The following is a 69407-nucleotide window of genomic DNA, read 5'->3' as shown; positions in this document are numbered from 1 at the left end:
TTCTCTCTCTCTCTCTAGCTCTCTCTCTCTCTAGCTCTCTCTCTCTCTCTAGCTCTCTCTCTCTAGCTCTCTCTCTAGCTCTCTCTCTCTCTCTCTAGCTCTCTCTCTCTCTAGCTCTCTCTCTCTCTCGCTCGCTCTCTCGCGCTCTCTCGCGCTCTCTCGCTCTCTCTCGCTCTCTCTCGCTCTCTCTCGCTCTCTTTCCTCGCTCTCTCTCTCTCTCTAGCTCTCTCTAGCTCTCTCTCTCTCTAGCTCTCTCTCTCTCTCTCGCTCGCTCTCTCGCGCTCTCTCTCGCTCTCTCGCGCTCTCGCGCTCTCTCTCTCTAGCTCTCTCTCACTCCTCTCTCTCTTCCTTCTAGCTCTCTTTCTCTCTAGCTCTCTCTCTCTCTCTCTAGCTCTCTCTCTCTAGCTCTCTCTCTCTCTCTCTAGCTCTCTCCCTCTCTCTCTAGCTCTCTCTCTCTAGCTCTCTCTCTCTCTCTATCTCTCTCTCTCCCTCTATCTCTATCTCTCTCTAGCTCTCTCTCTCTCTAGCTCTCTCTCTCTCTAGCTCTCTCTCTCTCTCTAGCTCTCTCTCTCTCTCTCTAGCTCGCTAGCTCTCTCTCTCTAGCTCTCTCTCTAGCTGTCTCTCTCTCTCTAGCTCTCTCTCTCTCTCTCTAGCTCTCTCTCTCTCTCTAGCTCTCTCTCTAGCTCTCTTTCTCTCTCTCTAGCTCTCTCTCTCTCTCTCTCTAGCTCTCTCTTTCTCTAGCTCTCTCTCTCTCTAGCTCTCTCTCTCTCTCTCTAGCGCTCTCTCTCTCTCTAGCTCTCTCTCTCTCTCTAGCTCTCTCTCTCTCTAGCTCTCTCTCTCTCTCTAGCTCTCTCTCTAGCTCTCTCCCTCTCCCTCTAGCTCTCTCCCTCTCTCTCTCTCTCTAGCTCTCTCCCTCTCTCTCTCTCTAGCTCTCTCTCTCTCTCTCTCTCTCTAGCTCTCTCTCTCTCTCGCTCTCTCTCGCTCTCTCTAGCTCTCTCTCGCGCTCTCTCGCTCTCTCGCTCTCTCGCGCTCTCTCGCTCTCTCGCGCTCTCTCGCGCTCTCGCGCTCTCTCGCTCTCTCGCGCTCTCGCGCTCTCTTGCTCTCTCGCTCTCTCGCTCTCTCTCTCGCGCGCGCGCTCTCGCGCTCTCTCTCTCGCTCTTACGCTCTCTCGCTCTCTCGCTCTCTCTCGCTCGCTCTCTCTCGCGCGCTCTCTCTCTCTCTCTCTCTCTCGCTCTCTCTCTCTCTCGCGCTCTCGCGCTCTCTCTCTCGCTCTTACGCTCTCTCGCTCTCCTCGCTCTCTCTCGCTCGCTCTCTCTCGCGCGCTCTCTCTCTCGCTCTCTCTCGCTCGCTCTCTCTCGCGCGCTCTCTCTCTCGCTCTCTCTCTCTAGCTCTCTCTCTCTCTAGCTCTCTCTCTCTCTCTCTCTCTAGCTCTCTCTCTCTCTCTCTCTAGCTCTCTCTCTCTCTCTAGCTCTCTCTGTCTCTCTCTCTAGCTCTCTCTCTCTCTCTCTAGCTCTCTCTCTCTCTCTAGCTCTCTCTCTCTCTCTCTAGCTCTCTCTCTCTCTAGCTCTCTCTCTCTAGCTCTCTCTCTCTAGCTCTAGCTCTCTCTCTCTCTCTAGCTCTCTCTCTCTCTCTCTCTAGCTCTCTCTCTCTCTAGCTCTCTCTCTCTCTAGCTCTCTCTCTCTCTAGCTCTCTCTCTCTCTCTCTCTAGCTCTCTCTCTCTCTAGCTCTCTCTCTCTAGCTCTCTCTCTCTCTAGCTCTCTCTCTCTAGCTCTCTCTCTCTAGCTCTCTCTCTCTAGCTCTAGCTCTCTCTCTCTAGCTCTCTCTCTCTCTAGCTCTCTCTCTCTCTCTCTAGCTCTCTCTCTCTCTCTAGCTCTCTCTCTCTCTAGCTCTCTCTCTCTAGCTCTCTCTCTCGCTCTAGCTCTCTCTCTCTCTCTAGCTCTCTCTCTAGCTCTCGCTCTCTCTCTAGCTCTCTCCCTCTCTCTCTAGCTCTCTCTCTCTCTAGCTCTCTCTCTCTCTCTAGCTCTCTCTCTCTCAAGCTCTCTCTCTCTAGCTCTCTCTCTCTCTAGCTCTCTCTCTCTCTCTAGCTCTCTCTCTCTCTAGCTCTCTCTCTCTCTCTAGCTCTCTCTCTCTAGCTCTCTCTCTCTCTCTCTAGCTCTCTCTCTCTCTAGCTCTCTCTCTCTCTCTAGCTCTTTCTCTAGCTCTTTCTCTAGCTCTCTCTCTCTAGCTCTCTCTCTAGCTCTCTCTCTCTAGCTCTCTCTCTCTCTCTAGCTCTCTCTCTAGCTCTCTCTCTAGCTCTCTCTCTCTAGCTCTCTCTCTCTAGCTCTCTCTCTCTAGCTCTCTCTCTCTCTCACTCTAGCTCTCTCTCTCTCTCGCTCTAGCTCTCTCTCTCTCTAGCTCTCTCTCTCTAGCTCTCTCTCTCTAGCTCTCGCTCTCTCTCTCTCTAGCTCTCGCTCTCTCTCTCTCTCTCTAGCTCTCGCTCTCTCTCTCTCTAGCTCTCGCTCTCTCTCTCTCTAGCTCTCGCTCTCTCTCTCTCTAGCTCTCTCTCTCTAGCTCTCGCTCTCTCACTCTCTCTCTAGCTCTCGCTCTCTCTCTCTCTCTAGCTCTCGCTCTCTCTCTCTCTCTCTCTAGCTCTCTCTCTCTCTAGCTCTCTCTCTCTCTAGCTCTCTCTCTCTAGCTCTCTCTCTCTCTCGCTCTCTCTCTCTCTCTCTAGCTCGCGCTCTCTCTAGCTCTCTCTCTCTAGCTCTCTCTATCTCTCTCTCTAGCTCTCTCTCTCTGTCTCTCTCTATCTCTCTCTCTCTCTCGCTCTCTCTCGCTCTCTCTCTCTCTCGCTCTCTCTCTCTCTCTAGCTCTCTCTAGCTCTCTCTCTCTAGCTCTCTCTCTCTCTAGCTCTCTCTCTCTCTAGCTCTCTCTCTCTAGCTCTCTCTCTCGCTCTCTCGCGCTCTCTCGCGCTCTCTCGCTCTCTCTCGCTCTCTCTCTCTCTCTCGCTCTCTCTCTCGCTCTCTCTCTCTCTCTAGCTCTCTCTAGCTCTCTCTCTCTCTAGCTCTCTCTCTCGCTCGCTCTCTCGCGCTCTCTCGCGCTCTTTCGCTCTCTCGCGCTCTCGCGCTCTCTCTCTAGCGCGCGCGCGCGCGCTCTCTCTCTAGCTCTCTCTCACTCTCTCTCTCTCTCTAGCTCTCTCTCTCTCTCTCTAGCTCTCTCTCTCTCTCTAGCTCTCTCTCTCTCTCTCTCTAGCTCTCTCTCTCTCTCTCTCTCTCTAGCTCTCTCCCTCTCTCTCTAGCTCTCTCTCTCTAGCTCTCTCTCTCTCTCTATCTCTCTCTCTCCCTCTATCTCTATCTCTCTCTAGCTCTCTCTCTCTCTAGCTCTCTCTCTCTCTAGCTCTCTCTCTCTCTCTCTCTAGCTCTCTCTCTCTCTCTCTCTAGCTCGCTAGCTCTATCTCTAGCTCTCTCTCTAGCTGTCTCTCTCTCTCTAGCTCTCTCTCTCTCTCTCTCTCTCTAGCTCTCTCTCTAGCTCTCTCTCTAGCTGTCTCTCTCTCTAGCTCTCTCTCTCTCTCTCTAGCTCTCTCTCTCTCTCTAGCTCTCTCTCTAGCTCTCTCTCTCTCTCTCTCTAGCTCTTTCTCTCTCTAGCTCTCTCTCTCTCTCTAGCTCTCTCTCTCTCTCTCTAGCGCTCTCTCTCTCTCTCTAGCTCTCTCTCTCCCTAGCTCTCTCTCTCTCTCTCTAGCTCTCTCTCTCTCTCTCTCTCTCTAGCTCTCTCTCTAGCTCTCTCCCTCTCTCTCTAGCTCTCTCCCTCTCTCTCTCTAGCTCTCTCCCTCTCTCTCTCTCTAGCAATCTCTCTCTCTCTCTAGCTCTCTCTCTCTCTCTCTCTCGCTCTCTCGCGCTCTCTCGCTCTCTCTCGCTCTCTCTCGCTCTCTCGCGCTCTCGCGCTCTCTCGCGCTCTCGCGCTCTCTCGCTCTCTCGCGCTCTCGCGCTCTCGCGCTCTCTCGCTCTCTCGCTCTCTCTCGCACGCGCGCTCTCGCGCTCTCTCTCTCGCTCTACGCTCTCTCGCTCTCTCGCTCTCTCTCGCTCGCTCTCTCTCGTGCGCTCTCTCTCTCTCTTTCTCTCATCGCGCGCTCTCTCTCTAGCTCTCTCTCTCTCTCACGCTCTCTCTCTCTAGCTCTCTCTCTCTAGCTCTCTCTCTCTAGCTCTCTCTCTCTCTCTAGCTCTCTCTCTCTCTAGCTCTCTCTCTCTCTCTAGCTCTCTCTCTCTCTCTCTCTAGCTCTCTCTCTCTAGCTCTCTCTCTCTCTAGCTCTCTCTCTCTCTCTTGCTCTCTCTCTCTCTCTAGCTCTCTCTCTCTCTCTAGCTCTCTCTCTCTCTTGCTCTCTCTCTCTCTAGCTCTCTCTCTCTCTCTAGCGCGCTCTCTCTCTCTCTCTAGCTCTCTCTCTCTAGCTCTCTCTCTCTCTCTCTAGCTCTCTCTCTCTCTAGCTCTCTCTCTCTAGCTCTCTCTCTCTCTCTCTAGCTCTCTCCCCTCTCTCTCTCTCTAGCTCTCTCCCTCTCTCTCTCTCTAGCTCTCTCTCTCTAGCTCTCTCTCTAGCTCTCTCTCTCTCTCTAGCTCTCTCCCTCTCTCTCTCTCTAGCTCTCTCCCTCTCTCTCTCTCTAGCTCTCTCCCTCTCTCTCTCTCTCTCTCTCTAGCTCTCTCTCTAGCTCTCTCTCTCTATCTAGCTCTCTCTCTCTCTCTAGCTCTAGCTCTCTCTCTCTCTCTAGCTCTCTCTCTCTCTAGCTCTCTCTCTCTCTCTCTCTAGCGCTCTCTCTTTCTCTCTAGCTCTCTCTCTCTCTAGCTCTCTCTCTCTCTAGCTCTCTCTCTCTCTCTCTAGCTCTCTCTCTAGCTCTCTCCCTCTCTCTCTAGCTCTCTCCCTCTCTCTCTCTCTCTAGCTCTCTCCCTCTCTCTCTCTCTAGCTCTCTCTCTAGCTCTCTCTCTCTCTCTAGCTCTTTCTCTCTCTAGCTCTCTCTCTCTCTCTAGCTCTCTCTCTCTCTCTCTCTAGCGCTCTCTCTCTCTCTAGCTCTCTCTCTCCCTAGCTCTCTCTCTCTCTCTCTAGCTCTCTCTCTCTCTCTCTCTCTCTAGCTCTCTCTCTAGCTCTCTCCCTCTCTCTCTAGCTCTCTCCCTCTCTCTCTCTAGCTCTCTCCCTCTCTCTCTCTCTAGCAATCTCTCTCTCTCTCTAGCTCTCTCTCTCGCTCTCTCGCGCTCTCTCGCTCTCTCTCGCTCTCTCTCGCTCTCTCGCGCTCTCGCGCTCTCTCGCTCTCTCGCGCTCTCGCGCTCTCGCGCTCTCTCGCTCTCTCGCTCTCTCTCGCACAGCGCGCTCTCGCGCTCTCTCTCTCGCTCTTACGCTCTCATCGCTCTCTCGCTCTCTCTCGCTCGCTCTCTCTCGTGCGCTCTCTCTCTCTCTTTCTCTCTCGCGCGCTCTCTCTCTAGCTCTCTCTCTCTCTCACGCTCTCTCTCTCTAGCTCTCTCTCTCTAGCTCTCTCTCTCTCTCTCTAGCTCTCTCTCTCTCTAGCTCTCTCTCTCTCTCTAGCTCTCTCTCTCTCTCTAGCTCTCTCTCTCTAGCTCTCTCTCTCTCTCTAGCTCTCTCTCTCTCTTGCTCTCTCTCTCTCTCTAGCTCTCTCTCTCTCTCTAGCTCTCTCTCTCTCTAGCTCTCTCTCTCTAGCTCTCTCTCTCTCTCTAGCGCGCTCTCTCTCTCTCTAGCTCTCTCTCTCTAGCTCTCTCTCTCTCTCTCTCTAGCTCTCTCTCTCTCTAGCTCTCTCTCTCTAGCTCTCTCTCTCTCTAGCTCTCTCCCTCTCTCTCTCTCTAGCTCTCTCCCTCTCTCTCTCTCTAGCTCTCTCCTTCTCTCTCTCTCTAGCTCTCTCTCTCTCTCTCTAGCTCTCTCCCTCTCTCTCTCTCTAGCTCTCTCCCTCTCTCTCTCTCTAGCTCTCTCCCTCTCTCTCTCTCTCTCTCTAGCTCTCTCTCTCTCTCTAGCTCTCTCTCTCTATCTAGCTCTCTCTCTCTCTCTAGCTCTAGCTCTCTCTCTCTCTAGCTCTCTCTCTCTCTCTCTCTCTAGCTCTCTCTCTCTCTCTCTCTAGCTCTCTCTCTCTCTCTCTCTAGCTCTCTCTCTCTCTAGCTCTCTCTCTCTCTCTAGCTCTCTCTCTCTCTCTTGCTCTCTCTCTCTCTCTCTAGCTCTCTCTCTCTCTAGCTCTCTCTCTCTCTAGTTCTCTCTCTCTCTAGCTCTCTCTCTCTCTCTCTAGCGCTCTCTCTCTCTCTCTAGCTCTCTCTCTCTAGCTCTCTCTCTCTCTCTCTAGCTCTCTCTCTCTCTCTCTAGCTCTCTCTCTCTAGCTCTCTCTCTCTCTAGCTCTCTCTCCTCTCTCTCTCTCTCTCTCTCTCTCTCTCTCTCTCTCTCTCTCTCTTCTCTCTCTCTCTAGCTCTCTCTGCTCTCTCTCCTCTCTCTCCTCTCTCTAGCTCTCTCCCTCTCTCTCTCTCTAGCTCTCTCCCTCTCTCTCTCTCTCTCTAGCTCTCTCTCTCTCTCTAGCTCTCTCTCTAGCTCTCTCTCTCTCTCTCTAGCTCTAGCTCTCTCTCTCTCTCTCTCTAGCTCTCTCTCTCTCTAGCTCTCTCTCTCTAGCTCTCTCTCTCTAGCTCTCTCTCTCTCTAGCTCTCTCTCTCTCTCTAGCGCTCTCTCTCTCTCTCTCTAGCTCTCGCTCTCTCTCTCCTCTCTCTCTCTCTAGCTCTCGCTCTCTCTCTAGCTCTCTCTCTCTCTCTAGCTATCTCTCTCTCTAGCTCTCTCTCTCTCTAGCTCTCTCTCTCTCTAGCTCTCTCTCTCTAGCTCTCTCTCTCTCTCTAGCTCTCTCTCTCTCTAGCTCTCTCTCTCTCTCTAGCTCTCTCTCTCTAGCTCTCTCTCTCTCTCTAGCTCTCTCTCTCTCTCTATCTCTCTCTCTAGCTCTTTCTCTAGCTCTCTCTCTCTAGCTCTCTCTCTAGCTCTCTCTCTCTAGCTCTCTCTCTCTCTAGCTCTCTCTCTAGCTCTCTCTCTAGCTCTCTCTCTCTAGCTTCCTCTCTCTAGCTCTCTCTCTCTCTCTTCTCTAGCTCTCTCTCTCTCTCACTCTAGCTCTCTCTCTCTCTCGCTCTAGCTCTCTCTCTCTCTCTAGCTCTCTCTCTCTAGCTCTCTCTCTAGCTCTCGCTCTCTCTCTCTCTAGCTCTCACTCTCTCTCTCTCTCTCTAGCTCTCGCTCTCTCTCTCTCTAGCTCTCGCTCTCTCTCTCTCTAGCTCTCGCTCTCTCTCTCTCTAGCTCTCTCTCTCTAGTTCTCGCTCTCTCACTCTCTCTCTAGCTCTCGCTCTCTCTCTCTCTCTAGCTCTCGCTCTCTCTCCTCTCTCTCTAGCTCTCTCTCTCTCTAGCTCTCTCTCTCTCTAGCTCTCTCTCTCTCTAGCTCTCTCTCTCTCTCTCTCGCTCTCTCTCTCTCTCTAGCTCTCGCTCTCTCTCTCTCTAGCTCTCTCTCTCTAGCTCTCTCTATCTCTCTCTCTAGCTCTCTCTCTCTGTCTCTCTCTATCTCTCTCTCTCTCTCTCGCTCTCTCTCGCTCTCTCTCGCTCTCTCTCGCTCTCTCTCTCTCTCGCTCTCTCTCTCTCTCGCTCTCTCTCTCTCTCTAGCTCTCTCTAGCTCTCTCTCTCTCTCTAGCTCTCTCTCTCTCTAGCTCTCTTTCTCTCTCTAGCTCTCTCTCTCTAGCTCTCTCTCTAGCTCTCTCTCTCTCTCTCTAGCTCTCTCTCTCTCTAGCTCTCTCTCTCTCTCTCTCGCTCTCTCGCGCTCTCTCGCGCTCTCTCGCTCTCTCTCGCTCTCTCTCTCTCTCGCTCTCTCTCTCGCTCTCTCTCTCTCTCTCTAGCTCTCTCTAGCTCTCTCTCTCTCTAGCTCTCTCTCTCTCTCTCGCTCGCTCTCTCGCGCTCTCTCGCTCTCTCTCGCTCTCTCGCGCTCTCGCGCTCTCTCTCTCTCTCGCGCTCTCTCTCTCTAGCTCTCTCTCACTCTCTCTCTCTCTCTCTAGCTCTCTCTTTCTCTCTCTCTAGCTCTCTCTCTCTCTCTCTCTCTAGCTCTCTCTCTAGCTCTCTCTCTCTAGCTCTCTCCCTCTCTCTCTAGCTCTCTCTCTCTAGCTCTCTCTCTCTCTATCTCTCTCTCTCCCTCTATCTCTATCTCTCTCTAGCTCTCTCTCTCTCTCTCTAGCTCTCTCCCTCTCTCTCTAGCTCTCTCTCTCTAGCTCTCTCTCTCTCTCTCTATCTCTCTCTCTCCCTCTATCTCTATCTCTCTCTAGCTCTCTCTCTCTCCAGCTCTCTCTCTCTCTAGCTCTCTCTCTCTCTCTCTCTAGCTCTCTCTCTCTCTCTCTAGCTCTCTCTCTCTCTAGCTCTCTCTCTCTCTCTAGCTCTCTCTCTCTCTCTCTCTAGCGCTCTCTCTCTCTCTAGCTCTCTCTCTCTCTCTCTAGCTCTCTCTCTCTCTCTCTCTCTAGCTCTCTCTCTCCCTCTCTCTCTAGCTCTCTCCCTCTCTCTCTCTAGCTCTCTCCCTCTCTCTCTCTCTAGCAATCTCTCTCTCTCTCTCTAGCTCTCTCTCTCTCTCGCTCTCTCGCGCTCTCTCTCTCTAGCAATCTCTCTCTCTCTCTCTAGCTCTCTCTCTCTAGCTCTCTCTCTCTCTCTATCTCTCTCTCTCCCTCTATCTCTATCTCTCTCTAGCTCTCTCTCTCTCTAGCTCTCTCTCTCTCTAGCTCTCTCTCTCTCTCTCTAGCTCTCTCTCTCTCTCTCTCTAGCTCGCTAGCTCTATCTCTAGCTCTCTCTCTAGCTGTCTCTCTCTCTCTAGCTCTCTCTCTCTCTCTCTCTAGCTCTCTCTCTAGCTCTCTCTCTAGCTGTCTCTCTCTCTAGCTCTCTCTCTCTCTCTAGCTCTCTCTCTCTCTAGCTCTCTCTCTAGCTCTCTCTCTCTCTCTCTCTAGCTCTTTCTCTCTCTAGCTCTCTCTCTCTCTCTAGCTCTCTCTCTCTCTCTCTAGCGCTCTCTCTCTCTCTCTAGCTCTCTCTCTCCCTAGCTCTCTCTCTCTCTCTCTAGCTCTCTCTCTCTCTCTCTCTCTCTAGCTCTCTCTCTAGCTCTCTCCCTCTCTCTCTAGCTCTCTCCCTCTCTCTCTCTAGCTCTCTCCCTCTCTCTCTCTCTAGCAATCTCTCTCTCTCTCTAGCTCTCTCTCTCTCTCGCTCTCTCGCGCTCTCTCGCTCTCTCTCGCTCTCTCTCGCTCTCTCGCGCTCTCGCGCTCTCTCGCGCTCTCGCGCTCTCTCGCTCTCTCGCGCTCTCGCGCTCTCGCGCTCTCTCGCTCTCTCGCTCTCTCTCGCACGCGCGCTCTCGCGCTCTCTCTCTCGCTCTTACGCTCTCTCGCTCTCTCTCGCTCGCTCTCTCTCGTGCGCTCTCTCTCTCTCTTTCTCTCTCGCGCGCTCTCTCTCTAGCTCTCTCTCTCTCTCTCACGCTCTCTCTCTCTAGCTCTCTCTCTCTAGCTCTCTCTCTCTAGCTCTCTCTCTCTCTCTAGCTCTCTCTCTCTCTAGCTCTCTCTCTCTCTCTAGCTCTCTCTCTCTCTCTCTCTAGCTCTCTCTCTCTAGCTCTCTCTCTCTCTCTAGCTCTCTCTCTCTCTTGCTCTCTCTCTCTCTCTAGCTCTCTCTCTCTCTCTAGCTCTCTCTCTCTCTAGCTCTCTCTCTCTAGCGCGCTCTCTCTAGCGCGCTCTCTCTCTCTCTCTAGCTCTCTCTCTCTAGCTCTCTCTCTCTCTAGCTCTCTCTCTCTCTAGCTCTCTCTCTCTAGCTCTCTCTCTCTCTCTAGCTCTCTCCCTCTCTCTCTCTCTAGCTCTCTCCCTCTCTCTCTCTCTAGCTCTCTCCTTCTCTCTCTCTCTAGCTCTCTCTCTCTCTCTCTAGCTCTCTCCCTCTCTCTCTCTCTAGCTCTCTCCCTCTCTCTCTCTCTAGCTCTCTCCCTCTCTCTCTCTCTCTCTCTAGCTCTCTCTCTCTCTCTAGCTCTCTCTCTCTATCTAGCTCTCTCTCTCTCTCTAGCTCTAGCTCTCTCTCTCTCTAGCTCTCTCTCTCTCTCTCTCTCTAGCGCTCTCTCTTTCTCTCTAGCTCTCTCTCTCTCTAGCTCTCTCTCTCTCTAGCTCTCTCTCTCTCTCTCTCTAGCTCTCTCTCTAGCTCTCTCCCTCTCTCTCTAGCTCTCTCCCTCTCTCTCTCTCTCTAGCTCTCTCCCTCTCTCTCTCTCTAGCTCTCTCTCTAGCTCTCTCTCTCTCTCTCTAGCTCTTTCTCTCTCTAGCTCTCTCTCTCTCTCTAGCTCTCTCTCTCTCTCTCTCTAGCGCTCTCTCTCTCTCTAGCTCTCTCTCTCCCTAGCTCTCTCTCTCTCTCTCTAGCTCTCTCTCTCTCTCTCTCTCTAGCTCTCTCTCTAGCTCTCTCCCTCTCTCTCTAGCTCTCTCCCTCTCTCTCTCTAGCTCTCTCCCTCTCTCTCTCTCTAGCAATCTCTCTCTCTCTCTAGCTCTCTCTCTCTCTCTCTCGCTCTCTCGCGCTCTCTCGCTCTCTCTCGCTCTCTCGCGCTCTCGCGCTCTCTCGCGCTCTCGCGCTCTCTCGCTCTCTCGCGCTCTCGCGCTCTCGCGCTCTCTCGCTCTCTCGCTCTCTCTCGCACGCGCGCTCTCGCGCTCTCTCTCTCGCTCTTACGCTCTCTCGCTCTCTCGCTCTCTCTCGCTCGCTCTCTCTCGTGCGCTCTCTCTCTCTCTTTCTCTCTCGCGCGCTCTCTCTCTAGCTCTCTCTCTCTCTCACGCTCTCTCTCTCTAGCTCTCTCTCTCTAGCTCTCTCTCTCTCTCTCTAGCTCTCTCTCTCTCTAGCTCTCTCTCTCTAGCTCTCTCTCTCTCTCTAGCTCTCTCTCTCTAGCTCTCTCTCTCTCTAGCTCTCTCTCTCTCTTGCTCTCTCTCTCTCTCTCTCTAGCTCTCTCTCTCTCTCTAGCTCTCTCTCTCTCTAGCTCTCTCTCTCTAGCTCTCTCTCTCTCTCTAGCGCGCTCTCTCTCTCTCTCTAGCTCTCTCTCTCTAGCTCTCTCTCTCTCTCTCTCTAGCTCTCTCTCTCTCTAGCTCTCTCTCTCTAGCTCTCTCTCTCTCTCTAGCTCTCTCCCTCTCTCTCTCTCTAGCTCTCTCCCTCTCTCTCTCTCTAGCTCTCTCCTTCTCTCTCTCTCTAGCTCTCTCTCTCTCTCTCTAGCTCTCTCCCTCTCTCTCTCTCTAGCTCTCTCCCTCTCTCTCTCTCTAGCTCTCTCCCTCTCTCTCTCTCTCTCTCTAGCTCTCTCTCTCTCTCTAGCTCTCTCTCTCTATCTAGCTCTCTCTCTCTCTCTAGCTCTAGCTCTCTCTCTCTCTCTAGCTCTCTCTCTCTCTCTCTCTCTCTAGCTCTCTCTCTCTCTCTCTCTAGCTCTCTCTCTCTCTCTCTCTAGCTCTCTCTCTCTCTAGCTCTCTCTCTCTCTCTAGCTCTCTCTCTCTCTCTTGCTCTCTCTCTCTCTCTAGCTCTCTCTCTCTCTAGCTCTCTCTCTCTCTAGTTCTCTCTCTCTCTAGCTCTCTCTCTCTAGCTCTCTCTCTCTCTCTAGCGCGCTCTCTCTCTCTCTCTAGCTCTCTCTCTCTAGCTCTCTCTCTCTCTCTCTAGCTCTCTCTCTCTCTCTCTCTCTAGCTCTCTCTCTCTAGCTCTCTCTCTCTCTAGCTCTCTCCCTCTCTCTCTCTCTAGCTCTCTCCCTCTCTCTCTCTCTAGCTCTCTCCTTCTCTCTCTCTCTAGCTCTCTCTCTCTCTCTCTCTAGCTCTCTCCCTCTCTCTCTCTCTCTAGCTCTCTCCCTCTCTCTCTCTCTAGCTCTCTCCCTCTCTCTCTCTCTCTCTAGCTCTCTCTCTCTCTCTAGCTCTCTCTCTAGCTCTCTCTCTCTCTCTAGCTCTAGCTCTCTCTCTCTCTCTCTCTAGCTCTCTCTCTCTCTAGCTCTCTCTCTCTAGCTCTCTCTCTCTAGCTCTCTCTCTCTCTCTAGCTCTCTCTCTCTCTCTAGCGCTCTCTCTCTCTAGCTCTCTCTCTCTCTCTCTAGCTCTCGCTCTCTCTCTCCTCTCTCTCTCTCTAGCTCTCGCTCTCTCTCTAGCTCTCTCTCTCTCTCTCTAGCTCTCTCTCTCTCTAGCTCTCTCTCTCTCTCTAGCTCTCTCTCTCTCTAGCTCTCTCTCTCTAGCTCTCTCTCTCTCTCTAGCTCTCTCTCTCTCTAGCTCTCTCTCTCTCTCTAGCTCTCTCTCTCTAGCTCTCTCTCTCTCTAGCTCTCTCTCTCTCTCTAGCTCTCTCTCTAGCTCTTTCTCTAGCTCTCTCTCTCTAGCTCTCTCTCTAGCTCTCTCTCTCTAGCTCTCTCTCTCTCTAGCTCTCTCTCTAGCTCTCTCTCTAGCTCTCTCTCTCTAGCTTCCTCTCTCTATCTCTCTCTCTCTCTCTCTCTAGCTCTCTCTCTCTCTCTCACTCTAGCTCTCTCTCTCTCTCGCTCTAGCTCTCTCTCTCTCTAGCTCTCTCTCTCTAGCTCTCTCTCTCTAGCTCTCGCTCTCTCTCTCTCTAGCTCTCACTCTCTCTCTCTCTCTCTAGCTCTCGCTCTCTCTCTCTCTAGCTCTCGCTCTCTCTCTCTCTAGCTCTCGCTCTCTCTCTCTCTAGCTCTCTCTCTCTAGTTCTCGCTCTCTCACTCTCTCTCTAGCTCTCGCTCTCTCTCTCTCTCTAGCTCTCGCTCTCTCTCTCTCTAGCTCTCTCTCTCTCTAGCTCTCTCTCTCTCTAGCTCTCTCTCTCTCTCGCTCTCTCTCTCTCTCTCTCGCTCTCTCTCTCTCTCTAGCTCTCGCTCTCTCTCTCTCTAGCTCTCTCTCTCTAGCTCTCTCTATCTCTCTCTCTAGCTCTCTCTCTCTGTCTCTCTCTATCTCTCTCTCTCTCTCTCGCTCTCTCTCGCTCTCTCTCGCTCTCTCTCTCTCTCGCTCTCTCTCTCTCTCGCTCTCTCTCTCTCTCTAGCTCTCTCTAGCTCTCTCTCTCTCTCTAGCTCTCTCTCTCTCTAGCTCTCTTTCTCTCTCTAGCTCTCTCTCTCTAGCTCTCTCTCTAGCTCTCTCTCTCTCTCTCTAGCTCTCTCTCTCTCTAGCTCTCTCTCTCTCTCTCTCGCTCTCTCGCGCTCTCTCGCTCTCTCTCGCTCTCTCTCTCTCTCGCTCTCTCTCTCGCTCTCTCTCTCTCTCTAGCTCTCTCTAGCTCTCTCTCTCTCTCTAGCTCTCTCTCTCTCTCTCGCTCGCTCTCTCGCGCTCTCTCGCTCTCTCTCGCTCTCTCGCGCTCTCGCGCTCTCTCTCTCTAGCTCTCTCTCTCTAGCTCTCTCTATCTCTCTCTCTAGCTCTCTCTCTCTGTCTCTCTCTATCTCTCTCTCTCTCTCTCGCTCTCTCTCGCTCTCTCTCGCTCTCTCTCGCTCTCTCTCTCTCTCGCTCTCTCTCTCTCTCGCTCTCTCTCTCTCTCTAGCTCTCTCTAGCTCTCTCTCTCTCTCTAGCTCTCTCTCTCTCTAGCTCTCTTTCTCTCTCTAGCTCTCTCTCTCTAGCTCTCTCTCTAGCTCTCTCTCTCTCTCTCTAGCTCTCTCTCTCTCTAGCTCTCTCTCTCTCTCTCTCGCTCTCTCGCGCTCTCTCGCTCTCTCTCGCTCTCTCTCTCTCTCGCTCTCTCTCTCGCTCTCTCTCTCTCTCTAGCTCTCTCTAGCTCTCTCTCTCTCTCTAGCTCTCTCTCTCTCGCTCGCTCTCTCGCGCTCTCTCGCTCTCTCTCGCTCTCTCGCGCTCTCGCGCTCTCTCTCTCTCTCGCGCTCTCTCTCTCTAGCTCTCTCTCACTCTCTCTCTCTCTCTCTCTCTCTAGCTCTCTCTTTCTCTCTCTCTAGCTCTCTCTCTCTCTCTCTCTAGCTCTCTCTCTCTCTCTCTCTAGCTCTCTCCCTCTCTCTCTAGCTCTCTCTCTCTAGCTCTCTCTCTCTCTATCTCTCTCTCTCCCTCTATCTCTATCTCTCTCTAGCTCTCTCTCTCTCTCTCTCTAGCTCTCTCCCTCTCTCTCTAGCTCTCTCTCTCTAGCTCTCTCTCTCTCTCTCTCTCTATCTCTCTCTCTCCCTCTATCTCTATCTCTCTCTAGCTCTCTCTCTCTCCAGCTCTCTCTCTCTCTAGCTCTCTCTCTCTCTCTCTAGCTCTCTCTCTCTCTCTCTAGCTCTCTCTCTCTCTAGCTCTCTCTCTCTCTCTAGCTCTCTCTCTCTCTCTCTCTAGCGCTCTCTCTCTCTCTAGCTCTCTCTCTCTCTCTAGCTCTCTCTCTCTCTCTCTCTCTAGCTCTCTCTCTCCCTCTCTCTCTAGCTCTCTCCCTCTCTCTCTCTAGCTCTCTCCCTCTCTCTCTCTCTAGCAATCTCTCTCTCTCTCTCTAGCTCTCTCTCTCTCTCTCTCTCGCTCTCTCGCGCTCTCTCTCTCTAGCAATCTCTCTCTCTCTCTCTCTAGCTCTCTCTCTCTCTCGCTCTCTCGCGCTCTCTCGCTCTCTCTCTCTCGCTCTCTCGCGCTCTCGCGCTCTCTCGCGCTCTCGCGCTCTCTCGCTCTCTCGCGCTCTCGCGCTCTCGCGCTCTCTTGCTCTCTCGCTCTCTCGCTCTCTCTCTCGCGCGCGCTCTCGCGCTCTCTCTCTCGCTCTTACGCTCTCTCGCTCTCTCGCTCTCTCTCGCTCGCTCTCTCTCGCGCGCTCTCTCTCTCTCTCTTTCTCTCTCGCGCTCTCTCTCTCTAGCTCTCTCTCTCTCTCGCGCTCTCTCTCTCTAGCTCTCTCTCTCTAGCTCTCTCTCTCTCTAGCTCTCTCTCTCTCTCTAGCTCTCTCTCTCTCTCTCTCTAGCTCTCTCTCTCTCTCTAGCTCTCTCTCTGTCTCTCTCTAGCTCTCTCTCTCTAGCTCTCTCTCTCTCTAGCTCTCTCTCTCTCTCTTGCTCTCTCTCTCTCTCTAGCTCTCTCTCTAGCTCTCTCTCTCTCTAGCTCTCTCTCTCTCTAGCTCTCTCTCTCTCTAGCTCTCTCTCTCTCTCTAGCGCGCTCTCTCTCTCTCTCTAGCTCTCTCTCTCTAGCTCTCTCTCTCTCTAGCTCTCTCTCTCTCTAGCTCTCTCTCTCTAGCTCTCTCTCTCTCTAGCTCTCTCTCTCTCTAGCTCTCTCTCTCTAGCTCTCTCCCTCTCTCTCTCTCTAGCTCTCTCCCTCTCTCTCTCTCTAGCTCTCTCCTTCTCTCTCTCTAGCTCTCTCTCTCTCTCTCTAGCTCTCTCTCTCTCTCTCTCTAGCTCTCTCCCTCTCTCTCTCTCTAGCTCTCTCCCTCTCTCTCTCTCTCTCTAGCTCTCTCTCTCTCTCTAGCTCTCTCTCTCTATCTAGCTCTCTCTCTCTCTCTAGCTCTAGCTCTCTCTCTCTCTCTCTAGCTCTCTCTCTCTAGCTCTCTCTCTCTAGCTCTCTCTCTCTAGCTCTCTCTCTCTCTCTAGCTCTCTCTCTCTAGCGCTCTCACTCTCTAGCTCTCTCTCTCTCTCTCTAGCTCTCGCTCTCTCTCTCCTCTCTCTCTCTCTCTCTAGCTCTCGCTCTCTCTCTCTCTAGCTCTCTCTCTCTCTAGCTCTCTCTCTCTCTCTAGCTCTCTCTCTCTCTAGCTCTCTCTCTCTAGCTCTCTCTCTCTAGCTCTCTCTCTCTCTCTAGCTCTCTCTCTCTCTAGCTCTCTCTCTCTCTCTAGCTCTCTCTCTCTAGCTCTCTCTCTCTCTCTAGCTCTCTCTCTAGCTCTTTCTCTAGCTCTCTCTCTCTAGCTCTCTCTCTAGCTCTCTCTCTCTAGCTCTCTCTCTCTCTAGCTCTCTCTCTAGCTCTCTCTCTCTAGCTCTCTCTCTCTAGCTCTCTCTCTCTCTCTAGCTCTCTCTCTCTCTCACTCTAGCTCTCTCTCTCGCTCTAGCTCTCTCTCTCTAGCTCTCTCTCTCTAGCTCTCTCTCTCTAGCTCTCGCTCTCTCTCTCTCTCTAGCTCTCGCTCTCTCTCTTTCTCTCTAGCTCTCGCTCTCTCTAGCTCTCGCTCTCTCTCTCTCTAGCTCTCGCTCTCTCTCTCTAGCTCTCTCTCTCTAGCTCTCGCTCTCTCACTCTCTCTCTAGCTCTCGCTCTCTCTCTCTAGCTCTCGCTCTCTCTCTCTCTCTAGCTCTCTCTCTCTCTAGCTCTCTCTCTCTCTAGCTCTCTCTCTCTCTAGCTCTCTCTCTCTCTCTCTCGCTCTCTCTCTCTCTCTAGCTCTCGCTCTCTCTCTCTCTAGCTCTCGCTCTCTCTCTCTCTCGCTCTCGCTCTCTCTCTAGCTCTCGCTCTCTCTCTCTAGCTCTCGCTCTCTCTCTCTCTCTCTAGCTCTTTCTCTCTCTAGCTCTCTCTCTCTCGCTAGCTCTCTCTCTCTTTCTCTAGCTCTCTCTCTCTCTAGCTCTCTCTCTCTCTCTAGCTCTCTCCCTCTCTCTCTCTCTCTAGCTCTCTCCCTCTCTCTCTCTCTAGCTCTCTCCCTCTCTCTCTCTCTCTCTAGCTCTCTCTCTCTCTCTCTAGCTCTCTCTCTCTATCTAGCTCTCTCTCTCTCTAGCTCTAGCTCTCTCTCTCTCTCTCTCTCTAGCTCTCTCTCTCTAGCTCTCTCTCTCTAGCTCTCTCTCTCTAGCTCTCTCTCTCTCTAGCTCTCTCTCTCTCTCTAGCGCTCTCTCTCTCTAGCTCTCTCTCTCTCTCTCTCTAGCTCTCGCTCTCTCTCTCCTCTCTCTCTCTCTCTCTAGCTCTCGCTCTCTCTCTAGCTCTCTCTCTCTCTCTCTAGCTCTCTCTCTCTCTAGCTCTCTCTCTCTCTCTCTCTAGCTCTCTCTCTCTCTAGCTCTCTCTCTCTCTAGCTCTCTCCCTCTCTCTCTCTCTAGCTCTCTCCCTCTCTCTCTCTCTAGCTCTCTCCTTCTCTCTCTCTCTAGCTCTCTCTCTCTCTAGCTCTCTCCCTCTCTCTCTCTCTAGCTCTCTCCCTCTCTCTCTCTCTAGCTCTCTCCCTCTCTCTCTCTCTCTCTCTAGCTCTCTCTCTCTCTCTCTCTCTAGCTCTCTCTCTCTATCTAGCTCTCTCTCTCTCTCTAGCTCTAGCTCTCTCTCTCTCTCTCTCTAGCTCTCTCTCTCTAGCTCTCTCTCTCTAGCTCTCTCTCTCTAGCTCTCTCTCTCTCTAGCTCTCTCTCTCTCTCTAGCGCTCTCTCTCTCTAGCTCTCTCTCTCTCTAGCTCTCGCTCTCTCTCTCCTCTCTCTCTCTCTCTAGCTCTCTCTCTCTCTCTAGCTCTCTCTCTCTCTCTCTAGCTCTCTCTCTCTAGCTCTCTCTCTCTCTCTCTAGCTCTCTCTCTCTCTCTAGCTCTCTCTCTCTAGCTCTCTCTCTCTCTAGCTCTCTCTCTCTCTCTAGCTCTCTCTCTCTCTAGCTCTCTCTCTCTCTCTAGCTCTCTCTCTCTAGCTCTCTCTCTCTCTCTAGCTCTCTCTCTAGCTCTTTCTCTAGCTCTCTCTCTCTAGCTCTCTCTCTAGCTCTCTCACTCTCTAGCTCTCTCTCTAGCTCTCTCTCTAGCTCTCTCTCTCTAGCTCTCTCTCTCTAGCTCTCTCTCTCTCTAGCTCTCTCTCTCTCTCTCACTCTAGCTCTCTCTCTCTCTCGCTCTAGCTCTCTCTCTCTCTAGCTCTCTCTCTCTAGCTCTCTCTCTGTAGCTCTCGCTCTCTCTCTCTCTAGCTCTCGCTCTCTCTCTTTCTCTCTAGCTCTCGCTCTCTCTCTCTCTAGCTCTCGCTCTCTCTCTCTCTCTAGCTCTCGCTCTCTCTCTCTCTAGCTCTCTCTCTCTAGCTCTCGCTCTCTCACTCTCTCTCTAGCTCTCGCTCTTTCTCTCTCTCTCTCTAGCTCTCGCTCTCTCTCTCTCTCTAGCTCTCTCTCTCTCTAGCTCTCTCTCTCTCTAGCTCTCTCTCTCTAGCTCTCTCTCTCTCTCTCTCGCTCTCTCTCTCTCTCTAGCTCTCGCTCTCTCTCTCTCTAGCTCTCGCTCTCTCTCTCTCTCGCTCTCGCTCTCTCTCTAGCTCTCGCTCTCTCTCTCTAGCTCTCGCTCTCTCTCTCTCTCTCTCTAGCTCTTTCTCTCTCTAGCTCTCTCTCTCTCTCTAGCTCTCTCTCTCTTTCTCTAGCTCTCTCTCTCTCTAGCTCTCTCTCTCTCTAGCTCTCTCTCTAGCTCTCTCTCTCTCTAGCTCTCTCTCTCTAGCTCTCTCTCTATCTCTCTCTCTCTCTCTAGCTCTCTCTCTAGCTCTCTCTCTCTCTCTAGCTCTCTCTCTCTCTCTAGCTCTCTCTCTCTCTCTAGCTCTCTCTCTCTCCAGCTCTCTCTCTCTCTCTAGCGCTCTCTCTCTCTCTAGCTCTCTCTCTCTCTAGCTCTCTTTCTCTCTCTCTAGCTCTCTCTCTCTCTAGCTCTCTCTCTCTCTCTAGCTCTCTCTCTCTAGCTCTCTCTCTCTAGCTCTCTCTCTCTCTAGCTCTCTCTCTAGCTCTCTCTCTCTAGCTCTCTCTAGCTCTCTCTCTCTCGCTCTCTCTCGCTCTCTCTCGCTCTCTCTCGCTCTCTCTCTAGCTCTCTCTCTCTAGCTCTCTAGCTCTCTCGCTCTCTCTCTCTCTAGCTCTCTCGCTCTCTCTCTAGCTCTCTCTCGCTCTCTCTCTAGCTCTCTCTCTCTAGCTCTCTCTCGCTCTCTCTCGCTCTCTCTCGCTCTCTCTCTCTCGCTCTCTCTCGCTCTCGCTCTCTCTCTCTCTCTCTAGCTCTCTCTCTCTCTCTCTCTAGCTCTCTCTCTCTCTAGCTCTCTCTCTCTCTAGCTCTCTCTCTCTCTAGCTCTCTCTCTCTAGCTCTCTCTCTAGCTCTCTCTCTGGCTCTCTCTCGCTCTCTCGCTCTCTCTCCAGCTCTCTCTCTCTCTCGCTCTCTCTCGCTCTCTCTCTAGCTCTCTCTCTCTCTCTAGCTCTCTCTCTCTCTCTCTAGCTCTCTCTCTCTCTCTAGCTCTCTCTCTCTCTCTAGCTCTCTCTAGCTCTCTCTCTCTCTCTAGTTCTCTCTCTCTCTCTCTAGCTCTCTCTCTAGCTCTCTCTCTCTCTCTAGCTCTCTCTCTCTCTCTCTCTAGCTCTCTCTAGCTCTCTCTCGCTCTCTCTCTCGCTCTCTCTCTCGCTCTCTCTCTAGCTCTCTCTCTCTCTAGCTCTCTCTCTCTCTCTCTCTCTAGCTCTAGCTCTCTCTCTCTCTCTCTCTAGCTCTAGCTCTCTCTCTCTAGCTCTAGCTCTCTCTCTCTCTCTCTCTAGCTCTAGCTCTCTCTCTCTCTCTCTAGCTCTAGCTCTCTCTCTCTCTCTAGCTCTCTCTCTCTCTCTCTGGTATAAGTTATACATCTCCCTGGATTTACTGTATTTATTTGCACCCTTTACACACAAAAAATGCATCAAAACCACATGCAGTTTTTAATAGTGTCTGAGGCTCCTTAATAACGTACGCGGTCTTTAATTACTGCATGCAGGTTTTTTTTTTAACTTCGTTTTATTAGCAGATTGCAAACCAATTATTAAAGTCAATTCTGTGCAGTATATTTCTCATTTGCTCTGTATCTTATATCACAGTTTAATAATACATCGTCATCTCCATAACCGCTTAACATTTGAAAATAAAACCTTTAATATGTTTGGTTCATTGTGTATTTGTGTATTCATTCCTTCCACATTTATTTATCAAGATTATATTTCTTTAGCCTATAATGTGCTGTGCGAGTGTATCCATAGACCCCATATCTTTTCAAATTCATCAGGGCATCCTCTGTGTTGATAGATCACCTTTTCATAGGGGATTATAGTATCCACCATCCGCATCCAGTATGAGATAGAGGGCGGTCTTGCCGCCATCCATTGCATAGCCACCGCCTTCCTGGCTATAAACAGTGTCTCTCGAATAAATATTTTATCATGATGAGTCCATGCCTCCTCATCCATCATCCCAAATATCGCTATTTTGGGATCCAAATCCAGAGGGACTGGCAAAAGTCCGGATATAAAGATGAAAACTTCCTTATTCTTCTCCATTATAGGTCAATAACTAGTATATAACTTTTTTCTGCCGAACTACAAAATACCGTCTGCACTTTAAATCTTTCTTACTCCCCCCTTTCTTCTTATATGGGTAGAATGTTGAACATCTTGTTTCATTAAAGGGGTTGTCCCGCGAAAGCAAGTGGGGGTATACACTTCTGTATGGCCATATTAATGCACTTTGTAATGTACATCGTGCATTAATTATGAGCCATACAGAAGTTATTCACTTACCTGCTCCGTTGCTAGCGTCCCCGTCTCCATGGTGCCGTCTAATTTCAGCGTCTAATCTCCCGATTAGACGCGCTTGCGCAGTCCGGTCTTTTCCCTTCTGAATGGGGCCGCTCGTGCTGGAGAGCTGCTCCTCGTAGCTCCGCCCCATCACGTGTGCCGATTCCAGCCAATCAGGAGGCTGGAATCGGCAATGGAACGCACAGAGCCCACGGTGCACCATGGGAGAAGACCTGCGGTCCACCGTGGGTGAAGATCCCGGCGGCCATCTTCGCAAGGTAAGTAAGAAGTCACCGGAGCGCGGGGATTCGGGTAAGTACTATCCGTTTTTTTTTTTTTTAAACCCCTGCATCGGGTTTGTCTCGCGCCGAACGGGAGGTCTATTGGAAAAAAAAAAACCCGTTTCGGCGCGGGACAACCCCTTTAATTTCTCATCTGTTAGTTTTGCTGGATGTATACGTAACCAGTCTTCGGCTTACTCCGGTGAGTGCACGAAGCGGTGAGTTTCCGTCCGAAACTATCCGCAGTCTCGCAGGGCACGCCATAAAGTATGGAATTCCCTGTTGTTTAAATTTCTTTTTAATATCGATGAATGTAGCTCTTTGTTTCTGCAATTCTGCCGAGAAGTCGGGAAGTATTGATACCACTGCATCAGTCTTGCCTGTCGCAGTGTGATATCTCTGTCTCGACAGTTAAGGAGTCATGCCAATAGTGGTCTCGGGGGCGCCCATGGCACCGGTGGTTTCATTGGTACTCTGTGCGCTCTCTCCACTGCGAACATAGGTGTAAACACATCTTCTCCTAGTGTCGATTTTAGTCATTGTTGTAGGAAAGTTTCTGGGGATGCACCTTCCGCCTTCTCTGGCAGACCTATGATGCGCATATTATTTCGCCGTAGGCGGTTCTCTAGATCATCTGGTTTGGAGTGACATAGATCAGCTTTTTTAACTGCCATTTGTATTTTAGCTGAAAGCGGCCGTATTTTGTCCTCTACTGCAGAAACTCTCTCCTCCATTTCATGTAGACGTTCTCTAACGTTTTGTAAGTAGATTAACGTCTATTTTGATTTCCTCAGTTTTCCCTGTCAGAGATGTCTTACAGGTATTGATAGCCTCTAACGCCTGACGTAGTGTTGGCTCGGATTCCTGTTCTGGTTCTGTGTCAGTGTTCTTAGCTTTAGGTGTAGATTTAGCCATTTTAGTTGGTATTTCAGAGCTATCAGTTCGTGCAAAATCCTTTAGTTCGTCAACTGCAGGAGTGTTTTTTGCGCATGTGCTCATATTTGCAGATATTTATTGTTCTGTGCTTGTATTTATGAGGGATTATGCACTTTGTATTAGTATTGAAAATATATCTAGGTAGAAGCAGCAACTCAAGAAGTCTCTTAGTGTACCATGGGAATTGCGGAGCCCAGTAAAATGGTATGGTATATGCAAGTAGGTCTAGTTGCACTTTATTAATTGCATATATATTGTGTAAAGAAATGGCTCAGTTCTGCGTGTGGCCCACCACTAGTTTCTTTAGATCTTGTGCAGCGAATATATGAATGTAGGGGGGGGCTAGTTGCACTGTATCAATTGCACCTAGCCTGCCCATAAGAAGGGGTCAGTTCTGTGTATCGTCCACCACCAGCTTCTTAGATCTTGTGCAGTTAATATATGAATACAGGGAGATCTAATTACACTGTATCAGTTGCACATATTTTGTGTTGAGGGATGGTTCAGTTCTGTGCTTAGCCCGCCACCAGTTTCCTTAGGTCTTATACAGTTAATATATGAGTGCAAGGAGGTCCAACCGTACTGTCTCAACTGCACACGCCTTGTGTAAAGGAATGGTTCAATTCTGTGTGCAGCCTGTCATCAGTTTCCTAAATCTTGTGCGGTTGATTTATTAATGCTCGGAGGTCTAATTGCACTGTATCCACTGCACACACCGCATGCAAAGGAATGGTTCAGTTGTGCGCACAACCCGCCGCCCGTTAGTTTAGACTTTGTGCAGTTAATATATGATTACAGGAAGGTGCTCTGTGTAATGGCGGCTCCACGTGTTGTGCGTCTACCCTTATCAATGGCGGCTGTCTCCGGCCACACTGTGCCAGACACACATGTATCCTCAGGGAAAAATTCCTTCTCTGCTCTCCACCCGACAATACCCTGCCTCTATCTTCAGACTCAAGTCAGCCCAGTGGTATGAGTATCACAGTCCCGGTGAGCACCTCCTCCCCCGGGACCTTGTCTCCTCACCGCTGTCTGCGCTAGGGTTTTCAGGCTCCGCTGTCTTCCAGCTCTCTCTGCTCCGCCGCCGTAGCCGCACCGCGTCTCCTGCTCACCTCTCTTTCCTCCAAGCGCGCACCGAGGGGAGAGTCTGTGCAAGCCCACCTCTCTGCGGCTTAGTGCAGACCGCGGTGTTGTTCAGCTTAGGCCTCGCCGGGCTTTCGGGTACTCCTCAGGGCCGGATCTCGCAACCTCCGTCGCCGGTGGTCACCGGGGTCAGCAGGGAGTTCCTCAGCAGTTCCGCACCATGCTTTTGTTGTTCGGTAGGTTTCCTTTCAGGATTCAGCAGGATTTCCAGGGTATCTTGGGTGGGAGCTCAGCTCACATGCGACCGTCCATCTTGCCTGCTAGCCAGGCCCCCGCATGCTTGTTTTTCATAATTGTGGTTCTAACGTACAACAAAAACATGACCCCCCTAAGGCCGCTCTCACACACATGTTTAGAAAACACAGCTTGAAATTGTGGCATTTTTACCGGAATTTTGAGCAGCGTTTTCGAACACAGGTTACAGCGTTTGACAGCGCTCTTCAATGCACCCCATCATTGTGATGGGTGATGAGATGTGTTAAAAACAAAAATAGAACAGACAGCTCTCGAAAATCACAGCGTTAGAAACACCGTGTTCGAGCGCAGGTTTAAGTAAGCTCATTAAAATCTATGGGAGTGTTGTACCGCGGTTAGTACGGCGCTCGGGACACCGCGCTAAAAGCGGTAAAAAGTAGTGTGAGTGAGAGAGTGGCCTGCGGGGCTACACACAAAATTTCATGTGCAGGAAATGCGTCATATTTGGAAAGATTACGCCAAGGGGCAGATCATGTATGTAGCATGATCTAGGTATGGGTACGGGGGAGTGTGGGGTGCACCCGGGCCCCTGAGCCCTTAGGTACGCCCCTGGGTATGAGATACTTTGTCAAATGCTTTACTAAAGTCAAGATCTACTATATCCACCGCATTTCCCTGCTCAACCTAGTCAGTGATTCTGTCATAGAAGGAAATTAGATTTCTTGGCATGACTTGACCGTTACAAACCCATGCTGACTCCGGTTAATTACTCCGTTTTCATCCAAGTACTTGTATACATGCTGTTTAATAATTTGTTCAAAGATCTTTCCTGGTATAGAAGCCAGGATCAATAGCAAAGAGCCTTTTATCTTTTATCGGATGATCCGCGGCCATAATAACAAATGTTTTTTTATGTTCAGCCAATCATTCTTGTGTTCAGTTCACACATGGCAGATTTGCTTTAGATCCTCCAAGTCTGGGATTACTCTTATTGTTGTTGTATTCCATCACACTGTGAAATCAGTGAAGTACTTTCCATAATCTGAATATGCAAACAGACATTTACATCAGTGTGAAGAGAGGCCAGATAAAGGACAAGTGTCTGCAACATGAAGAATGCTAAACTTCCTTCCAAGGAGCAGAGAGCTGTTTGTGTTTGCGGAGAACAATGGGAAGTGTTGGTTTCACATTCAGGCCAATGAGCAGATTAACCACATTAAAGAGGTTTGATGGTGTCAGCGGGGGTCACGGTTCTGACACCTCTTGGGAGCTTCTTATCTGGTGTGAAACTCCACTCTATAGTGCCTGGACCTAGAAAAGGTCAATATCAATGGAAGTGACAAGGGAACAACTGGCATGGAAACAATTGGGGGATGTATTTACACCTCTGCAAACAACCAGATTAACACCTTTTATTTTCATTTTATTAGTGAAATTCACTGTTCTACTGATCCCATGACTTCAGGAAAATGTACTTCTCCTTTTGTAATCATTAAATAGTAAAAAAATATACTAAATAGAAATAAATGCAGTCGCCAGATGCTCTATATACCTGGAGGAGACGGCTGATCTAATGGGCCATGTATACGGGACAATTATTGCTCACAATGCATTCAAACAAACAAATCTGAGTGATAATCGTGCAGTGTAAATGGAAAAAATGGCCATTATTCATTCGCAAGTCGTTAACACTGACTTTCAGTAAGTGAAAAAACTATTGCTGGATCGCTGGCTTCACGTTCCGTATAAACGCTCCCCGCTCACATAGAAGCTGAAGCCCTAAGCGAGAAGCCCGCGATCCAGCGGTGAAGTCTGTCTGTCTAAATGCTCTGCACATACGTGCATCTGAGGTCCGTGGTGTGTGAAGAGATAGAACCTGACCTATCTTTGGTGTGTGATGCACGGGAGTTTCCATAGACTCCTATGGGGGCTGGATAACACGCACCACACAGCTTCTGATCGCGTGAACGGGATATTTCACTGCTAATTAAACTCAAGACTTAATAGCTGTCAATCACCCGTTTACGCGATCTTTAGTGCAGTATAGCTGCCATCTTTTCACATGCCTATACTGCGCTAAAACCACGCTCGTCTGAACGAGGCCTGACTAAGAGGACTGAACGAGCACTGGTTAAACCGAATGTTGAGTGAAGGAGCCAACGATGATTTGTATGCTGCATCAAAGGAAGGATGCGAAGAAAAGCGAATAATTATCATTGGCGTTTGGACGTTGGTCACGTTTAGAACGAACGATTATCGTTCACTGTCACTCATTTGAATGATAATCGTTTTGTCTAAAAGCATCTTAAAATGCTCCCTAATTTCTCGGCTGATTGCTGGAGGAATTGTGGGAAGAGGGGAACATATACTGCTAGATACATTGTGGAGCTGCTCTTTTCGCTAGCGGCACTGGCACTCAGTGTTTCGGTTATTGCCGTCTCTGGTTGGTCATACAGTCCACAAATCTCCATCTCCATCTCCATCGGCTCACATGTAATCCTACCAAAATTCTGAATTTTGGGAAGCAAAGTGTTTGCATTACCAAACTTATGCTCCTTGCACATCTAACAAGAACCTCACGATTCTCGTTTGCCGAACGAATGAGCTGGTGACATCATCACCAATTTATTCACTTGGGCAGCCTGTTTAGAAAAGCAGATCACTGTTGGGAATCGTGACCTTCTTGTTTAGTGTTTCCCATTGCTACGTGAACGATCAGTGTTTAAACACAACGAGAAGCCAACGAGCCAACAATGATTTTTATGCCGACTGAGGCTGAAGGCCAAACGAAAGGCAAATAATTATCTTTCATCATTCAGTCGTCGGTTCGCGTTTAAACTGAACGTTTTTCGTTCGGTTTCGCTTGTTTGAACAATTTTGTGAATGATAATCATTCTGTGTAAACACAGCATCAGTTAAAGGCCTAATGCACACGGCCATATTTGCACTGTGGGGTGTTTCCATGCCCACGAGCGGAAATCAACTGCGATATTCCGCTCGCGGGGTTTCCTATTGCAGAGGCTCGCACGGCCGCATCACCGCAGCCAGCACATCCACAGCACAGAGAGGAGACACGAGACAGATAAGCCGAGGGTCACTGCAGGGGCACAGAGTCGCATCCTGCTGTGAGGATCTCGCAGTCGGAAGCCGACCCGGCCGTCTGCATTCGGCCATACTGAGACATTGGGAAAGTGCTGACATCCCCAGAAGTGGAGAAACTCTAATGTTGATCAACCACACATACGTGTATGAAAGCATGCTCGCATGTAACATCTTTACACTCTCGAAATTTCACCAGGAAACCTGGACGTCTTGTATCCGCTGTATGGCAGAATGACTGTACATGTTCTCTTCCTGCAGGTTCTTGCGATATTTTTTATTTAGTCAGTAAATATTAGGAGCTTTGAATGTAATATCTTTATTTTACCTGCTATCTATGTACTCATCTACCTAGTTACCTTTCCATCAAACAGAAGAAAAGAAAACCGGAGTGCAGGACTTATAAAAAAAAATATATATATATATATATATATATATATATATATATATTTATTAAATATAGAAAAGTCATACATCCAAAAAGAAAAGACACAAAACTTCACATAAATATAAAAACACATAATTAACACAAATCCATATGGACGTATATCACTAGATATGTCCAGGGCAATAGCTATCAGTGCATCTCCAGTATATCCCCCATCCAGGAGGAAAAAGCAAAGTGCATGTTACAGATAATGCAAGGAGTTTTAAGTACCTATTAATAGTATAGGGCTCCCCAGAGGTCCACAGCAGTGTGGGAACTACACCCCTGATGCGCTCTCCAGAGGTCCACCATAGTGTGGGGACTAGACCCCTGACGCGCTCTCCAGAGGTCCACCATAGTGTGGGGACTAGACCCTTGACGCGCTCCCCAGAGGTCCACCATAATGCGGGTGATAGACCCCTGACGCGCTTCCCAGAGGTCCACCATAGTGTGGGGACTAGACCCCTGATGCACTCCCCAGAAGTCCACAATAGTGTGGGGACTAGACCCCTGACGCGCTCCCCAGAGGTCCACCATAATGTGGGGGCTAGACCCCTGACACACTCACCAGAAGTCCACCATAGTGTGGGGACTAAACCCGTGACGCACTCCCCAGAGGTCCACCATAGTGTGGGGGCTAGACCCCTGATGTGCTGGCCAGAGGTCCACCATAGTCTGGGGACTAGACCCCTGACGCACTCCCCAGAGTCCACCATAGTGTGGGGACTAGACCCCTGACGTGTTCCCCAGAGGTCCACCATAATGTGGGGGCTAGACCCCTGACACACTCCCCAGAAGTCCACCATAGTGTGGAGACAAAACCTCTGATGCACTTCCCAGAGGTCCACCATAGTGTGGGGGCTAGACCCCTGATGTGCTGCCCAGAGGTCCACCATAGTGTAGGGACTAGACTCCTGACGCACGTTTCCGACCAGCCAAAGCTATTGGCCTGGACATATCTAGTGATATACATCTACATGAATTTGTATTATGCTCTCAGGGATGCATATCATTATGTGGGGATTTTTTGATTTAATGTGTTTCTATATATTTGTGTGTATTTTTGTGTTTTTTCTTTTTGCATGTATGACTTCTCTATAGTTTTATAAATCCTTCACTCCAGTTTGCTTTTCCTCTGTTTGATATATATTACAGGAGGGACTTTTTGTTATACATATGGGTTATATGAAATAGATATTATTTACCGCTGATATATGAATTATTTTGAACATTTTTTATTTAGTCCCTGATATATGATTTATGATGCCTGCGGCTTTTGTTAAACTACTTACCTTTATCATTGGTTACTACGAAATGATGTTTATGTTTTCCTTTATTACATATTCCAGATAATGTACGATATCTGTTATACAACATCTAGAATGCTATAATTCACATCTATTTCATGTTCTATAACCTGCCATTTAACTTGCATTTTGTCCTGAAAATGAACATTTTAAGTAAAGACTATTGAAACAAAAAAAAGACAAAAGTATTATAGAAGTGACACTTTTATTGTCTAACCAGAAAATATATTATTATTATGTTGTCTTTTTTATACCACAGTATTTAACACGACAGATTTTCCTGGCTTACATCATATCACACTATTTTCACTGTACGTAGATAACAGGAATCTTCTGGTGGAATGAATATCGTTCAAATAATCATTCAAATGAGTGAAAGTGAATGTTAATCGCTCGGTCTAAACGTGACCAACGACTGAATGACAAACAATAATTGTTCGCTTTTCGTTCGTTGTTCATATTGTGCAGCATAAAAATCATCATCGGCTCATTCACTTATCATTCAGTTTATTCACATGAGTGTTTCTACACGGCTAATTTAGCTGCAATAAAAAATTGCGACCATCTGAAGCCTTGGTTTCCAATGTATTCATTCAGATAAGCGATTTTTAGCTGTGCAAAAACATTGAACTGGAAATAATTGGATATCAGCGACTGATAACGCAACCGACTTTATACGCAGCCAGAAAAAGACAGGTCTTACCCTATCTTTCGGATGATATACGCTGGCGGCTTACATTGACTCCTATAGGAGCTGCGAAAAAAGGGAGGGAGAAGGAGATTAGCAACGTCCAACACTGCAAAAACATTACGGTTGGCTCTAGTTAACCCCCTAGAAGCCATGCCGAGGATTTAGGCGACCGAGGGTTTCCGCGCTGCAGTGCATATATGCCGCTCGTGTCAATGGATGAGAAAACAATATTTTGGCCACAATTTGATCACAGCTATTCTTCCTTTGCGTGATTTTTGCCCGCAATGCGGCTGGTGTGATACAGGATCGCTTTCGTGAAAGAGGCCTTGAACAGCGCTCAGTCAGTCGTTCTCAGTCACTTTTACGGCGAATGTGATAGACTGAACGATTTTGAACGATGCCTCGTTTGAACAAGCTAACGATGATGTATTTGCCTGTCTAAACCGAGTGCATGAGAGCAAACGAGCTGTTGGTGATGTCACTCACTTGTTCGCTCATTCAAACAAGAATCAGCTCGTCTAAAAGAACCCTTAGCTGAACATATGTAAGATTTTTGTGTCATTTTAACATACTAATTATAACATTTTACATAAAATAATTTAATAATGAAAGTACAAAACTGGTGAAATTGTTCTAAACAAAAAAATATCATTTTGTGAATTTATATATATCTAACATGAATTGGGCTTCTGAATGGACCCATCATCAAGATATCCCATTATTATTTGGGAGGATGTGACTACAGAAAGTAATGTGAACACATAAATATTCCTAGGAAGCTGGGAAGTAGATTTCTATTTCTTTTAAGAATTTGTAATTGTCTTCAGGAATGTGACTATTTGCATATAAAAGAGACGGCCAATGACCAATGACTGGTTGACACCTCCCTCTGGCTCCAGGTAGCTGTCAGATTTCACACTTGGCTGTTCTTAAGCCTATTTAGGACTGTGTGCCCCACCAAGCCAACAGACCACTGATGGGCATCACCATGGACACATCCCTGCTGTTCATTTCTTCTCTGCTATCCTGTCTTTTGCTGGTTGACTGCTCTGAGCTACCATACCAGGAGAGGATGCTTCTCAAAGCCTTGGGGTTGAACGGACGGCCTAGTCCCATTGCTCCAGATCCTGTACCGAAGACCCTTTGGAAAATTTTTGAGAAGGGCATCAATGCAGAAAATCCATGTAGCATGGAGGGATTTCAAGTGCCTGGTAATATTGTCAGATCCTACAAAGATCAAGGTGAGTTCAGAGGATGGAAAATGAATATACCTGAAATAATTGCATGCTATCGTGATCTAAGGCTACTTTCACATATGTGTCAGAGGCTCCATTGGAATTATCTGATGCAGATTCAGCAGTTCTAGTATTTTCATTGTTCAGCTCCAGGGATGGAGCCGACAAGATAAATACACGGAAGAACCTAGGCACAGGTCGAAATGTGCGCTAACTTGGAATGGAAATAGCAATTCTATGTATATTTCTACATTAATGTCTAAATTGCTATATTTATTGACTATATACAATGTTCATCTACTGTAAATTATTACAGAATGTATCTGCTCCATATATAAGCATCTGGCCAAAAGAAAGTGTTTTATACACTTCATGGCTCTGTGATAATTCCTTGTTGTTTGCTTCATAGTCCGCGTAACACTCATGTTTTCTGTATAATTCTAAAAAGTTTCCAGCCGTGTTGCTTTTCATGAATCTTGGACTAGAGTCCGTTTAGAATAGCTGATTTCTCGGTTGGACAAGCTAATGATGTCAGAGTTCGCTCTCAGGCGGCCTGTTTATACAGTAGATATATCGTTGGCTCGTTCAAACGAGAAATCATTCAATCGTTCACATTCGCTGTTTAAGTGAGAACGACTGAACGATCGGTATTTAAACCAAATGATTTTTTTTGGGATAAGCCAACGATTTTTATGCCTGCATAAAATGAATGGAAAGTGAACGATTTATTGTTCGTGGCTGCTTTTACACTGAACGATTATTGTTCATTTTTTTGAACGATAATCACTCCATCGAAAAGCACCTTTACTTAAATTAGCTGATAGTGATTGATAGCTGCACAGTTGGCGCTTAGCTAGAAGTGCCAGTATGCACTATCAGTATCAGGCCTCTTTCACATGAGGACCTACGTGCGCAAAAATCACATGCGTAAAAAAGTTACGGCTATCAGAACCATTGGTTTCCTATGGGAAAGTTAAGATTAAGGAATTTTAGATGCTCAAACATCTGAACATTCCCCTAGGAAACCATGGGTTCCAATAGCTGCATGTTTTTTATGCACGTGATTTTTGCCTATGTGAAAGAGGCCTTAAGTGTGCTGTCACTTCATAAAGGGGTTAATATCCTACAGACCATGTGCCTGAAATGATAATAATAATATACAATATATGAAGGCCGATGTGCCTCGGCCACATAGGAAAATAATGTAAAAGTTTATTAAGTATATATAGAAATAACAGTAACACCATCCAGAGTGAACAAGTTAAAAACAATTAAAATATGAATTTATAGGTAACCACCAAAATAAGAGTCACCTAACCCCACAAGGGGTAAAGAGACAAAAATGTGCAAGTAGTTAGATAGGCATGCAAAAAGCGCTAGTGCAGGAATCACCATAAATATAGCAAAATATCACCCAAATAAGCATTCTAGATAACATAGAAAATGCTTAAAATAGAACACCAAATCAAGACAGTTCCCATCTAACAAGATGGGGGAAATGCTATATCATAGAGCAAGCTAAACCGCTATTAATGATACGCATGCGGTTTGTTACACCCTCCTGGAGGGTATGACAAACTGCACGTGTATCGCTAGTAGCGGTCTAGCTTCATCCCCTTATTCACTCTACATGCGCCTCTGCATTTATATATTTTTGCTCAAGTTCATTTAGTACATGGGGAGATTTTTGTGCACTCCGTACCCTCATTATTAGTGTGGTGCCCACTGTTTCTATGATGTCTAATATGACCCAAAGTTATCTAGGCTCTGTAATATAACTTCATTATACTTTCCTGCTTTGATCTTACATCAAACTACTTAAAGACATTGTACATTAGTTATATTAGTACGTAAGTATAAATGTCTGATTACGTATATTTTAAGATCAGACATCCTCGTTCCCTTTTTGGAGACCACTTTCCGCCAATCCTGATAGAAAATATATGAAAGTTAAAAAACAAATCTGAAACAAGGTTCAAATGGGTGTAAGGTGCTTTTAGACGGAACGATTATCATTCAAAGGAACGTGAGTGGACGATAATCTTTCAGTCTAAACGCAGTCAATGATGAACGATAATCATTCGGTTTTTGCCCGTCCTTTATCTTATGCAGCATAAAACCCATTGTTGTCTCGTTTACTTATTGTTGGGTTTAACCAGCGCTTGTTCAGTCGTTTTCATCCACTTATACAACAAATGTGAAAGACTGAACTACTCTGAATGATTTCTCCTATGAGTGAGCCAACAATGTATCGGCCTCTGTAATCAGAGTGCATTTGCGAATAAGCTGGCCAGGACGTCACTCACTTGTTCAAACAATAAATCGGCTTGTTTAAAAGGACACTTAAGGCCCATTTAGACACAACGATCATCACCCAAAAGACGTCTTTTGAGCGATAACCGTTGCGTCTAAACGCCTGCCTATCTTGCAATTTTCGTGCACTGTTCGTTCATCAGTTCGAGTTTTCTAGAAATGAGCAATGACTCTTATCAGCGGCACAGGCTGATATCTCAGCTGGCAGCGCTGATAAAATTCTCTCAGCTGGTATCCCGCTGGCAGGTATGCATACAGTGGGAGCCTAATTAGCTACTTAAGAGCTTATGCAAAGTGAACGCTCAAAACTGTCACTCAAACCGCTGTTTGAGCTAAATTTGAGCGATCATTTTGCTGTGTAAATGCAAACGATTATCACTCAAAAGATGGCTTTTGTGTGAATTTTGAGCGATAATCGCTGTGTCTAAATGTGTCTTTAGATATGATATTCCTGGGAAACGAATCTAACCTTGCTTTTTGCATAACATACATAACTCACGTGGACCATTGATCCAATATAATACCCGCTCTCTGAAGTCCACGGGCTATTACTTCTTTTAGGGTTGTTTAAAACATATATTGGTGCGCATGGAGTCTTACAAGAATTTTATTTTAGTATATTAATAACTAGAGATGAGCGAACGTACTCGTCCAAGCTTGATATTCGTGCGAATATTACGGTGTTCGGGATGCTCGTTACTCGTAACGAGTACCACGCGGTGTTCCGGTTACTTTCAGTTTCCTCTCTGAGACGTTAGTGCGCTTTTCTGGCCAATTGAAAGACAGGGAAGGCATTACAACTTCCCCCTGTGACGTTCAAGCCCTATACCACCCCCCTGCTGTGAGTGGCTGGGGTGATCAGATGTCACCCGAGTATAAAAGTCGGCCCCTCCCGCGGCTCGGCTCAGATGCCGTGTGAGTTAGTGAGGGAAAGTGCTGTTCTATTGAAGTTGCTGTAGGGAAAGTGTTTGTAGTGAGTGTAGGCTTCAAGAACCCCAACGGTCCTTCTTAGGGCCACATCTACGTGTGTGCAGGCTGCTGTTATCAGTGGAAAAATTTTTATTTTTTTTCCTCAAAATCGGCAGTGCAGAGCATTGCACCCGGTATTAGGGACAGAAGTGGTGCTTAGGCAGGGAGAGTGTTAGGAGTGAGTGTAGCCTTCAAGAACCTCAACGGTCCTTTCTAGGGCCAAATTTAACCGTGTGCAGTACTGTGCTGGCTGCTGTTAGCAGTGTTGCATTTTTTTTTTTTTCTAAAAATCGTCTGTGCAGAGCATTGCACCCTCCATTGATACTATAGGGACAGAATTGTGTAGGCAGGGCCACAACACAGTTATTGTTCATTGAATATACGCAGTGGGGCCTTCCCTTTGCAAAAAAGCGAAAAAATTATATTTGGCCTGCCTGTGTTAGTCCTAAGGTCTCCGTGTACGTGTGTGCTGCGTGGAGAACGTACAAAAATCAGACGCAACCAGCTACGGTTTACTGCAGGCTTATGCCATTGTCTTTCCTGACTGGCAAATACCTGCTCTGCCAGAGTTAATAACTCTGCTACACTAAAGTTGTGTGACACTTTTTCAGGGCCACACCACAGTTATTAAACGTATTGTTCATTGAATATACGCAGTGGGGCCTTCCCTTTGCAAAAAAGCGAAAAAATTATATTTGGCCTGCCTGTGTCAGTCCTAAGGTCTCCGTGTACGTGTGTGCTGCGTGGAGAACGTACAAAAATCAGACGCAACCAGCTACGGTTTACTGCAGGCTTGCGCCATTGTCTTTCCTGACTGGCAAATACCTGCTCTGCCAGAGTTAATAACTCTGCTACACTAAAGTTGTGTGACACTTTTTCAGGGCCACACCACAGTTATTAAACGTATTGTTCATTGAATATACGCAGTGGGGCCTTCCCTTTGCAAAAAAGCGAAAAAATTATATTTGGCCTGCCTGTGTCAGTCCTAAGGTCTCCGTGTACGTGTGTGCTGCGTGGAGAACGTACAAAAATCAGACGCAACCAGCTACGGTTTACTGCAGGCTTGCGCCATTGTCTTTCCTGACTGGCAAATACCTGCTCTGCCAGAGTTAATAACTCTGCTACACTAAAGTTGTGTGACACTTTTTCAGGGCCACACCACAGTTATTAAACGTATTGTTCATTGAATATACGCAAAAAAGCGAAAAAATTATATTTGACCTGCAGGCTTGCGCCAATTTATTTCCTGCCTGGGAAATCAAATCACTGGTAATACAGCATTCTGAGGGGTAGGGGTAGGCCTAGAGGACGTGGACGCGGCCGAGGACGCGGAGGGCCAAGTGAGGGTGTGGGCACAGGCCGAGCTCCTGATCCAGGTGTGTCGCAGCTGACTGCTGCGTGATTAGGAGAGAGGCACGTTTCTGGCGTCCCCACATTCATCGCCCAATTAATGGGTCCACGCGGGAGACCTTTATTAGAAAATGAGCAGTGTGAGCAGGTCCTGTCCTGGATGGCAGAAAGTGCTTCGAGCAAGCTATCATCCACCCAGAGTTCTGCGCCGTCCAGTGCTGCAAATCCGAATCCTCTGTCTGCTGCTCCTCCTTCCTCCCAGCCTCCTCACTCCACTACAATGACACATGCTCAGGAGCAGGAACACTCCCAGGAACTTTTCTCGGGCCCCTGCTCAGATTGGGCAGCAGTGGTTCCTCTACCACCAGAGGAGTTTATCGTCACTGATGCCCAACCATTGGAAAGTTCCCGGGGTCCGGGGGATGAGGCTGGGGACTTCCGGCAACTGTCTCAAGACCTTTCAGTGGGTGAGGAGGACGATGATGATGAGACACAGTTGTCTTGCAGTGAGGTAGTAGTAAGGGCAGTAAGTCCGAGGGAGCAGCGCACAGAGGATTCGGAGGAAGAGCAGCAGGAAGATGAGGTGACTGACCCCACCTGGTGTGCAACGCCTACACAGGACAGGTCTTCAGAGGGGGAGGCACGGGCAGCAGCAGGGCAGGTTGCAAGAGGCAGTGCGGTGGCCAGGGGTAGAGGCAGGGCCAGACCGAATAATCCACCAAGTGTTTCCCAAAGCGCCCCCTCGCGCCATGCCACCCTGCAGAGGCCGAGGTGCTCTAAGGTCTGGCAGTTTTTCACAGAGACGCCTGACGACCGACGAACAGTGGTGTGCAACCTTTGTCGCGCCAAGATCAGCCGGGGAGCCACCACCAACAGCCTGACCACCACCAGCATGCGCAGACATATGATGGCCAAGCACCCCACAAGGTGGGACGAAGGCCGTTCACCGCCTCCGGTTTGCACCGCTGCCTCTCCCCCTGTGCCCCAACCTGCCACTGAGATACAACCCCCCTCTCAGGACACAGGCACGACCGTCTCATGGCCTGCACCCACACCCTCACCTCCGCTGTCCTCGGCCCAATCCAGCAATGTCTCGCACCGCACCGTCCAGCCGTCGCTAGCGCAAGTCTTTGAGCGGAAGCGCAAGTACGCCGCCACGCACCCGCACGCTCAATTGTTAACCGTCCACATAGCCAAATTTATCAGCCTTGAGATGCTGCCGTATAGGGTTGTGGAAACGAAGTCCTTCAAAGCTATGATGGCGGCGGCGGCCCCGCGCTACTCAGTTCCCAGTCGCCACTACTTTTCCCGATGTGCCGTCCCAGCCCTGCACGACCACGTCTCCCGCAACATTGTACGCGCCCTCACCAATGCGGTTAGTGGCAAGGTCCACTTAACAACGGACACGTGGACAAGCACAGGCGGGCAGGGCCACTACATCTCCCTGACGGCACATTGGGTGAATTTAGTGGAGGCTGGGACAGAGTCAGAGCCTGGGACCGCTCACGTCCTACCCACCCCCAGAATTGCGGGCCCCAGCTCGGTGGTGGTATGTTCGGCGGTGTATGCTTCTTCCACTAAAGCACCCTCCTCCTCCTCCTCAACCTCTGTCTCGCAATCTAGATGTGTCAGCAGCAGCAGGACGTCGCCAGCAGTCGGTGTCGCGCGGCGTGGCAGCACAGCGGTGGGCAAGCGTCAGCAGGCCGTGCTGAAACTACTCAGCTTAGGAGATAGGAGGCACACGGCCCACGAACTGCTGCAGGGTCTGACAGAGCAGACCGACCGTTGGCTTGCGCCGCTGAGCCTCCAACCGGGCATGGTCGTGTGTGACAACGGCCGTAACCTGGTGGCGGCTCTGCAGCTCGGCAGCCTCACGCACGTGCCATGCCTGGCCCACGTCTTTAATTTGGTGGTTCAGCGCTTTCTGAAAAGCTACCCACGCTTGTCAGACCTGCTCGTAAAGGTGCTTCGGCTCTGCGCACATTTCCGCAAGTCCCACACGGACGCTGCCACCCTGCGCACCCTGCAACATCGGTTTAATCTGCCAGTGCACCGACTGCTGTGCGACGTGCCCACACGGTGGAACTCTACGCTCCACATGTTGGCTAGGCTCTATGAGCAGCGTAGAGCTATAGTGGAATACCAACTCTAACATGGGCGGCGCAGTGGGAGTCAGCCTCCTCAATTCTTTTCAGAAGAGTGGGCCTGGTTGGCAGACATCTGCCAGGTCCTTCGAAACTTTGAGTAGTCTACCCAGGTGGTGAGCGGCGATGCTGCAATCATTAGCGTCACCATTCCTCTGCTATGCCTCTTGAAAAGTTCCCTGCAAACCATAAAGGCAGCCGCTTTGCGCTCGGAAACAGAGCCGGGGGAAGACAGTATGTCGCTGGATAGTCAGAGCACCCTCCTGTCTATATCTCAGCGCGTTCAGGAGGAGGAGGAGGAGCATGAGGAGGATGAGGAGGAGGGGGAAGAGACAGCTTGGCCCACTGCTGAGGGTACCCATGCTGCTTGCCTGTCATCATTTCAGCGTGTATGGCCTGAGGAGGAGGAGGAGGAGGAGGAGGAGGATCCTGAAAGTGATCTTCCTAGTGCGGACAGCCATGTGTTGCGTACAGGTACCCTGGCACACATGGTTGACTTCATGTTAGGATGCCTTTCTCGTGACCCTCGCATTCAACGCATTCTGGCCACTACGGATTACTGGGTGTACACACTGCTCGACCCACGCTATAAGGAGAACCTTCCCACTCTCATTCCCGAAGAGGAAAGGGGTTCGAGAGTGTTGCTATACCACAGGACCCTGGTGGACAAGCTGATGGTAAAATTCCCATCCGACAGCGGTAGTGGCAGAAGGCGCAGTTCCGAGGGTGAGGTAGCAGGGGAGGTGCGTAGATCGAGCAGCATGTACAGCCCAGGCAGTGCAACAGTCTTTAAGGGCCTGGCCAGCTTTATGGCTCCCCAGCAAGACTGTGTCACCGCTCCCCAGTCAAGGCTGAGTCGGCGGGAGCACTGTAAAAGGATGGTGAGGGAGTACGTAGCCGATCGCACGACCATCCTCGGTGACGCCTCTGCCCCCTACAACTACTGGGTGTCGAAGCTGGACACGTGGCCTGAACTAGTGCTGTATGCCCTGGAGGTGCTTGCTTGTCCTGCGGCTAGCGTCTTGTCGGAGAGGGTGTTTAGTGCGGCTGGGGGAATCATCACAGATAAGCGTACCCGCCTGTCAACCGAAAGTGCCGACAGGCTAACACTCATCAAGATGAACAAAGCCTGGATTTCCCCAGACTTCTCTTCTCCACCAGCGGACAGCAGTGATACGTAAGCAATACGTAGGCTGCACCCGCGGATGGAAGCTACGTTCTCTCTCACCATCCAAAACGGGGACATTTCTGCTTCATCAATCTGTGTCTAATATTCCTCCTCCTCCTCCTCCTCCTCCTCCTGCTCCTCCTCCTGAAACCTCACGTAATCACGCTGAACGGGCAATTTTTCTTAGGGCCACAAGGCTCACTCATAATTTTTCTAAACAATTTTTATATGTTTCAATGCTCTTAAAAGCGTTGAAACTTTAACTTGAACCAATTTTTAGTTAAACTGGGCTGCCTCCAGGCCTAGTTACCACTTAAGCCACATTAACCAAAGCGATTAATGGGTTTCACCTGCCCTCTTGGTTGGCCATGGCCAATTTTTTTGATGTACATTAGTACTGTTGATTCAGCAATTTTTGTGGGCCCTCGCCTACAGTGTAATCAAATGAATTTTTAGCCCACCTGCATTACAGCTGACGTTACATCCGCTGTGTTGGGCAATGCAATGTGATATTTCTGTGTACCGCCGGTGGCTTCCTGGCACCCACCCATGCTGTGGGTCCACAGGGAATTATAAATGCATCTGTTTCCACTTGTAAAGAACCCCAGTCTGACTGGGGCATGCAGTGTGGGCCGAAGCCCACCTGCATTAAGCACGACATTACTACCTCAGCTGTGTTGGGCAATGCAATGGGATATTTTTGTGTACCGCCGGTGGGTTCCAGGGAGCCACCCATGCTGTAGGTGCACACGGAGTTTAACCTACATGTGTCCACTTGTAAAGAACCCAGTCAGACTGGGGCATGCAGTGTGGGCCGAAGCCCACCTGCATTAAGCACGACATTACTACCTCAGCTGTGTTGGGCAATGCAATGGGATATTTTTGTGTATCGCCGGTGGGTTCCAGGGAGCCACCCATGCTGTCGGTCGACAGGGACTTCACAATAGGGAGTTGTACCTGCCTGTGTCTATGAATTAAAAAGCCCGGTCTGACTGGGGCATGCAGAGACACCTTGACAGAATGAATAGTGTGTGGCACATAGGTTCCCCATTGCTATGCCCACATGTGCAGCTCCTGATGGAGGTGGCACAGGATTCTATTTCTCATTGCTTCTGTACAGCATTGTGGGCTATCGCCCCGCCCCTTTTAAAGAGGGTCGCTGCCTAGCCGTGCCAACCCTCTGCAGTGTGTGCCTGCGGTTCCTCGTGATGGCAGACGCACTTCTAAATAGACAGGAGGGTGGTGTGGCATGAGGGCAGCTGAAGGCTGCGCAGGGACACTTTGGTGTGCGCTGTGGGGGGGGGGGGGGCAGCATGTAACCCAGGAGAAGTGGCAGCGGAGTGTCATGCAGGCAGTGATTGTGCTTTGTTGGAGGTAGTGTGGTGCTTAGCAAAGGTATGCCATGCTAATGAGGGCTTTTCAGAAGTAAAAGTTTTTGGGAGGAGGGGGGGGGGCCCACTCTTGCCGCTATTGTGGCTTAATAGTGGGACCTGTGAACTTGAGATGCAGCCCAACATGTAGCCCCTCGCCTGCCATATCCGTTGCTGTGTCGTTCCCATCACTTTCTTGAATTGCCCAGATTTTCACACAAGGAAACCTTAGCGAGCATCGGCGAAATACAAAAATGCTCGGGTCGCCCATTGACTTCAATGGGGTTCGTTACTCGAAACGAACCCTCGAGCATCGCGAAAAGTTCGTCCCGAGTAACGAGCACCCGAGCATTTTGGTGCTCGCTCATCTCATGAATTATTAATCTCCAGAACCATAAACTGCTGAAATTCAGGAAAATTTTGCATGTTAAGGCCTCATTCGCACGAGCGTTGTGATTTTTTGCCGCCCATATCAAATGAATGAGAAAAAGCTGTTGATAAAATTTGTGTTTTCACGCCAAGTCACATGGCCGGGTGCAGTGTGTATACGCCACAGCCCCGCATTCCTTTAGTCAGGAGAAATGCACAGCATGGCTTCTATTCTTTAAATAGAGCTAGCTGACATGGTTTAGCAGTGCTAACAGTTGTTAAACTCCCTCCACCTCCCTTTGTTGGTAGCTCCCATAAAAGCCTATGGGAGCCACCAGGTGATCACAGACGAAATATTGGCTGGAGTATTTAGCCGCCGATGTCCTGTTTTCATCTGGCCAACGTTTTTACATGGCTAATAATCGCCCATGTGAATAAATGCATTGGAATCCAATGCTTTACATGGTGGTGATTTTCAGCCAAAGAAAACAGCCATTACTTACTGAGTATGCAGTGCATATAGATACATCCTCTCACCATGCAGGTAGCTGACTACGAAATGGGGGAGCGAATAACACCTGTGTAGGACACCGCTGAGACAGCCACTCACACTGCCTATTGATATAGAGGGGGTGGCTGCTTGGCGTATACTCCCACACATAGTGGATACAAAGTGCCAGACCATTCTGATATATGTAGTTCACCATGCAGACCAGCAACCTATTAATGACACCATGATAATTCGGCGGGTTGCCCTGCACTTCCATCAGTGAACCACATTGGTACTGCCACCCTGGGCTCCCCCGGGAGTCTTAAAATGTATATGTCTTGTATTTCCACTTCTGTTTATCATGGTTAAATAGCATTTAAATAACATTTATTTACACCATTTCTTTTACATGCCCATTGTGTACAAATGAGGGTTCACTGATGCAAAAAGAAATACTTGTGTAAATCAGCTCTTAAAGGGATTGTCTGGGATTAGAGAAGTACGGCTTCCTTCCAAAAATAGTGTCACCGTCTGCAGATTGGTTGAAGTACTACAGCTCATATCCATTAACTTAAATGGATCTGAACTGCAATATCAGACACAATCCACGGACAAGTGTGGTGCTGTGCTTGGAAGAAAGCAGCCATCTTTTTTTACCCTGAACAACCGCTTTAAAGTAGTAGTAAAGCCAATTAAATAATGTTGCTTTTTGCTTATTTTCTTTTTCATAGGGCCTTTGAGCTTCACCGATATGTCTCAAGAATCGTTATGCCTCAAAAAACATCTCTTCTTTAACCTTTCTGTGGTGGAAAGCAAAGAACAAGTAACACTTGGACAACTGGAGGTCAAATTCAAGCACAACACATACCAAGGGCAAGAATTCCAGATTCGATTGTACCATCCTTTGCGGATGGCCTTAAAGAGCATGAGAGACCACAAGACCAATAGAAAACTTCTGTTTGCTCAGTCATTTCGCCTTCATCATAAGTCCCTTTCTTTCGACCTTACAAAGGTGACACAAGACTGGGCCAACACAAACAACAACATGGGGCTTATTCTTGAAATAAATGCCAATAGTAATTCTAGCGTGGTGGATCATCTTTATTCCTCTTGTGAGCAGATCCATTCTTTCATCCATGCCTCTTTACTTACCGTTTCCCTTGACCCAGCCCATTGCAAAGCAAGACGTATCAGAAGAAGCACAGAGCCATCACTGCCAACTCCAAGCAATATTTGCAAAAAGAGAAGACTATACATTGACTTCAAGGATGTTGGATGGCAGAACTGGGTTATCGCCCCTCGTGGTTACATGGCCAACTACTGCCATGGAGAGTGTCCTTATCCACTGACTGAGATGTTGAAGGGCACCAACCATGCTGTACTACAGACACTGGTACACTCTATAGAGCCAGATGTTACACCCTTGCCTTGTTGTACTCCAATTAAGCTCTCACCTATCTCCATGCTTTATTATGACAATAATGACAATGTTGTATTAAGACATTATGAAGATATGGTAGTTGATGAATGTGGCTGCAAATGAAACTTTATTACCATTAAACTGTCAACTCCTCCTTATTTGGATTTATTTTGGAACACTTTATTCTATTCTGAGATAGCCACCTTCTCCAAAAAAGGAAAAAGGACCTTTGAAACTACATTTGTGTGAAAATCCTCATAGAATGAGTATTAACTCTTTCCAATCTGCTGTCTGATGTCTAAAGACATTCTGATTGAAGGCTGTACAGCTCTGATGTCGGAAGACGTCCGGCAGGGTATTCTTACTGTAGATTACTGGCCGCTCTGTTGTCAGGGGGGCCTCTCCAGCATATCCCATACCACAGTACCGGCTCTAGCCAGCAGATGGCGCCATTGTATAATGGCAAAAAGAGAAAGTCCCCTAGCAAATGCTGTATTGCAAAGGGTTAAGCAAATGAATGGAGAACTTCACTAAAATCTGGATTTATTAGATTAATAACACCTCTTTGTACATTGAAATTAAGAATATTTCTGGAGCCTCGGGAGTCTTCATTTTGTGCCTCAACTGTTGAAGTGGAATAAGATTTGATAAAAGACACTTCCATCTTTTCTAATACAGACTAGCATGACACTTGGCTACATTCTGCTTTACGATAGTGGAAAAGAAGAAGCCATGTTTATTCCCATGTCTGGAGCAGCCACTCTAAATTTGCACTAAATGGCTAGTTTTTTGGAGCTTTAAAAGGAGACAGGCGGACTCCTGCATACTTGCATATTGAATGACTTATGTTTCAATGAAAATTTTATTGTGTGTTTAAAGGGACACTTTGAGGAGAAAAAAATTCCATGCCTGTCTCCATCTGATTGCCTGTCCCCATACTGTGAAGGTCCCCTTTGTGTATTATAGCCACTGCCATACAGTATTGTCTCCTGTCTGATGCTTATCAGGGACCATCTTGAGAACAATATCATTTTTTTGTTTCTTACCGTTTCACATCTCTTCCATGATGCATCAGCAATTTAATCATTATCTTCTATATTCACCTAAATAAGCTACAGCGAGTGGTGATCCCTTCTGTGAAAACTGTGGGACAGGCGCTGTATGATTGGAGTGTGTGCGCATCCTCTCTAGGCAGTTTCTGTGGTAGGAATCATGTAGTAGCATCACAGAAACTGGGCATTTGACCAGAAAATAAATCCATAACTCCAAGCAGAACTGAGTGCCTGAGGGAGGAGGAAAAAAAAAAAAAAAGAAATAATTCACAAGTGACTCTTTAAATGTATACTAAAAGCTTTTTAAATAACTTTTGCCATTCACTTAGGCCGCCTGCAGACGAGCGGGTCGGATCCGGCAGCGAGAAATCTCGCCGCGCGATCCGACCCCAGAGCCTGCAGGGACGAGCGCGTACTCACCCGCGCCTGGTGGCCCCGGCTCTTTGATGTGCCGGCTGCCGCGCAGCCGGCGCATGCGCAGACCGGAGCCGGCGGCCAGGTGAGTGCGTGCCCCGCAGAAAATTAGAACATGCCGCGGTTTGTTTGCCGCGCGAGATTTCGCGCGGCCGTCTGCATAGGAGTGCGTATTGTAATGCACTCCTATGCAGACTTTCAGCGGCGGAAATCCCGCGGCGGGATTTCCGCTCGTCTGCAGGCGGCCTTAAGAAAGTTTGTGTTGAAAAAAAACTAAACAAAACCGAGTGCCGTCTCCCATCCTTGCTGCCCGTCTGCTTTCATATGATTGACAAGGCTGCTGGGGAAAGGAAGTTATCCTGCTCCTTGGACTGTACAAAGAGAAGAGAGCAAGAGACACATAGAAGTGAATCCTGAAGCCAATGCTGAGATATTTACTGCTGTTTATACATTGCTAGATCTAGCGGAATACTCCTACATAATAAAGTTATGTCTGTGTGTAACGCATAGTTAAGGTCCTTTTTAACAGGGCAAACTATGCCCAACCCTCGTTCCAGTGATTCTCCACTCCTGTGCTATTACACAGGAATGCGTATTGCTAGTGCAGCATCCAAGGAGCAGGCCCCCAGCCGAGGAAACAGCAGGGTAACAGAATAGCAACCTTGTCACAGGGCTCGTTACTAACTGGGGGAGATCACGTTTAGTAACCAGTGTTACCTTAAGTTCCTGTTTTGTCACAGTGACGCCAACGTTCCTAATCAGTGGCAGCTCACCTCACTTGAATAAAGAGTAGTCCACATGCAACACCCCAGAGGGGTACCCTGGACACTTGACAGATGTAGGGAGCTGGGAGGGTTAAATGTTGGCTTGTCACAGCGGCACTTACCAGGCTCTTTTCCCAGAGGGATGACAAGCAGCCAAGGGCAGAGCAGGATTGCAGGCCACTGATGACACCCCTATGATAGGGAATGCTAACAAGAGGATGGAGGTGGTAGTTGTCACGGGTGATGCCACCATTCCTATACACCAATATATCACACGGCAGAGAACAAACAGACACTGTTTTCTAGTACCTCGAGTAGTCAGGAACGGTTAGGGCCTGGTATAAACTTTACTTGAAATAACTTTGGCAAAACTATTATTACACAGCAATTCAGGTACAATCCTTCACAGTGCAGGTCAGAAGAAAAGTTCAGAGAGGATACACAGGATGAGACCAGGGCTACAGTCTACGCTATCTGTAGGGTACCGCTCCTGGACTGGGAGCATTCTGTAGATAAAGGATGCGTGCCCGACTGCCATGGCAATGGGGATGCGGCGCGGAATGGCGCATGCTACATCCCGGCGGCGGCCAGGGGTGGTCACCAGCAGCGGGGTTCCCCTGTGCTGCACCGAAGCCGCCTGAGTAATAGGACCAGCGGTGCGGACACGGAAGCCCGGGAGCCACTGGCATATACCATGAAAAGAGTAAAATGGGGAATATAAGTCATGACAGAAATGCTGTTATTTCTCACGTACACAGTTTATTTCAAAAAGGCAGATACACTAAAAGAAACAAAAACACAGACATTGAAAATGCTAATATTGGTAGTTTATTTGTGTCTCAAAGAAAATGTACAAATCTTAATACCTGCCTTACAATACATACCAGTATTCATCTGGTGTTACACGCTCCTAAAACATTTAATACAGACAGAATTACTTTTTCTGTAAAAAGTTAGCTTTAATATATCACAATATAAAAACAGATTTTACTCTTAAATTAGATATTCTGACAACAGTACATAATTGGCTTGTATGTCATGGGAAAGAAGAGTTGTTCATCACCTGCAGCCACATTCATCTATAGCCATGTTATCAAAATGTCTCAGGACCACATTGTCATTATTATCGTAGAACAGCATGGAAATAGGCGCCATCTTTACTGGCACACAGCAGGGTTGTGGGACATCCTCAGGTGAAAATAAATGAGCTAGAGTTTGTAAGACCGCATGGTTGGAACCCCTTAGGATCAGGGTTAGAGGATAAGGGCATTCTCCGTGACAATAATTGGCCAAGTATCCACGAGGCGCTATCACCCAGTTCTGCCACCCTATGACTTTAAAATCAATATAGAGGCGCTTCTTTTTGCAGATATTGCTGGCCATAAGAGGAAGCGTGCCATGACTTCTCCTAGGTCGTGGCTTCTTACATTGTAGTGGATTAAGGGTCACCGTCATCAAAGAGCTAGAGAGAAAGGTTTGTATTCCCCGACACTCAGCCAATGTGTCTTCTCTTCTAGTGAAGATCTCCAGCAGCAGTCCCAGGTTCTTAGTACGGTCTCTCCAAATCCGGCAAACATTTGTCAGGTTAAAGTATAAAGTCTTGTGAAGCAGCCGAAAAGTTTGTGCAGCCAGGAGTTTTTTGCTTGACATCTTCCTACGAATGTCCTGCGGGGACAGTATTCGAAGCATGTATAGCTGCAAATCAAATGTTCCTCCATAATAGGAATTTTGGTTAAACCTTAGCTCCAACTGCCCCATGGTCAACTGCTCCTCTTTTTCCATTACTTGTAGATTAAAGGAGATTATCTTTTGCAGACAAAGGTTTGAAGGTTGTTCTGGAGACCAAGGAGCAAATTCACCTAGAGTACAAGAGACAAAAAAAAAAAAAGTGCGAGCCGTTTAGTCAAAGCTAAATGCATAAGGGTGTATTCACATGGGCAACGGCGAGTCATGCCCAACATTTTGGGGTGCGACTGACATTGCACAGAATACAGAAACTGTCCGTGTGTTGCGTGGGAGACTACACATCTGCATGTTCTATTCTCATGTGAGACTTGCTCAGTAGTAGAACATGCTGCAATTTTTCTGGCTTGTAGCATCGCTGCAAGAGAAAGATTGCCCAGGTAATTACAACCATTGCAAATAAGGTGTTGTATTGTCTTGAGGAGTCTCGGAACACACAATTTTCTCACCTGTGTGAACGCACCCCATTTGGGATTGTAGTAATCTATAGAAGCATCAACTGAGTGGTTTCCCTAAGATTACGATATATGGTTAGTCTATCCCTACATTTGGCCATCAATTTGGTGTCCAATTCTTGGCAGCCCTGCCGATCAATGGTTTACAGGAGCCACATGACTGGGGCAAGTGCTGTCTCTTCATTGTTTATATTGGACATTTAGGCCTCATGTCCACAGGCTTAAAATACGCAGCGCTTTTCCTGCACACGGATCTGCGCCTCATAGGGATGCATTGGACAACCGCAGGTAGTTAGTTAAATACCTGCGCATGTCATTTTTCCCCGTCAGGCGCAGATCCGTGTGCAGGGAAAAAAAAAAAATGGACATGCTCCATTTTCGTGCGGGTCTCCCGCAGGCTTCTATTGAAGCCTATGGAAGCCGTCCGGATCCGCGGGAGACCCGTACCAGAATTAATTAAACTCACCTGCTCCAGATGGTGCGGTTCTTCCCTTCTTCGCAGCCGGATCTTCCTTCTTCAGCCTGGCGGATGTGCTCGGCGTATGCGTGCGGCACAGCGCCGGCGTGCCAAGCACATCCGCCGGGCCAAAGAAAGAAAATCCGGCCGCAAAGGAAGCAAGATCTGCATCGTCCGAAGCAGGTGAGTTTATTCTGATTTTTAGGCCTCATGTCCGCGGGGCAGGAGGGACCCGCTACGGATTCTATATAAAGAATCCGCGGCGGGCCTGATTTTCTCCGTCTACAGACGGCCTTAGTAGCATCTGTGTTGGTATTGTAGCTTGTATATAAACAAGTGTGACAAAACTGCATTACCTAGCCTGGCTGTTGCTTAGTGTGCAGAGCAACGTAAACCAGAGAGCCCGGAATTTGCTCAAGTGCTACATCCCCTTTAAACAGCTAATCAGGAGTGCCAAGAGTTGGACCCCCACCAAATTGATGGCCCACCCTAAACTATCAATGCTGTAATTCCAGATAATCCCTTTGAAGTTACATTCACACGGGCGAGAATCTGACGAGTTCTGTGCATTACAAGATGCACAAAACTCAAATATGAACTCCATTTCTTTGAACGTACTTAGGCTGCCTTCACACGTTGAGACACATGCATATATGAACCCCATTCTCATGAATGGGATCAAACATATGAGCGATTTGTCTTATCCTTGGGTGTTCCCTCAGAAGTCTCTCCCATTGTTTTCAATGAAGTTGGGATAAACATCGCACAGCATGGGATGCGAGGTTTCCAATTAAGAAGAATGGGAAACACTTGAGATGTTTGACAAACGCCTTCATCTCGCCCCCTCCTATTGCAAATAGTGGCAAGGGGCGGAGAGGGGGCAGGAGCTCAGTTCCTGCTCCTGGCTCTTCCATCCTCCCCCCCCCCCCCCCCCTGCAGACAAGGACACCGTATATCGGCTCGGCGTAAAAACCGAGCCGATATATGATCGTCTAACTAAGCCCTAAAAGAGACAGACAAACTGGAGCAAGTTCAGAGAAGAGTTACAAGGATGGTGAGCGGTCTGCAAATCATGTCCTATGAGGAACGGTTAAAGGATCTGGGAATGTTTAGCTTGCAGAAGAGACGGCTGAGAGGAGACTTAAAGGGGTTGTCCCGCGCCGAAACGGGTTTTTTTTTTTTGCATAGGCCCCCCTTTAGCGCAGGACAAACCCAAGGGATGTGTTGAAATAAAAAAATAAAAAAAATTTTTACTTACCCGAATCCCCTCTCTGCAACTTCTTCCTTTTCCTCCAAGATGGCCGCCGGGATCTTCACCCACAATGCACCGCCGGTCTTCTCCCATGGTGCACCGTGGGCTCTGTGCGGTCCATTGCAGATTCCAGCCTCCTGATTGGCTGGAATCGGCACACGTGACGGGGCAGAGCTACGCGATGACGCGTAGAAGGGGGCGGAGCCAGAACGCCGCTCGTGCCCGGACCGACCAGAAGGGAGAAGACCCTTCTGCGCAAGCGCGTCTAATCGGGCGATTAGACGCTGAAATTAGACGGCACCATGGAGACGGGGACGCCAGCACAGGGAAGGTGAGTATATAACTTCTGTATGGCACATATTTCATGCATGATGTATATTAAAAAAGTGCATGTATATGGCCATACAGAAGTGTTTAACTTAACTTGTCATCGCGGGACAACCCCTTTAATAGCGGTCTACAAATATCTGAAGGGCTGTCATAGTGCAGAGGGATCAGCCCTATTCTCATCTGTACAAGGAAAGACTATAAGCAATGGGATAAAACTGAAAGGGAGGAGACACAGATTAGGTATTAGACAGTGAGGGGGCTCAATGAGTGGAACAGGTTACCATGGGAGGTAGTGAGTTCTCCCTCAATAGAAGTGTTCAAACAAAGGCTAGACAAATATCTGTCTGGGATGATTTAGTAAATCCTGCACTAAACAGGGGGGTTGGACTCGATGACCTCGTATGCCGTGAACTGTTTAAGAAAATGGTATGTGACTGGGGACAGGCACTGGAAGGGTTAAGGAAAAGCGAACACAGAGGGGGTGGAGCTAAGACAGGAAGCGAAGAGGGAGGGGAGCGGAAGAAGACCAGAGACGAGAGACACGAGGAGAAGAGGGAAGATTGGAGCCGAGAAGACACCCGCCCACCCGCCCGGAAGGTCTGGGCAGGTGAGGAGAAAGGTCTGGAGCAGGAGGCAGTTGTTGGAAATTGTCACCGCTTGTGGTTTGGCCCGGAATTTGTCCATGCTGGTTAGGGAATAGAGGAAGGTTTGCAAGCCGAAGGACCGGGGCTTACGAACGTCCTCGGAGGACGGTTTACGGACTGATAAAGTTAACCTGCGGACAGTAGGATAGGTCTTGATCGTTAAGAGTTATTATAATGTTGTTTAATATTAATAAAGCTGTGGCCTACCCCACGTTTTTATACAGCAAGAAGTGGTAGACATTTGTTCATTTATTAGGTAAGTGAGCTGGTAAGTGAGTTAGTGTCCCCAGTCCTGACTGGGGACATTAACTATTTGTTCACTTACTTTATCAAACAAACACATCTACAACTTCTTGCTGTATAAAGGTGGGGTAGGCCACAGCTTTATTAAGTTTTCATATAACTCAAAATAACTTTCTCAAACCAGAAACCTTTCCATGCTGTAAGAAGGTTAGCCTTCTGAGTCCGTAAACCGTCCTAGAGGACGTTCGTAAGCCCCGATCCTTTGGCTTGCCAACCTTCCTCGAATATCCCTATCCAGCATGGAATAACCAGGACACACGGGATGTGCCGTATCCCTATGGCTCATTCTGTCCCACCCCACCAACTTGCACTAAGGCTGCCTCTACTCCGTCCTGCAAACCTGACAAAAACGTATCCATACCAACCTCGTTGAGGTGGACACCATCCTCCCTCAATGCTCCTTTCTCCATATCCTCAAGCTCCCAATGTCGCACCGCAATCCCTCCCAGTGACCGAACAAACTGCGACATTTTCAAATTCACTAATTTTCTGACCCTTTCTATTGCCGCCGGATCTCTCGCTCCTCTCCAATGTCTTCTCGCCACAATGTCCGACCATACCATGATCGATTCCTGAAAGCAGTCACGAAAACGAAGTATGTCCTGCTTTATTAGCACCAAGAGATCCGCCATCTTTATTCTGCCAAGATCGTTCCCCCCGGCGTGCACAACCAAAACCACCCTCCGGGGGGGGTCCGTCTGCTTATATCCATTACTATTTTCAGCAATTTAGGCCATTGTAGCCCCCGTACTCCGTGCCACGTTCTGGACAATCCTAAATTCTTTCCCATGGGTCTTACCGCTGCCCTCCTTTCGGCCCAATAGATGTAAGAATGGCCAATGACGTACACCCTCCACGGCTCTCCAGCTGGGAAAATAAACAGGGAAAAACACAGGAAAAAAACCCCGTAACGGGAAAAATTGTACTCGAGAATAAAAAACAAGACTTTGTCAACAACATTGTGAACCGGTGACCACCCAGGTCAATCCACCATCAAGTCCGGCCTTACATAGGATTTGTACGCCTGTGATTTCCATCTACCCAACCTCTTTAAATTTTCTTCATTCATGCCGCCTGCGTCTGCCATAGTCGCAGCGCCAATCCTGAAGGAATGTGTACTGAACTCAGATGGCTCGAAAACCCGCTGCTCGTAACGAAGTCCGGAACACCGACGAATACTGGAACCGGGTAAGTGGGAGCCCTGAGGAATGCACCAAAAATTGCTCGCTCTGCCCCCTGTTAGCCATGTACTGTCCTACCGTGCCCACCGGGCACCAGCGCGTGCCCAAGCTGCTAATCGATAGCCATTCACCCCTCCCGTAAATGTCAGTCTTGGATTTTCTGACCCGGACCTGTAAAGACCCGTCCGTCATGATGACGTCGCTGCCGCGAAGGCCTCCAGGTTTATTCTTATTAGCGGGAACTAACTCTCCGATCCTGAGAGCCGCGTAAAAAGCTAGTAAAAACGCCGCTCTGAACAACAACGCTTCCGAACCGTTTGTGCATGTGGATTCCAACACCTCCATTAATTTATTCAGCACTGAATATGTAATGGGGGCGGCATGAATCTACCCGCCCTTTTTCCAACCGCGAACAATCTGTCGGAAAACGAAATCTTTAGTAACATCCTTAAAACCGTGTAATTTTAATAAGAACGCGACTCCCGACAAATGTCTTTTTGCAACGTCGACCGACGATCGTTTTGCACGAAGGGAGGATAACATGTCCAGTGTTGCCCCGCGGGCCCTGTCGCCCCCCACCACACTGTCTCCAGCAAAAGACAACCACGTCGACCAAATCGCCTCATATGTTTTCCAGGTTGCCACCGAGGATTCCACCATCCTCAGCAACTCTCTTCTACCAGACTCCATAAGAAAGGCGGGCAGCGTACCCCCCTGGCAGCCGCCTGTGGGTGCCGCTCCCTGAACAGCTCCATCTGCGAACGAGAGAGTGCATCAGCTGCTCCATTGTTATAACCCGGTACATGCTTTGCTCGTAAGTACACGTTACGCTGCAAACATCGTAAAACCGCGTGCCTTAACAGGGCCAACACCGGTGGTGAACCCGAAGACTGTTTGTTAATGGTGTGGACCACCGCTTCATTATCTGACCAGAAACAAATCTTACGATCTTGGAGCTCCTTGCCCCATAATTCCAAAGCCACCACCAACGGGAAAAATTCCCGCAGCGTAATGTTTTTATTCCATTGCCGCTCCAACCACGACTCTGGCCAGGACTCCCTGCACCAGTTGTTCTGGAAAATAACACCGAAACCAACCGACCCAGCCACATCGGCAAACAAACGCAACTCCGAGCCTGACCACTCTTCCTTAGGGCACACCACTTGTCCGTTAAACTAATCCAAGAAAACACGCCCGATATGTAAATCGGCTCTGATTCCTTGTGTGATCCGTATGAAATGATGAGGCTCTCTAGCCCCCACCGTCGCCAAGGATAACCGTCTGGGAAAAAAAACGCGGCCCATGGGTATCACTTTGCACGCAAAGTTTAACAAACCCAGGAGGACCTGCACCTGCCGCAACGTGGCCTTTTTACAGCACGACACTTACCGACTGACGCAGCCGAGCTATTTTATCCGCCGGAAGCCTAAAGACCATGTCCATCGTATCTATCTCTATCCCGAGAAAAACAAGCCGAGTTACTGGACCCAAGGTCTTTTCTTCGGATAGCGGAACCCCAGCGTGATGCATGAGTTGCCGAAATGTATCTAACTAGACCCCGCAATCCCCTGATGACTCTGAACCAATGAACAGAAAATCATCCAGGTAGTGTGTCACTGATGAGATGCCCGTCTCGTACCTGACCATCCACTCCAGGAAGGAGCTAAATAGCTCAAAGTAATAACATGAAATGGAGCATCCCATCGGCAAACACATGTCAAAAAAAGAATTGGCTGTCCACTTTACAACCTAGCAAGTGAAAGCAGTCCGGGTGCACGGGCAATAACCGAAAAGCCGATTCGATATCAGCTTTCGCTAGATGCGCCCGTCTACCCGCTTTCTTGACTAACAGTACCGCCTGATCAAAAGAAGTATAAACCACTGAGGCTTGTTCTTTTGAAATGCCATCGTTTACCGACTCCCCTTTTGGGAAGGATAAATGATGTATCAAGCGGAATTTGCCGGCATCCTTCTTAGGTACTAGACCCAATGGGGAAACCCGCAAGTTAACAAAAGGGGGTTCCTCAAAGGGGCCGGCCATGCGGCCCAGTTCTACTTCCTTGAGCAATTTCTCCCTTACTAAATCTAAATTGTCAATTGCGGACTTCAAATTGGGGCTCGACGTTGACGCTGGCTGAAAAGTGAACGGAATAACAAAGCCGACGGAAAAACCAAGCCTAAGTATTTTTGCTTCCCGCTTCCTGTGGTATTTGTCTAACCCCTGAAACAGGAACTTGCTTCTCAATGGTGTGCGGCGTTCCACTGACACCGCCCCCAGTGGTGGATGCTCTTTGCTTTCTAAAGCAACGTATTGCAGCGTGCTGTCCCCCGCAGACCAAACATTCGTGTCTGAACTTACATGTGGAGTAAAAACGACAGTGGCTCTCGTTGTACAACCAACAGGAGCCATTGGGTCTCGGTGAAGCCGCAGGTGGCTGTTGACTGCCCCCTGCGGCACCCCCTTGAAAGGACGTTCTTTGGGGGCGTTGGGCTAGAATAAGCTGGATCCATACGTCTGTTGCTTTAGACGCCCAGCTTATGTGGTTTACGCCTGAAACGCGGCGCCTGAAATCCTAATCGTATCGCCACCACGCCGCGCCGCCGTGCAATTTGTAAGCGCTATAGATGGTGTTGAGGTACACCATGAGTCCGGCTGATGCTGGCATGTCACATATGCCAGTACAGTGTAGGCTTGCAGCCAGTTACCGAATGTTTTAGCCACCTTCGGCTTCTTCTTGGCTCCAAGCTCGGACACGCGCTCTTTATCAACCATAACGTGGCCCGCCGATACCAAGGACCAAATATCCACATAAATTCCTTTACGAATTTTTTCCAGTAATTCTTCGGACAAACCGACCCCCAACGGGGCAACACCGCAAAACAAAGAGTCGGCGTATTTTAGCCCCTCTAGGGGATCCGCCTCACCACCGCCTGTTGAGCCAACACCATCATTACCCGCCAGCGAGCCCTTGCCCCCCGGCGAACTGCAGAACACTGAAAGCCCTTCTGTTCGATCGACCTTGCTCATCAGGGACTTTGACACCGTAACCAGATCACCTCTATCCGCCGCCTTAGCGGGATCCATTCCATTTTTCCACGCATTTATGTATGTTGACTCACCGACTCGACCGACCTCCGGCGATGCCAAGGACGTGGTCCTCGCCCGACTTCTCTCCGGACTCTTGGGTTGTGAATGCGAGGGCTGCCGATCGACCCTGTTCGTAGCCTCTCGAGCCCTCCTTGAGTAAGCAACTCCAGCGTGGCCCAGCTCTGGCCGTCTCTGCGAAAACTCCCGCCCCCTAGGGCGTATGAGATCCGTGTTCATGGAGGTTGCAGGCGAAACCGCCGGTCGGCGGTGTGTCATCAGGTGGTATTCTTGCTCCAAGGCTGTACGCCTGTCTCCTTCACTGGCCCTACTCTCACTAGGACTACCGCTATGCCTCTGCGCTCCTGCCCTACCCTGTTCACTATCGCGCTTTTTCTGATATCGCTCCCGCCTGGCTCTCTCCCTCTGTCTGCGCTTGGCACCTTGTCCTTGTCGGTTACTGCCGGCGCGACTCAGGGTGCTATAAGAGGAATATCCCTCGGTGTGTGCTAGGGAACTCACATGCTTGGGATTAACGTAAACGAGCCTGTGAGAACTGGCAATGGCGGGGTGCGCAGCGCTAGCAGGAAAGCTCTGGAGTGGGTAGTGCTGGCCATGCTCCCGAGGGGGACAATAGGGAATCGCCCGGTGGGAGGATGAGGTGGGGTATCCGGGCCAATTATCGCCCCGTGCACGGTGGGGGTTGGGGGGGGGGGGGCGCGGGCCTGGTGATCTTTCTGGCGTGGGGTCTGAGAACAGGCTCCCACTGCCTGCAACTGATGCCGCTCTATCCCTGTCGCTTCTCTCTGTGCTACAAGCTCTGCTGGCAGCGCTACTAACAGCTATGCGCGGGGCTGCAACGCTCCCCCCCCCCCCTTGCAGTGGTCCTATGCTCGTCCCTGCCTAAACTTCCTTTGCCTCGCCCCCTCCCTTATTGTAGCCCCCCTATTCTCTACCTGCTCACGTTGGCCATGTCGCGCGCTCCTCAGGGTCTCCTCTTTCCTTTGCTGCGCCTCCTGCCTGGAGATTACCGCCGTCCTGCGCCCAGAAGCGCGCTGCTCCGCTGTGTCGGAGCATGCCCCAGATGCTGCCGACTGCCTTTCAATCGATCCCGGACCGCCTGCTGGTGGTGACTGTTGCTGCTTCGCTGGCGTTTTTCCCGCCGCGCGGTTCAAATTTGCCGCCCTTTTGTAGCTGGCGCTTCCCGGAACCTGCGGCTTCTCACTGCCCCGGCTGGTTCTCCGGCTCCCTCGTTTCGCCGCTGGGCTCGGACTGAGCCGTGTTGGAGGGTTTTTTCTTCTCATCGGGCGTCCCCGCCCGGCATCTGCTTCCTGCCCTGTACCCCTCCTGTCCACTTGCTCCGGTACCTCTGGTTCCGCCGGCAGACCGGGCTCCGACACCGACCTGCAGCTTGCCAATATTTCCTCCAGCCACCCGGTGCCGTCTTGTTGCACAGCCTGTTGGATTTTCACCCGCAATTCCTCCATTGCTACTGTTGTCCTTCTCTTTTCTGGCCGGCGTGCCTTCCACTCACTCCTTCTTACTGCCGTTGTCCGCTCTGCCTCCTCTTCTCCTTTCCCTTGTCTTCTGCACTTTGCTTTTCCTTTTTCTTGCTCTTCTTACGCTCGCTCAGTCTGCTCGTTCTTTACCGCTGCCGTCTTCACTCTTCTCCCTCCGTCGCTTGACTGAGGTCCTCTTCCGCTCTCCCTGTCTAAGCTCCTCCCCCCTCTGACGTTCACTTTACTTTTACTACTAGTCCCCAGTCACATGCCGTATCATTAAGCATTTCACGGCATACGAGGAGGTCCCTTCCAACTCTACCAGTCTATGATTCTGTTTTCCTCACAGTATTGCTGTGAGATAGAATGTGTTGAAGGTTTTTTTTTTTTTATCTTTGGGCGCTCCCTTGGAATGTCTCAGCTCATTGCTTTAAATTGGACCTAAACACACATTGCATGGAACTTGGCTGCAGTGCGAGGTGAAGGAGGATGGGGATGGGGGTGGAAGTAGCATGTTGGCAGCATGATATTGGGTCGAGTTTCTCGACCCGATATCACTCTTGCCAGTGTGAATGTAGCCTAAAATGGGTTTTCCAGGGAAAACACCTAGCCTCAGGATAGGTCATCAACAGTTGATCAGCCAGGATCTACCATTCAGGACCCCAGCCAATCAGCTGTTTGGACACTCACTGATCCTTGAGGCTAGGTCATCAATAGTATTTACCCAGATTCAGGCCTCATGTCCACTAGCAAAATTGAATTGCTGATTCCGTTGCGGAATCCGCATTCAATTTTGCCCATAGGGAATCATTGAAAGTTGTACCTGCGGATGGCATTTTAATGGATTTGCGTTTTCTCACGTGCGGGAGGGAAAAAAAACGCAGCATGCTCTATTTTCTGCGGGTCTCCTCCGCAGACAACTCCCGCAGGCTTCCATTGAAGCCGTCCAGTCCCGCAGTACACCCGCAGCTGAATTTCTACTCTCCGGCGCGGGAGAGCAGGAGTTTTTTTTTTTTTTAAAGTGCACGGCGCATGCGCGCGGCACGCTGCCGGCGTGCCGAGCGCATCCGCCGGGCAGAGGGAAAGAAGATCCGGCTGCGACGGATGGGAACCCGTAGTGTCCGGACAGGCGAGTTAAATCTTTTTTCAGGCCTCATGTCCGCGGGAAAGGAGGGTCCCGCTGCGAGATTCTGCATGGAGAATCCGCGCGGGTCCGAATTTCCTAGTGGACATGAGGCCTCAGTGCTGCAGCCCCACTGTTGTCCCAGTCTCTTACAGCATAAATCCAGTGACCGGTGCTTCCCAACGTGGGTGCTGATGCCAAGAGAAGGAGTGCGACGCTGTGGCTTCCAATTGAGCTAGCGCCCAGCCGCACAAGCACAGTGCAAAGCCGGCACGTCACTGAAATAGGACATGCCGCGATTGTTACTGCACGAGTTTTCATGTGTAAACCAATACAATACTATGGCAGTGTACAACGGCGGAAATTCTGTGTGAAATCTTGCAGCGAAATTTCAACCCATGTGCATTGCCTAAAGTTGTCATTTTTATTGCAGTCTGAACACCATGGAAACACCACACCCCCTCAAGATGGCAGAATTTCATTTTTTTTCTCCCCAATTCACTTCTCGGGGAAAAAAAAAAAAAAAAAGAAAACCCACACACTAAAAGTTTCCTAGTACATTGAGGCCTAGAACATAGTATGCTATGTAAAGACGCTTTTTACTCCACACAAGTGATTTCCACTTGCAGAGGGGTGAGGTGGGGGGTTTATGGCAGCTGTCCAACCCACGGGCATTTCACAATGTCAATGCAGAAAGGTTGCGGATTCCAGGTTATCGCCTAGCAACCGCGCGGAAAAAGCCAGGATTTTAAAAAAAAATTTAAAAAAATTAAAAATGCAGCGTATGTCTGACGGCTTGCTCTGCAGACCATTCGCAGTACAGGAAAAGAAAAGCAGTTATGCAAGGATGCTGGCTGGGCACACACATGCAGGAAGCCGCACCGGAATCCGACCTGGTCGTATGCAGACGGCCTTAAGGCCTTTTTCAGACGACTGTATATTGACCGGGTATTCACGCCTGGCTGATATGCCGTGTCCTTCTCTGCAAGGGGGATGGGGGTGCGGGGGGAGGCTGGAAGAGCTGGGAGCAGTGCACTGAGCTCTCACCCCCCTCTCCGCCCCTCACCATTGTTTGCACTGGGAGTCCTGGAACTTTGCTCCGCCCCCATCCTACCCCCTACCATTGCAAATAGCGGCGAGGGACAGAGGGGACAGGAGCTCAGTGCACTGCTCCCAGCTCTTCCAACCTCCTCCCCCTGCAGAGAGGGACACCGTATATCGGCTGGGCGTGAAAACATGGCCGATATACGGTCGTCTGAAGCCGGCCTAATAGTAACATTGAAAAGAAATTCAGCTTACCCTGCAGAAAACGAACCCTCAGACAGCTGCGTTGAGAAGGATATATAAAAATTACGATTTCTTGAAAGTGGGGAGCACTCAGTGCTCATTTAGGCTAATTCCACATGGATGATCGCAATTTTGCTGCAAGAGCAATTGCAGCAAGTTTGCATCTTTATTCACTGTGATGTTGAGCATCAATGCTTTTTTGGAGAATAATCTTGCCAACCACGGGGAAAAAATAAATAAATAAATTTCGCACGTATCATCCTTAAAGGGGTTGTCCCGCACCGAAACGGGTTTTTTTTTTTTTTCAATAGGCCCCCCGTTCGGCGCGAGACAAACCCAATGCATGTGTTAAAAAAAAACAAAAAAAAAAACGTTTAGTACTTACCCGCTGCGGCGACTTCTTTCTTACCTTACTAAGATGGCCGCCGGGATCTTCACCCACGATGCACCGCGGGTCTTCTCCCATGGTGCACCGTGGGCTCTGTGCGGTCCATTGCCGATTCCAGCCTCCTGATTGGCTGGAATCGGCACACATGACGGGGCGGAGCTACGAGGACCAGCTCTCCGGCACGAGCGGCCCCATTCACCAGGGAGAAGACCGGACTGCGGAAGCGCTGAAATTAGACGGCACCATGGAGACAAGGACGCTAGCAACGGAACAGGTAAGTGAATAACTTCTGTATGGCTCATAATTAATGCACGATGTACATTACAAAGTGCATTAATATGGCCATACAGAAGTGCTGAACCCCACTTGCTTTCGCGGGACAACCCCTTTAAAGACATTTACCAGTTACTGCAACAGAAAACTCAATCCTCCCAGCTGAATTGGCTCATTTCACTGGTAAACACAGATTCTGAAAGCCCTGATCAACAGTAATAATAATGTATATCAGAACCGATGCGGGCCTTACCCTGGTCCGGAAAGACTCGGATGATATTCCCTGGGACATTGAGCTCTTTCATGAAGCACAGTTCTTGGTTCTTCTTGGGGGCTTTGCTCCCCATCCTCTGGTTGTAGATCTTCCATAATACAGAGGGTACAGGAGGGGGGGACACAGGAACTGGGTTAGCTGGGTGAATGAGCTTTATTGAGAATTCTTCCATGTGCCATAACTTAGTATCTGTGTCCGCCGGGACAAGCAGCACCAGGAATCCCCCGAGTGTGACCCACCACATGCTGGCAATCTCTATAGCAGAGAGCTGAGCTTACTGCTGGCCCGGCTTTGTATCCAGTAATCAGCGCTTAATTGGAGATGTTTGTGGTAAAGCTTGTTGGATGAAATGCTCAACCTCTTAGGTTAATTTCACACAGGCGCATGCGATATTGGACTGTGAAGCACGGCCCGATATAGCGCTCGCCAACATGCAATTTTGCCGCGGATGTGAGGCGTTTTTGTATCAAAGACATCTGGCATCACTTCAGGGAAGTAGCTGACAGCCGCGGCGGTGGATCGCACTGTTTTCAATGGGAAACCCCACATAGCACTCACGTGAATCTAGCATGTGGAGTGATGCTGCTGCCCCTTTAAAAACAGTGGACGATGCGATACGAGGGCACATACAAAGATAGGCCATGTATGACCCCATTCAAAAGAATGGGCTCATATTCGTGTGAGCCTTGTGCTTCTCGCAATGCACAAATCTAACGCAAGATCTTCGACTGAGTGAAACCAGCCTGAGGGTGACTACCCACTAGCGTTTGCGTATTTACTGCAAAATCGCGATTTTGTGCGATACGATTTTAACATTACAAGTCCCATAGACCCCTGGACACAAAAAAAAACGCTGCGAATTTCACAGTGAAAAAGAACTGTAGTGGGTAGTCACCCTTAGGGCTTATTCAGACGACCGTATATCGGCCGTGTTTTCATGCCGGCCAATATACAGCGTCTCTCTCTGCAGGGGGAGGAGGCTGGAAGAGCCAGGAGCAGTGCTCTGAGCTCCTGCCCCCTCTCCGCCAAATCTCCACCCCCTCTCCGCTCCTCTGCACTATTTGCAATGAGGGGAGGCGAGATGGGGGCGGAGCTAATTCCCGGAACTCTGCGTCTTGTATGCGCTAATTTTGGACGTGCAAATACAGCCATGTGAATCCAGCCTTAGGGCTTGTTCACACAGGCGTATATCGGCTGTGTTTTCACGCCCCTCTGATGCATTGGTTTATAATGCATCAGTGCACAGGGGCATATCTCTGCAGCGTAAATGCACTTGGTCGGGCGCTTGTACGGCGGCAGCTGCATTGACTCCTATGGGAGCCAGTGACAGCTGCAGAAGAAGGGAGGTGAGCGGGCGTTCAGCATCGTGACTGCTAAACTCCGTCCCCCTTCTCTTCTCCTCACTGCCGCTGTTTGCAATAGGTGGCGCTGCAGAGCTATTGTTCCATCTCCCTTATTTGCACTTCTGGTTTTGGCTCACAAAATACTGATGAAAATAGGTCCGTGTGAAGGAGCCGAGCCGATATACGTTGTCCTCATCTGCAGGGGGGGAGGATGGAAGAGCCAGGAGCAGGAACTGAGCTCCCGCCCCCTCTCTGCCTCCTCTCCACCCCTCTGCACTATTTGCAATGAAAGGAGGTGGGGTGGGGGCGGGGATAAGTTCTGAGAATTAGCCCCGCCCCTCCCCATTGCAAATAGTGCAGAGGGGCGGAGAGGAGGCAGAGAGGGGGCGGGAGCTCAGTTCCTGCTCCTGGCTCTTCCAGCCTCCCCCCCCCCCTGCAGATGAGGACAATTTATATCGGCTCGGCGTGAAAACCGAGCCGATATACGTTCGTGGGAATGCACCCTTAGAGTGGGAATTCACACAGAATTTTCTGCAGTGAGTTCCGCCGTATGAACATATTCACAGGGAACTTTCACATGAGTGGAATATTTCCACAATACACTAAGGCCTCTCTTGCCCCCATTACTCAGAGCAGGACAGAAATCCAGCCCTGATTACATATTGCTAAGGCTGCATTCCCACGACGTATATCGGCTTGGTTTTCACACCGAGCCGATATACGTCGTCCTCATCTGCAGGGGGGGAGGATGGAAGAGCCAGGAGCAGGAACCGAGCTCCCGTCCCCTCTCTGCTTCTTCTCCACCCCTCTGCACTATTTTCAATGAAAGGAGGCGGGACAGGGGCAGGGCTAAGTTCTGATAATTAGCCCCGCCCATGTTCCGCCTCTCCCCATTGCAAATAGTGCAGAGGGGCGGAGAGGAGGCAGAGAGGGGGCGGGAGCTCAGAGCCTGCTCCTGGCTCTTCCATCCCCCCCACCCCCGCTGCAGATGAGGACGACGTGTATCGGCTCGGTGTGAAAACCGAGCCGATATACGTTCGTGGGAATGCAGCCTAAGTGTCTCATGATAATGAAGTAGGCCCTGGGTCGATCGCAGGGATGTATGCAACGTCCTATGAGAGACGCCATTCATGCAACACCCATGTTGGGATGCCGCAACGAAATGACTCGCCACTAGAGATGACCGAACTTACTCGTTTAGGGCGTTTTTGCACTCAATCACCGCTTTTTCCGACTAACCGACTACTCGGGCGCAAAGATTCGGGGGTGAGTGGGGGTTGCAGAGGGGAGTGGGGGGGGGGTGAGAGAAAGCCCCCCCTGTTCCCCACTGCTACACCCCGCTCCACCACGCCGCCCCCCAAATCTTTTCATCCGAGCAGTCAGTTACTCGGAAAAAGCGGTGCTCGAGTGCAAAAACGCCCTAAACGAGTAAGTTCGCTCATCTCTACTCACCACCCAAGCATATGGCTGGAGCTGGGAGGGTGTAGTGCATGGACGTGTCACGCTGACACTTACCAACTCCTGGTCCCAGAGGGAGTTACGGCAGCAAAGGATAGGGCCAGTAGTCCTCAGGATGAGGGGGGTATTAGTTGTCAGTTGGTGATGCCACCGTTCCACACACCGGCATTCATACACGGCGGATAAATAAACACTGGACAGGTATATTGTACCTCGGATCCTCAGGAATGGTTGAGGCCTGGTAAAACTTTACTTAGTTTAACTTTGCAAAACAGGTCATTACAGGTACATTGATGGCAGCAGTTACAGGTAGATTCACGGCAGAAGTTACAGGCATAAGCTCAGAGGTTGAGAGGCATAAATACACAGGAACAATACAGCCCTATAGTCCACATTATCTGTATGTCACCGGTCCTGGAAACGAAATATACTCCGGAGGAGGCAAAAAGACAAGATCCTCTCCACATACTCTCTGACAAGAAAAATTACTTAGCAGAAGATTAAATGCACCTCGCACATTCTCTACATGGGTGTGAAAATCACGTACTTCTGTGGGGTGGTCCATTGGCGGATGGCCACACAGGAAAAATTAACTGCCATAATGTGAACAGGTACCTGGCTTAGTAGCAATTAGGATTTGGTGTGCTCTCTCTCTCTCTCTGGACGGTGCTCACTCCTCTACATCCACACTCAATACGCTGTGGGATGTCGTTCCTCCTCTTCCATCTTCGCCAACATGGAAGCTGATGGTGCTCCCATGCAGCTTTGTGTTAGCTCCGAGCAGCGGGTAAGATGGAACCCTGCTCCAACACTGAAAGAATAAGGCCTCCTTCCCACGAACGGATTTCCGCCGCGTAATTCGCGGCGAAAATCCGCTGCGTTGCCCGCAGCTATTAGGTTCTATTGAACCTAATAGCACAATGCTCACGATGCGTAATTCCACCGCGGAATTACGCACCGCGATTTCTCCCGTCCTCACCCGCAGCATGCTCTATTTTCTGCGGGTGAGGACGGGCTGTACGCACTGACGGCTTCCATTGCAGTCAATGGAAGCCGTCCGTTCACGCTATCTCCCGCTGTAACCAGCGGGAGATAGCGTGAAAAAACGCTTTCCCGCCCACCGCCGCGCGTCATATGACGCCATATGACGCGGCCGGCCGCGTCACGTGACACGGCCGGCCGTGCACGTGACACGGCCGGTGACGCGGTGGGCGGTGACGGGCGGTGACGCGGCGGCGGTGGGCAGGGAAGCGATTTCACGCTATCTCCCGCAGGTAAGTATAGGGGCTCTGGGGGGCGCTGTGACGGGCTTCACTGCGTAATATTACGCGGCGGAGCCCGTCACGCTCGTGGGAAGGAGGCCTAAGACCCCTTCCTGCTCTCAGACACTCACAATTATAACCTCACTTGTAGCACATGACACTATAAGATAGATACATTCAGCATGCAGCAGAGCTGACAAACAATGATTTTAAGAGAGTTAACCATTCAGATGCTGCAGCTGTGCAATACACATACAGAAAATAGACATGACAGATTTGCACAGTGCCTCCACATAAGACAGATCTGTATGCCAACTATGGAGGGCTCCAGAATGATGTTCTGGGACACTACACGTAGAAGGAGCCCTCCAAGATACTTGGTTAAACAGGCCAGGTAGGTAATAGGGGGCTTGCTGAGGCATACTGCCGGCTAGGGAACAGCTCCTCTTCCCGGATCCACAAGAAGAGAGCTACTGTTGACCTTGTAGTCTGCCTATCGCATGGCTGATAGTGTGCACTCTACAACTTGAAGTGGGTTGACAGAAATCCGCCATATTATTTTTTGTCAAAAACGTTTATTTGCCATGAACAATTGTATGAACAGTCTTGCAGCGAGAGGCAATAGTCATTAAATGTGGTTTTCAAAGGCAACAGGAATTAACTCGCATCCCTGTGACTGGCTTGGTCACAATAGATCGCGGAGAAGAAGCTGTATTGCGCAAGCACAGGAAGTCCACAAAGTCACTTTACAACAGACTTTAGCTCCTTTTTGCCTTCTCAGTGATGGACCAGGTTGTACTCTGGACACCTGCCCTGAGAGCTTCCATGTATCACAAATACCCACTCAGTCCTGGGACCTGTAACAGGGATCATTGCATCTTGCTTCTCCTCACAGAACACATTGACTGACTTCAACCCGCCCTGCTTGCCAAAACGTCACTTGCCCCTGCAGACCTAAGACCAGACCAGCCAATCGGGTGCAGTATATGAATTCTTCAGCATACAAGACTTTCTCCTGCAGAGGCTTGTGACCCTGTGATAGACATGATGATTAGTTAGTATAAAATGTCTATAGATTTGTACTAAACTAGACGTATTATGTGTGTTTTGTGACTTCAGCATAATGTGGAACTCTGCTGCATAAGGAAAGAGTTAAATCACAGTGTTATGTTATTGCTTGTATTCAATACAACACTGAGTGTTTTCCCAGTCCTTCCCCAACCCCCCACACAGAATCTTCTTCAACAAAGAGATATCTACTTTCAGTTTCAGGTTCGAGCACATGTTTGTAAGACAAAGACTTGCTTATACATTGGACTTGAGAGAAGGTGGGCAGGAAGGAGGGGGTATTCTATATGATCCGACAAATGAGAATCCTATATGTTACTGATGTAATCTGTTGCACGCCCATTGTATGTTTTTACAATAAAAGGGGCTGTCTGGGTGTTTCTGACCAGAGAGCCATTTTGGATATGAGATTGATAGCTTGTGTCTGATCTGCTCGATGATGTGTGCACACTATACAATTTGGAAGCTACAAAATACCCCGAAACCTGCTGGAGAAAACCATATCCAGATCAGCGGCGTCCTTCTGGGTGAGCTCGAGTAGAGATTTTGATTTCTTTCATTCTGGAAAAATACAGAGATTGGCAGATAGCACGCAGAACTCAGGGGCCCGAAAATCTACAGAACACGGTAAGATTGCTTTATGTAAAATCTACCGATGTGAGCTGATTTCTGACTGCTATTCTGCCTGTTTCTGATCCAGAGTGATAAATCAATGAAAGGCAGGTAATATAGTTCTTTCTACTCGGAAAAAAAAACACCGTTTTAACCTGCCTAAGGGGTATTTTGTATGCTGTGGCTGTTATGTCTGAGACGGTTAAAAATTGTGTATACAAGACCAAGAGATAAATTCTGTGAGGGTTAATGTGTCAGAAGGGCGGACTTGGCTGTTTAAGTCTGAGGGAACACGCCAGAGAGACACTTACTCCTAGGCAAGTAGTGTGAGGTTAGGAAAATTTATGATACGCATATTTACCTTTATGATAGAGCGTGTTATGTTCTCATATGTGAAAAGGTATATACGCGGGAATATAGCCGTGCTTTGTGACGGCTGACGTCTCCAAAAGCTCTTGGTCATTGAAAATAATCATCAGTCTTTGTGTGTGTTTCAGATAGTTTAAAGAATGTGCAGTGTTTATTATTGGGGGAGGGTTGCTGATAAGAGAGTGGACTGAAGTTAAGCCACTGAGAGCATTTCTCAATTAACCCTTCCGTTCCCTTTGTGTTGTATTTTGTAGAATTAATGTGCATTGTGATCTGAGTGGGAAAGAGAGGTTATATTGGAAGGATTTGAAGAAAGCAGATTTTACAAAAGGGAACACTACTGTGTCCAGAAACTTCGAATAGGATAGAATAAGCAGGTAGAATAGAATGAGGGATCAGTACAGGATGTTTTGGAATATGCAAAACATGTAGAAACGTTTTACAAAGAAAAGGATCAGGAAAAGTTGCAGAAAGAAATGTCAGGTTATGGACAGATAAGCAGAAATGAGTATGGTAAGATAGACTGTAGAAAGTTTTCAGAAGACGAGCAGGAAACCCAGCAGAAAGAAAGGTGTTAGGTGCTAGTTTTTGCTAGGAGGTGGTATAACGTAGGAAAGAGATTCAAGATGAGAAAGTATAGTGGGGTATGTGTATTGCTTATGAACAATGTAATGCCTTTGTGTTGACTACAGCCCCTCCCTGTAATGGCGGCCACACTCGCAATGTTTAAAACCCCACATAGTGTGACTCTGCAGTAAATGTGGTGAGCCCTGCCCCCACCCTGAAGTTACTTCCCCCCATGTGCTCACTTTCAGGGTGTGTGATGTTACTTCCGGTCCCTCCCCATCCGGGACAGGACCTGGCCCCGCCCCTTCCTCCTCCAGCGGCCATTTTGCCTCACCTGGAAGTGCTGCCGGCCCTGGCCCCGCCCCTTCCTCTGGCAGCCATCTTGCCTCACCTGGGAGATTTGTAGCCCCGCCCCTTTCTGCCTCTGGCGGCCATTTTGCTGCACTTGGGAGGCCTATATTCCCCAATGCCACTGTATCCAGTGCTAACCTCATGATTGTCTGAAGTAAGGTTTGTTTGACCAGACTGTGTTACGCTCCAAGATGTGGCCACTTTGGATGTGTGATAAGTTCAGGGAAACAAACCTTTGTGAAGATGCAGCTTGGGACATAGTAGATGACTAAGCTGGTTTATAGTGTATGGAAGATTGGAGTTGATGCAATCAGGACAGAGGCCAGGAATACATGACAGGGGACGCTCTCTCATGTTCCCAGGGGCTCTGTTTTCCACTGCCCGCTTCTCCAATGAATGCTCAGACAGATGATGTTATGGAAGGCTCCTACAGATGGAATAATTTCCCTATAGTCACCCAGCAAACTTTTTCACGCAATTTGATGAAGTAATTTTACTTTTTATGTGAAGAAAGAGGGACTAAATTGCCCAGAGTAGGATGTTAATTCATCCGTATTCTTTAGTTTTTTCCCTAAGTCTTTTGTATATTCTAGTGTCAGTCTACACTGAAGCTATAATTATATTCCGACAGGAGAGTGAAAGTTAAACGCTGGACGTTCCCTGAAATACTATTACACTGGGTGATGTAAAATTTTACTTGTGTTGCGCCCCCTTGTGTTAAAAAATGCTAACTGCGACCTGAAGAGAAAAAAAAAAATTTAAAGGATATTTTCGCTCAGACTTCGCTGCATACAATGTCACCTTGACCTAAAAAGTGCTTGTTTTTGTGCCTCTTGGTTTCCTTTTTCAACTTGTACTAGTTTGAACGCAATTACTCTTTTTTTCCATTGAGTATTCCGGTTCAAAAGGGGGGAGGCATAGGTGATCTGGGTCATAGATGATCTAGGTGTTGTAGATCAGCTATTGGGTTTTAAAAAAAATAAATAAATAAATAAATAAAAGGAAATAAATGATTTTGTGCTACAAGATTCCGAGCCATGTGAAATAGAACATCAGCACGATTATTTAGTACTAATACAGTAAGAAACTGCAGGTATGCAAACAGTTACCAGAACCCCTGTTGATAATGCATATGTTGAGCTTTTTGCAGATGGTACCAGGGTGAGGATTGATGACTCCACATCAGATATGCAGTGGTCACACAACAAGATGTCCTAGAAGCAGAAACTCTGCATCCGCATGTCTCAGCACAAGAAGCGGAATGGAAGGCCCTCACTGAGGCGAGTAGAGTGGCGAGAAGTAAGACGGCAACCATTTACACTGACTCCTGGTATGCATTTGGCATAGCTCATGATTACGGCCCAATATGGAAGGCCAGACAGTTTTTTACCTTAGCAGGACAACCAATTGAGAATGATGCAGCGGTACAGAGTCGCATGGAGGCCCTACTTCTACCTGACAAAGTTGAAAGTTCGCACCGATTCCTACACTGGAGAGGCGAGGGACGACACCCTCGTTGACAGCACAGCAAAGGCAGCGGCCCTCAAGCCGTGGAAGAAAGAAGAAAGATACTGACAGCATGAGTCAGTGGTAAAAACTTTGGACATTGACAAAAATTTGGACTTTGATATGCTAAAGACTTTTACAGTTACAAGCCAGCAAGGAAGGAAAGGATAAATGGACTAATATGGGAGCAGCAGAAACAGGAGAGCGTATGTTGAACAGTCAACAGCACTTGCCCACCACAGTTCCTGTATCCCATGATGGCCCAGCTGATGGACGGAAAGACCCACCTAGTAAAGCAGCAATGACGACGACGCTTGAAAGAGGACGGGCGACTTCTAGGTTCTCTGTAGCTGCTGCATCATTTGTCCAGTTTAGCATGATCTATGCCATAGGTGAGTCAGGGCAGAAGTAAATTTGCCACACCACACTTGCCGGGACCACTCTACCCATTTCAGGGATTGCAAATTGACTATGTTCAGCTCCCACTTTGTTGTTGTTGATGTCTTTGCAGGTTGGAGGCTGACCCTGTTACCAAGGCAAACAAGTAGGTAACCGCAAAGAAGCTCATGAACGAGGTAAACTGTGAATATAGGGTACCAGAAGTGATTCAGAGTCAGACAGAGGTACAAACTTCGCAGGTGAATGTAACATGTCATGTCTGCTCTGGGTGTATCCCAGGCCTTTTACATACTCTACCATTTTTAGAGTAGTGGAAAGGTGGAGAGACGTAGTGGCATGCTAAAAAGTAAGATACTGAAAAATGACGCCACTTTGGAAAGACTGTCATCCAATAGCCTTATACAGTGTTAGATATGAACCCAGGGGGGATTATACGTTATCTCCCTACGAGATTGTTTGGGCTAGCCCCAAGGCTAGGTCGTTACTATCCTCAGTAGTTACAATTACAATCTGATGTGTTGACTAAGTATGTGATTTGCGTTGTTAAAGAACTAACCAAAGCCTATGCACAGGTGTTCTCTTCCAGACTCAGAGGCAGACACTGGGACACATATCTTGCAGCCTGGGGATTGGGTGTGCGTCAAGAAGTTCCCCAGGAAGCACCCTCCTGAGCCCCGATTTGATGGCCCCTACCAGGTGCTTCTGACTACTGCCACAGCTGTGAAACTAGCCGAAAGACTTACATGGATCCATGCTTCATACTGTAAGAAAGCTTCAGATCCGGGAGACCAGTCTTAGTTGTGCCAAAGACATTACTTTGGTTAGGGCTAGTGAGAGAGGAGGGTGGCAACTGGAATCCTTAGTCGGAAGAATATGAGGGTATGGTTACCTTCTGGTATAACTCGTTCAATGCTCAAGTAGCCGCATATTCCTTCGACTATTGTACTGTGGTCCCGTGTCTAGGCGCAAGATCCCACCGCAGGCCAGATTTAGCTCAGTCCAGCTGGTTATATGACTTATATACCTGGGGAATATAATATGTTTGCGCCACTGATAACGTCTGGGGAGAAGACTGCCGTTATTGGGGATTAGTGGGATGGAACGCAGGAACAGACTGGTCCTATAAACCGCGAAGTGCCTTAAATACGAAAGATAAGAGCGGGAAATCCCTAATTAGCCGTATAACCCTCCTTGAGAATAATGACAGCAGGTATTGGAAGGCTGAACTTAGGATGTTGCTTGGTTTTAATGCGGTTTTTACATTAAAGGGGTTGTCTCGCGAAATCAAGTGGGGTTATACACTTCTGTATGGCCATATTAATGCACTTTGTAATATACATCGTGCATTAAATATGAGCCATACAGAAGTTATTCACTTACCTGCTCCGTTGCTAGCGTCCTCGTCTCCATGGTTCCGTCTAAATTCGCTGGCAGCTTGCTATTTTAGACGCGCTTGCGCAGTCCGGTCTTCTCCTTTCAGCATGAGCCGCTTCAGTGTGCTCCCCGCTACAGCTCTTCTGCGCATGCGCAGATGAACTGTCACTGCTCGGGAGCGCGCTGGAGCGGCCATTCTGTACCATCCTCTGTTAGAGGAAGGTGCAGAGCCGCCCAGCTATCCGGAGAAGCCGCCCAGCTGTCCTGCCGTCCTGGTAAGTGATGGGCCGGGGGGGCTGCCGCTGCGCCGGGGGGGGCTGTCGTCGCTGTGCCGGGGGGGCTGTCGCTGCGATGGGGGGGCTGTCGCTGTGCCGGGGGGGCTGTCGCTGTGCCGGGGGGGCTGTCGCTGCGCCGGGGGGGGCTGCCGCTGCGATAGGGGGGCTGTCGCTGCGATGGGGGGGCTGTCGCTAGGCCGGGGGAACTAGCACTGGGCCGGGGGGGGCTGTCGCTAGGCCAGGGAAACTAGCGCTGGGCCGGGGGGGGCTGTCGCTAGGCCGGGGGCGGCTGTCGCTAGGCCGGGGGGGCTGTCGCTAGGCCGGGGGCGGCTGTCGCTAGGCCGGGGGGGCTGTCGCTAGGCCGGGGGAACTAGCACTGGGCCGGGGGGGGGCTGTCGCTAGGCCGGGGGAACTAGCGCTGGGCCGGGGGGGGCTGTCGCTAGGCCGGGGAAACTAGCGCTGGGCCGGGGGGGGCTGTCGCTAGGCCGGGGGGGGCTGTCGCTAGGCCAGGGGAACTGTCGCTGGGCCGGGGGAACTGTCGCTGGGCCGGGGGGGGGGGCTGTCACTAGGCCGGGGGAACTAGCGCTGGGCCGGGGGAACTAGCGCTGGGCCGGGGGGGGCTGTCGCTGGGCCGGGGGGGCTGCCGCTGTGATGGGGGGGGCGCTGCGCCGGTTACCTTCTGCCTGGCGGTGGGTGACTGGTCGGCCGTGTTCACTCCAGGGGTCCGGTCGGCGGCTGCGGGACGTCTGGTTGCCATGGAGACACAGCTGGTAGCGTCTCGGGAGCGCGCACGTCGGGCTGCAGCGAGCGAAGGGAAAAGAGCTGGCGGCCATCTTGGCAAAATTTTTATAAGTTGCTGGAACTGTAAGTAGAAACCAGCTAGAAAAGTCATTTACAGGGGTAATTAGTAATGTTTGCTTAATTAGGGGGACTGGGCAAAAAAAAAAATTCACTGCTTCCTCGAGACATCTCCTTTAACCATGGGAGATCCAAGCCCAGGGGACGGGGGGGGGGGGACTTACAGTCTGGGGACATACCGGTACGGGAGGACAGATCCCTTAGGGAAGTTTAAAATAAGGGATATGGTAGATGCACCCGAATGGAAGCCTTCATTTAGTCCCGTGCCC

General features: G+C 49.3%; 2 protein-coding genes and 3 pseudogenes across 2 annotated transcripts; 1 reads left to right on the top strand and 4 right to left on the bottom strand.

Annotated features, from left to right (window-relative positions):
• Positions 1-2027: 2027 nt before the first annotated feature.
• Positions 2028-2892, bottom strand: LOC136627105 (octapeptide-repeat protein T2-like; annotated as a pseudogene).
• A 2547-nt stretch (positions 2893-5439) lies between these two features.
• Positions 5440-6400, bottom strand: LOC136627104 (RNA-binding protein 25 pseudogene; annotated as a pseudogene).
• Positions 6401-14837: 8437 nt separating this feature from the next.
• Positions 14838-16027, bottom strand: LOC136627103 (RNA-binding protein 25-like; annotated as a pseudogene).
• A 13305-nt stretch (positions 16028-29332) lies between these two features.
• On the top strand, positions 29333-41295 carry LOC136628965 (derriere protein-like). The gene is made up of 3 exons (XM_066605039.1): positions 29333-29585; positions 30752-30757; positions 40484-41295. The coding sequence occupies exons 1-3, from the start codon at positions 29333-29335 to the stop codon at positions 41293-41295; spliced, it is 1071 nt and encodes a 356-aa protein (XP_066461136.1).
• Positions 41296-44207: 2912 nt separating this feature from the next.
• Positions 44208-57952, bottom strand: LOC136627102 (protein DVR-1-like). The gene is made up of 2 exons (XM_066602041.1): positions 57676-57952; positions 44208-45261 (listed from the first exon to the last, which is right to left on the bottom strand). Exons 1-2 carry the CDS (start codon positions 57938-57940, stop codon positions 44462-44464), a joined length of 1065 nt encoding a protein of 354 aa, XP_066458138.1. The 5' UTR covers positions 57941-57952; the 3' UTR covers positions 44208-44461.
• Between the last annotated feature and the right edge of the window lie 11455 nt (positions 57953-69407).

This window comes from Eleutherodactylus coqui, chromosome 5 (genome assembly GCF_035609145.1).
Source record: "Eleutherodactylus coqui strain aEleCoq1 chromosome 5, aEleCoq1.hap1, whole genome shotgun sequence".
NCBI classification, from domain to species: Eukaryota; Metazoa; Chordata; class Amphibia; order Anura; family Eleutherodactylidae; genus Eleutherodactylus; species Eleutherodactylus coqui.
This window is presented reverse-complemented; position numbering and strand designations above follow the sequence as displayed.

Coding starts and splice junctions, on each gene's coding strand:
- LOC136627102 (XM_066602041.1), bottom strand. CDS start 57,940: ATGTGGTGGGTCACACTCGGGGGATTCCTGGTGCTGCTTGTCCCGGCG. Junction 45,262..57,675: donor CCGAGTCTTTCCGGACCAGG/GTAAGGCCCGCA, acceptor CTTGTACTCTAG/GTGAATTTGCTCCTTGGTCT.
- LOC136628965 (XM_066605039.1), top strand. CDS start 29,333: ATGGACACATCCCTGCTGTTCATTTCTTCTCTGCTATCCTGTCTTTTG.